This window comes from Xenopus tropicalis, chromosome 4 (genome assembly GCF_000004195.4).
Source record: "Xenopus tropicalis strain Nigerian chromosome 4, UCB_Xtro_10.0, whole genome shotgun sequence".
Taxonomy (NCBI): domain Eukaryota; kingdom Metazoa; phylum Chordata; class Amphibia; order Anura; family Pipidae; genus Xenopus; species Xenopus tropicalis.
The window spans coordinates 29,494,091-29,557,260 of NC_030680.2; the positions used below are offsets into that span (position 1 = coordinate 29,494,091).

General features: G+C 38.3%; 1 protein-coding gene across 1 annotated transcript; it reads left to right on the forward strand.

The window, feature by feature from the left end:
- Positions 1-17,854: 17,854 nt before the first annotated feature.
- Positions 17,855-45,805, forward strand: LOC105947258 (hemocytin). Its single transcript, XM_012962357.2, has 12 exons — positions 17,855-17,872; positions 18,468-18,596; positions 21,532-21,630; positions 26,958-27,056; positions 28,991-29,119; positions 34,618-34,716; positions 35,285-35,413; positions 35,977-36,075; positions 39,595-39,723; positions 42,475-42,520; positions 43,567-43,672; positions 45,357-45,805. Exons 1-12 carry the CDS (start codon positions 17,855-17,857, stop codon positions 45,499-45,501), a joined length of 1,227 nt encoding a protein of 408 aa, XP_012817811.2. The 3' UTR covers positions 45,502-45,805.
- Positions 45,806-63,170: the final 17,365 nt, after the last annotated feature.

Consider the following 63,170-nt stretch of genomic DNA (forward strand, 5'->3'; position numbering starts at 1 on the left):
TGCTGGGTTATTCTTGTTTTCTTCCACACTCCTAAGCGTACAGGCTGGTTAACTGGTTTCTGAGGAACATGTTTAAATGCAAGTATAAATGGCATTGATATGCACACAACAGGGGAGTTCACCTTATGATTAAATTTTAGTTATAGACAATATTATTCATATTTATTATTCACTTAGTGAATAGTGAGTCACTTTATAGTTTTTCTTATTTATTAAGCCATTTCTTATTAGTATTCTTTCTTATTAGTATGATTAGTATGTTCCAGCCACTGCTTAGTTTCAGGCTCCGCAATCAAGTGACATGTTTCTTTGCAAACTGGAGAGTTGCAGATCTAAAAGCGAATTGATTACAACAACAACAGACATAAAGAACAATGAACTATTCTACAAAGTGTATCTAAAGCCTACAATTGGAAGATTCCAGTGTTGCATATAGCATATTATTCAGTGTACATAGAATATCTGTATACATATTGACATCACTTTATGTCCTTTATTTTTCAAGGAAGGTGAAACTTTGTCTCCAATAGATGACCAATGCACTACCTACAGTTGTACACTATCACAGGGCCAGTTGTCCACAATTGTAACAAAGAAGACATGTGCAATTTCAAGCCCACAAGACTGCAAATCTGTAAGTACCAATTTCCTAAATGGCTCTACCAGTGCAAAGATTTTGGTTGTATTATAATAGATTATTTGTTTTGTGATGTTTAGGGGCCGATTCACTAAAGGTCGATAACTCTTATCGCATGCTTTTTTGCATTAAAAAGCACACAATAAATAAGTACCGATTCATCAAAGTCACTTCGCATGTGTTAAGATGCATATCGCATGCGCTAAAAAGCGCAGTTATTTCTTTCGCATTGTGTTAATTAGCAAATAGAAATAGTAATAACGCATGATTCATAAACACATATTAAGCGTTAAATGTCTGTGCAAATATTAACACCTACTTGGGGCAGGCGGTACTTAAAGAAAATTGCGGTTGGTGAGCTTTTGGCAACACAACTTGGACTTTGCAGTGGGATTTATTCAAGTCTGTGTTGGCCCTAGAGTGATGCAGCCTCCAGTTTGCAGGGAAATGGTCATTTTCAGAAAAGTAGTTTTCCGAAAGTAATGGTTACGTGCGCAATATTGTGTGCTAATATAGCACGTGGCGAAATATATTGCGCGCAGTGGGAAAAAGCACATGCGGCGGGAATTAACGCAAGAAAAATAAAAGTAACTAAAGTATAAAAGTAACTAAAATATAATGTGCTGCTGCCCTGCACTGGTTAAAGTTGTGTGTTTACTTCAGAAAGTCTACTATAATTTATATAAATAAGCTGCTATGTAGCCATGGAGGCAGCCATTCAAAGGAGAAAAGGCACAGGCACATAGCAGATAACAGATAAAACACCATTGTATTCTACAGAACTTATCTGTTATCTGCTTTGTAACCTGTGCCTTTTCTCCTTTTTTCCAGCTTGAATGGCTGCCCCCGTGGCTACACAGCAGCTTATTATATAAAGTATAGTAGTGTTACTGTAGCAAACACACCAGTTTTACCAGTGCAGGGCAACAGTGCATTATATTTTTATTACTTGAAAGCTCTTTCATTTTTTGGTGTTACTGTTCCTTTAAGTCAGAAAAAATAAGAAGCGATAACATTTTTAACGCATGCTATAAATAGTGCTCATTTTAACGACCTTTAGTGAATCAGCCCCTTAGTACCTTCTGGAAATGTCCAGAAATGGAATTTGAAGTGACCTATGGCCAAGTGCCCCAGGTAGGCACAAAATGTGTCAGGATGAACTATGAACAATTTTAAAGAGTGTTGGAACCTTTCTATAAGTTATTGAGCAGTGTTTGACTGTGGTCCAGTTTTGTGCCGGCCTATCTTAGTAAGAGTTTAACCGACTGTCTCCTTAAGCTGAAGGTCTAGGGAAATGGGAACCTGGACCTCCCCGTGTGATGTAATGAGTTTACATCAAGTTCCTCCTTTTACATGACTTACCTTCTAAAAATACATGATATTTATATGCACTTGCAATCAATGTTCCATCAAGTATTTTCTCACCTATGTGCACATCAAAAATATTTTGTGGGCACATTTTAAACTTGTGTTTGCATTTTTGAAACATGTGTGCTCCGGTCAGAATAAATACAAAACATCTTTTTTTGACCAGAATTATTTGTGGGCACCACAATTTGTTGTGTGTGCTGGCTTTAACATTTGTGTGGGAACATTGCTTGCAACAAACTTTTCATGAATATTTTACTATAAAGGGAATTATATTGTTTTTAATCTTTAACTGTGAAATCTGACATTTATACAAGTTATAGAACTCAAGGATGCCATCTAATATTCTCAAATCATTCCAGTTAGAGAGTCACTCTTACAGGTCAAAGAAGTTTGATTGGCACAGCTGATGCTTAAAAGTTAATATGTAGCTACAACCACCAACTAGGTTTCATACGATTTTCAGGCCGCGTGGCCTCCATATTATTGTCCTGATAATTTTTGTACCATGGTAATTGGTTGTTTAGTCGATCGGACAGGTTAGAAAATTTTGGTTGGTTAATAAAAAAGTCTGCACATTTATTGTGTATCGGATGATATCCTTGGGGAACCTAAAATGGAAGTCACTTTCGTATGATTGGTGTCTGCCAATTATTTCATGTTCAGAACATCCTCTGATTTGTATTCTAAGGGCTTTATCTTACAAACTGGATTCCAAAAAAGTTGGGACACTAAACAAATTGTGAATAAAAACTGAACGCAATGATGTGGAGGTGCCAACTTCTAATATTTTATTCAGAATAGAACATAAATCACGGAACAAAAGTTTAAACTGAGAAAATGTACCATTTTAAGGGAAAAATATGTTGATTCAGAATTTCATGGTGTCAACAAATCCCAAAAAATTTGCGACAAGGCCATTTTCACCACTGTGTGGCATCTCCCCTTCTTCTTACAACACTCAACAGACGTCTGGGGACCGAGGAGACCAGTTTCACAAGTTTAGGAATAGGAATGCTCTCCCATTCTTGTCTAATACAGGCCTCTAACTGTTCAATCGTCTTGGGCCTTCTTTGTCGCACATTCCTCTTTATGATGCACCAAATGTTCTCTATAGGTGAAAGATCTGGACTGCAGACTGGCCATTTCAGTACCCGGATCCTTCTCCTACGCAGCCATGATGTTGTGATTGATGCAGAATGTGGTCTGGAATTATCTTGTTTAAAAATGCAGGGTCTTCCCTGAAAGAGATGACGTCTGGATGGGAGCATATGTTGTTCTAGAACCTGAATATATTTTTCTGCATTGATGCTGCCTTTCCAGACATGCAAGCTGCCCATGCCACACGCACTCATGCAACCCCATACCATCAGAGATGCAGGCTTCTGAACTGAGTGTTGATAACAACTTGGGTTGTCCTTGTCCTCTTTGGTCTGGATGACATGGCGTCCCAGATTTCCAAAAAGAACTTCGAATCGTGACTCGTCTGACCACAGAACAGTCTTCCATTTTGCCACACTCCATTTTAAATGATCCCTGGCCCAGTGAAAACACCTGAGCTTGTGGATCTTGCTTAGAAATGGCTTCTTCTTTGCACTGTAGAGTTTCAGCTGGCAACGGCGGATGGCACGGTGGATTGTGTTCACTGACAATGGTTTCTGGAAGTATTCCTGAGCCCATTCTGTGATTTCCTTTACAGTAGCATTCCTGTTTGTGGTGCAGTGTCGTTTAAGGGCCCGGAGATCACGGGCATCCAGTATGGTTTTACGGCCTTGACCCTTACACACAGAGATTGTTCCAGATTCTCTGAATCTTCGGATGATGTTATGCACAGCTGATGATGATAGATGCAAAATCTTTGCAATTTTTCGCTGGGTAACACCTTTCTGATATTGCTCCACTATCTGCGCAACATTGTGGGAATTGATGATCCTCTACCCATCTCGGCTTCTGAGAGACACTGCAACTCTGAGAAGCTCTTTTTATACCCAATCATGTTGCCAATTGACCTAATTAGTGTTGTTTGGTCTTCCAGCTCTTCGTTATGCTCAAATTTACTTTTTCCAGCCTCTTATTGCTACTTGTCCCAACTTTTTTGGGATTTGTTGACACCATAAAATTCTGAATCAACATATTTTTCCCTTAAAATGGTACATTTTCTCAGTTTAAACTTTTGTTCCGTGATTTATGTTCTATTCTGAATAAAATATTAGAAGTTGGCACCTCCACATCATTGCGTTCAATTTTTATTCACAATTTCTTTAGTGTCCCAACTTTTTTGGAATCCGGTTTGTACAATTTCAGTCTGAATGATAGTTTCAGATCATTGCATTGAAACGTACAAGCAGTATCCGAACGTTTATCGGAAGAAGACTAAAATCTGAATGTGTATGGGCAGCTTAAAGGAAATTCCTTAGTTCCTTAGTGGTCTTGCACTTATATCAGACCCCTAATGTTATAGGAGGCATACTAACAGATGTAGCATAACAGTTTATTTGCCAGTGTGCTTCTAGTGCATATCAAAGGAATTTAATGAGAAAAAACAGTGTTAATTACATGGCTTTGGTATTGTAGCAAATTCAAAAATGTGTGTCTTAATAAGAGCTTGATGCAAAACACATACCATATATAAGTCATCGGAGGGCAGCAATGAAATCAAGAATAGGCATTTCCAACCACTTTAACTAATCAAATATATACAGTATGTCCTTGACAACTGCAATTGTTTGTATTTTTTAGGCTTGTCTCTGTGCTGTGCAGGAAACAAAAATATATTTCTGTATGAATTCAAATACAGTCAGGTGTGTTACTTTAGGCATAACACTAAATAACATATACAGATAGGGTAGGCTTTAATAATCTCATGGTCTAAAGTACAACATTCTGAGATGACTCCAAAGGTATATGTAGCGACCCATAGGGTTAATATGTCCCTATGGCTTTAAGTCCTACTAGTTCTTTCTTTGTCCTGTTATTGGGCAGAGGCCATGTATCTAGTGTGCCATTAGCATATGTGCCTTCTTGGTTAATAGTTAGGCCACTCCATTGGCACTCTAATATGGTGTTTAGCAAAGGGGTGGGTCTTCCTCTTTGGCTGCATTTGGTGGCTTTGGTGTAAGTTCACTGAGCCTGGAATCAACAGGGCCCCAGTAAAGCCTTCTACCCTAGAGTCTGCATCTAACTCTAGTGAAGCTGGGAAACAGGAACCCTGTGAATGAGGAATAGTGAGTATCAGGATAATTTATAAGAGCACTTTCTAGGAAAGTGAGATAGTAAGATTAGTTAGAAAGAGCAGTTTCTGGCTCCAACCAGGAGAGATTAGCTGTAAGTACTCTTCCCTACAGGCATTGTTGCAAAAGAGCAAGACACGGTTAAGATGCAGGTATCAGGTCAGTTCCCTGATCCATAGTTGGCTGTGAGGGATCTTTGGCTGCTAAGGGACACCCTGAGGATACAGATACTTGGCCAGACTACTCTCCGCAGGGAGGCCGTGCTGGTTGGTGGTCCTTACCTTCTCCTCCCTCGGCTGAGGTGAGCTAAACCGGTGGACACCATCTTTTTCTACTTGTTGTGCAATTACCTGATATCTGCTCTGTGTGGGTATTGCTATAACCCTATGGTTTACCATAAAAGAACCTTCTGGCACCCATTCTTTTGTTTGCTTGCACACAGCCTAAATGAGTTGTAGTTGCACTAAACCCCAAGGATATTTCCACATAGCGAAAGCCCATCTGGCATGTAGAGTACTATGTACCCCATGCTCTAAAGCCTATCTAGCCGGTATTTCCTGTTGGTACAGTCAAATAGGGGTTACATATATTACTGAAAAAGTTCATTCTAATTCTCTTTTGTCTTCAGGGTGAGCAGTATCAGATTTCTAGTGATCATTGCTGTGGAGAATGTTTACGTACGAATTGCATCATAACAACTGCTAGCGGGGAAAGCCATGTCCTAACGGTATGTATAGTTATCATAGGAGAGGAGTTTCCTTATATGAAATAAGAACATAAATGTCCCTGAATTTTAAGCAATTTAGGATAAAGAAGAAGTTTAAAATCAGTTGGCTAACAAAACATGTTTTACAGTACATTGTTATTAGAGATTTTCATGGGGCAGGCCATGTCAGTTCATTATTTAAATGTATGAAATATGATCACAATACACAATATGTAAAAACAAATCCCCAAAAGGCATTAATAAGCTTAAAGGAAACACCATGTATGCCAGAAGCCGAGAGCAAAAAATTTGATGGCCACATGGTAGCATGAATTATTACTTTAAAAGGTTTCCAGTAGCCCAAGGATGGTACAGCAGTCCTGACTCTAGGTTACATCAGTTTTGTTCAAAATAATTTGTGGGGCTTTGCTCTCTCTATCAAACCAACACAAAAAACATGCACCCTGAATAATGTGTATTAATGTATTTTCAAGATAGAATGTACCATAGTAAGAACAATTTTCACTAACTGGTAATATAAAAGGGCATTCTAGTAACTGATTAATCTAGGTTTGCCACCTCTGTCGGCTTTCTTAGCTGGGCAGGGGTCGGGGTGACAAATTCAGCCAACACTATAAACAAGGAAACTATATATATTGAACACCACTGGTTGCGTTCATATTGAAAAACAACCTTCTCTACTAGTGTTAAGCAGTTCAACCAATGGGTCTGTCTAACATTAACCTGGCTGTAGAGTTTTGAATACACTTGGGACACATACTATCTCCAAAAAGTAAATATGCACAGGAGACCAGTACTTTTAGAGATTGTGGGTTATGTAGGCTCATCCATTAAGTATGCACCTTACACTAATGGATTAATATGGGTCCCTACATGGCTACAAGATTGGTTAGCTAGCTTGACCTGTAGGAGTAGATAGGACCTGTCTCAACGACCATGTTAATATTTATTTGTTTGATTTTTATTTTCAAATAATGTATACCCATGCTATAGTAGGGCAAAGGTATGTAATGTAGCCTAGCTCTTTTTTATAAAACACGAGAAGTTAGAGAAAAGTGTGCAAATGACATCTAGCAAATTCATCTTAGGGCAAACTGAAAAAAAAAGTACTGTTTGGTTCCATCAATACATGGAATGTACTGATGTATTTAAAGCTTAAAGGTGCAAATACTCTCCATTGTATTTTATACTATAATACTGTCAATCCTTTGGTAATAGAAAGATATGAAATTGTAGAAATGCAAGCTTTTATTTATATCTGATTTACTTTTTAGGAAGGTGAAGTCTGGTCCCCCATCACTGACAACTGTACTATATATAACTGCACCTTACTGCAAGGCTACTTATCTACTGTTGTTGCAAAAAAGTCCTGTGCAGTTTTCAGTGCAAATGACTGTTCATCTGTAAGTAACACTCAAATACTGAGAATTCTTACCATTTGTTCACGCAGATCAATAAAGCAACAATACATTAGAGATGTAGCGAACCTCACAAAAACCCCGTTCGCAAACTTCCGCCAAAAAGTGCGAACTTTTGCGAACTTTGTGAACCCGATAGACTTCAATGGGAAGGTGAACTTTAAAACCTAGAAAAGCCATTTCTGGCCAGAAAACTGATTTTAAAGTTGTTTAAAGGGTGCCACAACCTGGACAGTGGCATGCAGGAGGGGGATCAAGGGCAAAAATTTATCTGAAAAATACGTTGTTGACACAGCGTTGCGTTTTGTGCTGTAAAGGGCAGACATCACACTACATTTCTAAACTGCTTTAAAATGTCTGGTGTCTACATGCCAATCAAGTCGTGTAAAGGTTACAGCCGGTTCACACACAAAGACAAACCGCCGCAGTAGTGGATACGGAATATATTATTGCTGGTGGAAAAACATTGCTCAGGTGATTTTATTGCAATGCAATGTCACTACTATGTGTAACGTGTTTGGTGCACTACTATGAATAACAGCAAACAGCACTGGACACGTTAAAGAACAGTAACTTAAATAAAAAAAAAAAAAAAATTAATAATAAAAAAAAAAAGTGATCTCTGGTTGGTGCTGGGGGTGAACTACTAGGAGCAGCACACCAGTCCCCCACAGCTAGACTAATAGCACTGGGCTCTATAAATTACAGTAGCAAAGTAAAAAAACACAAATAAAAAAAAATGATGTGAATGTGTGGTTGGTGCTTAGTGCACTACTATGAGCAGCACACCTGTCTCCAACACACACAGACGGAGCTGCAGTATCTGTACCTTCTTTATGTATACTTAAATGCTATCACACATAAACCTAAACTAATATTAAAAAAATGTCTGATGATCTGTAGTGAACTGGAGTGGCCAATGAAAAGAAGAGTAACAGTAATCAGAAAATAAAAGCAGTCCTTACAAGGACTATTGGGTTACAGCAGATGAGATCAGCAGGACAGCTGCCCACAGCAGCTACATACAGAGCAGTAGAAAGTAGATTACTAGTCAGCAAAGCTACCTAAACTGTCCCTCAAACCCCTGCACAGCTCTCTCCCTATGCTAACTCATCAAGCACACACAGGCAGAATGTAAAATGGCTGCTGGGCTTCGGTTTATATATGGAAGGTAGTGGTCCGGGGGTGGTCCAGGAGGGAGAGCTGCCTGATTGGCTGCCATGTATCTGCTGGCTCTGGGGTGAGAGGTCAAAATTTGGCTCCAGCTAAGGCGAACCCAAAATTGCGAACTTCGCTAAAACTTGCGAACTTGCGAACACCCGATTTTCGTGCGAATTAGTTCGCCGGCGAACAGTTCGCTACATCTCTACAATACATAGGCACTCTTATTTGCATTAATCTATTGGCTGCTGCAATTATGTTGTGAAAAATCACATCACATCTTCATAAGAAGCATAAGGATAATTTGTCCATTAATGTTTAACCATTATTAGGAACAGTTCCTTATCTGGGGAGTGCAGTTTACCCTACTATACTGTTGGAGCAGGTTCTACCATTTGGGACTTTCTTTGGGAGGCTTTCTTTCATTGTTAAATTATAGACTTAATATTTAGAGACACTATGCTAAATGACTCCACAATACAAACTGAGCCAAGTTTACCTATACTTAGGCTGATGTCAGATGAAGCATAGGGTGGATATTTTCGGCAAGTGGAAAAGCGCTTGCTAAAAATACCGCCCTATGCCTCCTACATGTGCCTGCACCTGAATAAATGGAATACGCTCGGGTGCAGGCACATGTAGCCGAAATACACATAAAAATGCAAGACTTTCAAACTTGCGTATTTCCGCTACGTGTCTGCACCCGAGCGTATTCCATTCATTTGGGTGCAGGCACAAGTACGAGGAGTAAAGCGGAATTTTCGGCAAGTGGAATAAATATCCGCCCTATGCCTCGTCTTACATCAGCCTTAGGTATTATACTTGAATTATTGTCCCACCCTTTTCCAATGCTGTTTTATGATGTAGTTCCAACCTGTCTAAAGTCAAAATAAAGTTTACTCCGTTCTGTATCATGTCTCAATATACTTATTTTTTTTCCTATTAATGCTATTGTCTTCTTTTAGAGTCAAGAATATCATATTATCAGTGGTCAGTGTTGCGGACAGTGCGTAGAAACGAAATGTGTTTTTCAAACTGCCAGTGGAGATGTGAAAAGTTTAAAGGTAAAACTGTATTCATTTTTATAAACCCCTGAAAAGGTAAGTGAATATAGAACGCAGGGGACCCATCATCTTCAAATTTACTGCAAGATTTAGCAAGGTTTCTGGAGAGTATGGAAATTCTCTTTCTTTTTTGTTTTTTAGCATTTTATTTATATATGCTTTTTTTTTTTTTTACTATATAGGCACTCGAAGGCTGTCCCTGCACTGTCCTAGGGTGCCTATATATAAAAATGGCCCTGGGTTCAAAATCATAATTAAAAAGAATCTGTAGAAACTGTAATATTTAGGGGCACATTTACTAAAAATTTGTCATATAAACTCGATGCGGTATAAATTTGAATTAAACTCGATCATTGTTGTTCAAGTTCCCCTTGAACTGGGTGAAACTGAAAACAATAAGGGGATTAAGTTTCCCTTTGAATCTGGGTGAAACAGAAAACAATGAGGGGATTAACTTGTCCTTGAAAATGTGTCAAGGACAGGCTTTCATTAACTATTCTATTCCTCTTCTATTCTAAGCCTCCATAGGACTCAATGGTACTTGACAGATCAAACCTGTTGAATTTTCATTTTACAAAAAAAAAGCAACTAAACATTAATAAATCACGAATTATGGGAGTTATGTTTCTGTGAATAATAATAAAAAAATTGAGTTCTGGTGGAAAACGGGAAAACCTTTCTGACTTTGAACCTTCAGTGCATGTTTTTGGAAGCCTCCCACAGGACTCAATGGCAGTCTGCAGCTCCAACCTGGCCAAAGGAAAGTCACGATAACAAAACTTTAATGAATCCGAAACTTTCGTACTCATTGTGACAAATGCGATTTTGTCGCATAAATTTTGTCTCAAAATACAAAAAAGTTGTGCAAAGTAACGAAAAAATTGCAGAAAATATGCACAGTTCTATAAATTAGAAAAAATACAAATTATTTGTATTCAGACTCAATCGTACTTTGATAAATGGCCCCCTAGGGGCCCATGTACTAAACTATTTTGAGTTAATTTCCTTTTTTTTCTAACTTATAGAACATTTTGGAATGTATGAGAAAAGTTTTCGTTACATTTTCATGAAAAAATTGTAGTTTGCGCAAAGAATACGAACATTTTGGAATTCATTAACGCTTTGGTTACACTTTCCTCGGGAATATCTTTTCACCAGGTTTGATGTGTCGAGTACCATTGAGTCCTATGAAAGGCTTCCAAAGCCAGACATGGAAGGCATCAAAACCAGAAAGGTTTTTGTGGCATAACGAAATTTTCGGTGCGAAAATATTGTGACTTTTGGAACGTAATTGCGATATTTTTGTAAGAACGATAAAAGCATTTTCAAGACATTTTAGAACTTCAGAGCTTATTGTGGTTACTCCGAATTTATAACATATCGTGTTTCAAGCCCAGAAAAAAAAAGATTTTAGTAAACGTGCCCCTAAGTCATCTATTTCAAGTCACCAAAGTGTCTTCTAAGATAAGCTATAATATTTGGCAATGGGGCTGTGCAATATTTTTAAGCGGCCATAAACATGATGAGATTTTAATTGCTTTATACAGGTATAGGACCCTTTATCTAGAAACCTTTTATCCAGAAATTACTGAATTACGGGAAGACCATCTCCCAAAGACCCGATTTTAATTGAACAAGTCTAATTTTTAAAAAAGATTTCCTTTTTTTCTGTAATAATAAAATAGTACCTTGTACATGATCCCAACTAAAATATAATTAACCCTCGTTAAAACAAAATAATCCCATTGGTTTTTATTTATATTTAAATGATCTTTAAGTAAATTTAAGGTATATAGACTAGCGATGAGTGAATCTGTCCTGATGTGCAAATCTTTGAAAAGATTCACAAAATGGTGAGAAATCTGCTAAACAACGAAAATGTTGTGTGTCAAAAAATTACAGAAAGATCCCTTATCTGGAAAACCCCAGGTCCCAAGCATTCTGGATGACAGGTCCCATACCTGTATATTGATGAAGCACACCTGTAGAAAAGGAAAAGCTATCAGTGCATTTTCCATTTTACACAATCTGCTCCTTTAAACACAAACTAATCTTTCAGATTATTAAGCAGAGATAATGTGATTTTATGAATGATGTTCCCAGTTGTGGTTAACACCAGTCAACCTTTTTTAATTATTATTTTATTTAATAGAACGGTGAATCCTGGATCCCCAGTGATGACCTTTGTACTAACTACTCCTGTATCCTCTCTGGGGGAAAGTTGACCACTGTTGAAACAAAGAGCAGCTGTTTAGCTCAGAGTCAAAATGATTGTGGAGCTGTAAGTCGGGAAACATGCAAACCATAGAAATTGTAACAAAAGCTCTTTTAACAGACATTTTTATCAGTATAATGGGTCAGATGTCACCTTTCTGAAGAGTTACAAAGCGCCATTGTGATTGGATTAGTGGAAGAGTATATATGCTGAGGACTTCCCATACCAGTCAGTTGAACTGAAGAAGCTGCTCAGATGAGTAGTGAAACGTCTTCAATGATTACCAAACAAGTCCAGTTGCTTTAGATTTATTTATACTAGATATACCATGACCTGGATGAATGAAAATCTTCATAGACATATAATGGGTCAGATTCAATATGAGGAGAAAAACCTATCACCTATCACATTTTCACATAGACTTCAATTAAGTTTTCAGTTAAAAATGTGATGTTTTTCTTTTTCTTGAACTAAATTTGTCCGAGTTTGTGTAATTGTCTGTGCATTCATATTTAATGTATATTCTGATTCTGGCAGTTCAGGACAGTTATACTTGCCCCATTTAGTCAGTATAAGAAAGGGCAGATTTTAGAAACAGAATGGGGCTCATTTATCAACAGTGGGCAAATTTGCCCATGGGCAGTAACCAATAGCAACCAATTAGTGATTACCTTTTTTCAGCCAGCCGCAGGCAGAACAATGAGTGTAACAATTTGATTGGTTGCCATGGGTCACTGCCAATGGGCTAATTTGCCAACTGTTGATATTTTTTTCATGGTTAGGAATATCAGCGGTGATTAATCTAAATATAAATTATACCAACAGGGTGAGAAGTATCAAAATTTGCCTGGAAAATGCTGTGGCCAGTGTGTTCAAAATTCTTGTGTGGTTATTACAAGCAGTGGTGAAACACACATTTTACAGGTAAGATGTTAGTGAAATATTAATTTATCTTGAACTTCTCTAAATACTGTATGATTCTGACATTCATAACAAATAAGATTAAAACATGTATTGAAAATACAGTTGTATTAATGATAAATGACATTGATTTTGACATTGTAATGTCATACCTAAATAATCAGTTTTGGCACTATTTGATATTATTTATGTGGAAATTAATAATAATGTTATTAACGAACCCGAACCCAAACCCTGAACCCACCCTGATGGATTTTGCCGAATCCCGAACTAAATCCGAATCTTAATTTGCATATGCTAATTAGGATCAGAAGGGGTTGAAAATTGGCGTGCACGCGTGTGCCAATCTTTTCCCCCTGACCATTTAACCCTTTCCAAATGCTAATTAGCATATGCTAATTTATGCTAATTAGGATTTGGTTTGGCTGGGACATGGATTTGGCCAAAACCGAATCCTTAAAAAAAAACCTGAATTCCTGAACAGAATCCGGGATTCGGTGCATCCCTATTAACAACAAAAACTGCTGTTTCTGAGGGTAAAACTGACTTCTATTGGCATAGAAATACAGTGAGAAAAAGGCTACGGTAGGTAGGTATCAAACTACCACAGTGAAAACCCAAAAACTAATGAGTTGAGAGACTCGCCTCAGACGGCAGCGCTACCAAATTTACCTGGGGTGGCAAAAAGCAGATCCTGGTAACTTTAAGAGCTAAATTTCTGGTTTTTAAAACTAAAATTGGGCTCTGCTAGTGTAGAGAGTACAATTAGACTCTCCACACTATCTTTGCGACCCCCCCTGGACCACCTTCAGCGCTGTAAAGGTAAGTGCCGGGGGACGGCATCGGAGGGGCTGCCTCGGGCGGCTCAGGGGCCAAAAACGCCCCTGTGTACAGGTATGGGAAATGTTATACAGAATTCTCAGAACCTGGGGTTTTCCGGATAAGGACTATTTTTTTGGATCCTTATACCTTAAGTCTACTGAAAAATCATTTAAACATTAAGTATACCCAATAGAATTGTTTTGCCTCTGAAAAGGAACATTTATCTTAGTTAGGATCAAGTTCATGGTAGTGTTGTATTAATACAGAATGAAAGGAAGCCAGTTTTTAATGTCTTAATTATTTAATTATATTTAAGTATTCCTGTATTCTGAGCTTTCTGGATAAGGATTCTTGATAACGGATCCCATACCTGTAGTGTTTATACTGACTGAACTGTGAAATTTCATGCAAATAGTCTTGTCTCTGGGATTGTTTTAGGAAGGAGAACAGTGGACCTCTAGCAAGGATCTATGCACTTCTTATAACTGTACAGTAATACAAGGACGGTTTGTAACAGAGGCAGCGAAGAAGTCCTGTGTGTATCGAAGTGAGCTGGACTGTGCACCTGTAAGTTTTCAAGAAATACATTAAATGTTTAGCATTTTGTTTGCCTTTATCAATTTAGCATACATTCTTAGTAAGGGGTATTGAAACCAAAGCCTCCAGCGCATTAGCTTCTTTCATGAGATCTATAGTAGTATTATCATGTCTAGCCATATGCATAGAACATTGTATCTAAAGGGTTGAAAAGTACAAAACAGTAATACAGATTGTTTAAATATTGACTGTCCCCAAATAAAAATCTAATATAGAAAATGTTAGATGAAATGAGAGACATGGCAAGTCTTCAAAAGTTAGAAAAGTGTCCATTAACTCCACTATAAGAAGTCCATTCATGAAAGCATGATTTTTGTTTTCCAGAAAAAATTGTATTTTTTCAATTTATAGAACTTTTCGAAATGACCACGATTATATTGTTAAAATTGCATGACTTTTTTCGTGGTTTTCGTTAACTTCCACAAAAAAGTTGTATTTTTTGCAAAAACTATGACCATTTCAGAAATCATTCAAGCTTCGGTATCGTGACTATCTTTTGGCCAGGTTCTGCCATTGAGTCCTATGGAAGGCTTCCAAAATCATGCACTGAAGTTTCAAAGCCAGAAAGGTTTTCGCGTCGTTTACAATCATTCAGATCCGAAAATTTTGTGACTTTCGGATCGCAACCACAAAATTTTTGTACGACTGGGAAAAGAATTTTCGTGACATTTTCGAACATCAGAAATTATCGTGGTTATTCAGAATTTTTTCCAATCGTGCTTTTAACCACCCAAAATTTGTGCTTTAATGAATGGGCCCCTAGAAGTGTAAGGTTTAACAGGAAAAAGTAAAGCAGTCAAAAATTAAGAATTATTTGTTTAAATAGGACATACTGTAATTGTTGTTTGAATACACTATTGAAAGGACAGTATCCATATTAATCATAAGGTAAATAAGCTTATATAGAAAATGCATTCTACCCGCCAATGTAAAAAATTTAGTTAGCCCAGTCTTAACATGATTTATTTTCCACTTCTGAATACACAATTTAAATAATATTTATCTTAATATTCATTACATTGTATATCATCATGTTGTTGCCCCCAGGGTCAGAAATATATAAATACTGTTGGCGATTGCTGTGGACATTGCTTGGAGACATCATGTGCTATTACAACTATCAATGGAGAACATAAAGTCATAGACGTAAGTGTCTTTCTTTTTTCTCTTGTATATGCATAATTCTGCACTCATTTACTTAGTTACTGATTTTTTAAGCCTTTCCTAATTCTGATTTTCATTTTTTTTAAGTATTGGCTATGTACTAGTCTATAAACATTCTCTTGCATTCCTCTTGAGGTAGAATGAAAGATGTAGTAAAGAGCCTGAGGCATAAGGCATGGTCAGGTAAACTTGTACATGAGGAATAGTCAGTGTTAAAGTGGACCTGTCAGCCACAGCTAAAAAGCTGTATAATAAAAACCCTTTTGAAAATAAATCATTTTTTTATTACCACATCCATACCTATTATAAAAGCATTTAAAAATCCCAGCTGTCAGTCATATATTGCCTGCCCCGCCTCTATGCCTTAGGCATAGAGGTGTGGCAGACAGTTACTTTCACTTTCAATTCAGAACTTTTTAGATATTGTTGCACTGCTCACGTTCCCCCTCCCTCCTCACCATGTAATTAAGTAACCAGTGCATGGATATGGGTATCAGGTCCACCCCCCCCATACTGACACAGAAACAAGATATTGGCAGGATGCAATGCCTGCTTTGATAACAGTGTCCACAAAATGGCCCCTGCCTGCATGCTGCAATTGTGAATTCCAAGGCTGAAGAAACTAAGATTAAAATAATTATTATAGTGTAAGTAAAGTTTATTTTGCTTGAAAACCACAATAGAAAACAATTTGTAATTATTTCTTAAGGTGACAGGTCCCCTTTAAGGGTAGTTTTTGTATTGAGAGACTGTTAAATGAATTTCCCAAATTTAGAGACCCAAGTGAAGCTTTAGTTGAATCTCACAAGTCTGCTTGAAAGCTGCCCTTTAGAAGTAATAAAAAGTAATAGTGAGTAATTTGTTGGGGGCAATCTTATGTGTAATTCCATATACATAGTTGTTAATGACAATGTTAATTCACATTTTCTTATGACTCTTCCTTTGTATAAATTAGAATGGTACATCCTGGTCTCCAAGTTATGATCCCTGTACTACCTACATTTGTGTGATATCGCAAGGACAGCTCTCCACCATTGTTGAGAAAATTACCTGTTCAGGTATAAGTGCAAGCAGCTGCACCGATGTAAGTTACATGTGAATAATTGACCTTTACAGGAATCTCACAACTGTCAGTTTTAATGTTTCTAATCAGTGGTGTAAGTGAGCCCACAATCACACAGGCATATCTATATATGGTTTCTGACTGCTTTTTCTGCAATCATTTGCCAGAACACAAATGGTTAAAGAATGATACATCTGCCTCTTGGTCTTCTGATTTTCTAATCTATTTCACTCTAGAAATGCCAACATACTTCCTCAATGCACACAGTATTGTATTATGTCATTACTAAGCAACAGATTGTATCTGCAGGGTGAAGAGTATGTGAATTCTAGTGCTCAGTGCTGTGGGAAATGTGTCAAGACTTCATGTGCGGTTACTGTTGGTGGAGAGACAAAACTATTAAAGGTACAGTGACCATCTCTGTGATTGTATTCTTTGTTTTCTAATGAAAAGGGTGCGTCTTTTGGCAAAAATAATTACACCACTCCCAAACTTTTGAAATTTACCACTTTATAATGCACACAATGTATAATTAACCCAGGTCAAGGCTGGCAAGCTAACATTATAAAGATACAGCTGTCAATTTGGCATTTCATTATGTATGTTTTACTCTTCATGCTAATATGCCACATACATCATTGCTTTATAGCAGTTATCCCCAACCAGTGGCTCGGGGGCAACATGTTTCTCACCAACCCCTTGGATGTTGCTCTCAGTGCCCCCAAACCAGGGAGTTATTTTTGAATTCCTGACTTGGTTGAATAAAGTTTTGTTTGAATAAAAACAAGAATTACTACCAAACAAAGCCTCCTGTAAGCTGATAGTGTGCATAGAGGCCCCTAATAGCCAATCACAGCCCTTATTTGGCTCCTCCATGAACTTTTATGGTGCTTGTGTTGCTCCCCAAGCCTTTTTACATTTGACTCTGGCTCACGAGTAAGAAAGGTTGGGGACCCCTGCTTTATAGCATTAATTTGCCAGTGTATTTTCCCATAAATTTCTATTAGCATAATGTGTTGCTTAATATTTAAAGCATTTATGGTAGCAACATTTTTCCATATTATGCCTGAAATGGCATAATAATTTAGTTTTAGTGAATACACAATGCTTCCATAAAAATACATCTTAACTTTTGTGGCGTTAGGTTAACATTTAGTTAATGCTCTCTTTCATTTACAGAACCCACATTTTACCCACCTGCAATAGCTTAACTGTGAGAAAACCTTGCTAGTACAGGTATTTTCAGTACTGGTGTGGGATCCCTTATCCAGTTACCTCTTATGAAGAAAGTTCAAAATTATGGGAAGGCCATCACCCATAGAACACATTGGGGTTGATTCACTAAAGTGCGTTAAAACGAGATTGAAAATTGTATTCCTTCTTAATTTTTGCGACTTAACGCATGATTCACTAAAAGGATACTTGCGTTAATTTAGACGCGATGTTGTTCGCGATATTTAAGTCACGATGAACCTTCTTCTTGCGGTATTTTCCACGTGTGCATTAATACACGTTGTGCGCTATATATTTCGCCGATTGCTATATTAGTGCACGATTTAACCATTACGTTCGTAAAACTACTTTTCTGAAAAATACCATTTCCCTGTAAACTGGAGGCTGCGTCACTCTAGGGCCAACACAGACTTGAAAAAAAAATCCCACTGCAAAGTCCATATTGTGTTGCCAAAAGCTCACAGACCGCAATTTTCTTTAAGTACCACCTGCCCCAAGTAGGTGTTAATATTCGCACAGACCAATGCGATATTTAGCGTGTTTAATGCTTCATATGTGTTTGTGAATCATGCGTTAGTATTATATCTATGCGAGAATTAATGCAACGCGGGGTAAATAACGCTTTGTGTGTTTTTTTGCACATGGGATATGCGTTTTAACGCATGCAAAATAACTTTGATGAATCGGTACTAATTTATAGCATGCTTTTTAACTTAAAAAAAGGCATGCGATACGCGTTATCGCACTTTAGTAAATCAACCCCATTATATATTATAAAAACACACAAACTGTTATACTGCTTGGTGTGAATTGTATTTCAATATTTGCATTTTTTCCTTTCCTATAGGAAGGAGAAACATGGTCTCCAAGTGGCAACAACTGTACTAAATATTTATGTACAAATGTAAATGGCGATTTAACTACCACTGTCCTGGAGGAAGCCTGTGTATATCTAAGTGAAGCCGACTGTGCACATGTAAGTTTTGCAGAATTGCATTAAGATGAATGTGTAACTTTAAGACTATTGTCCCACGGGAAGCTTTTTTTGCTGTGATTTAAAAAAAAGCAAGTTCCAGCAACAAGTTGTTTGTCTTTTCTGAACAAATGATTACTAGAGAGTTCAACAACGGAGCGATTTTATTTCCCACAAATCCAGATGTCATATTCCCCGCCCACAATTAGAAATTACATTCAGGGCAATGGGGAAATCGCAGCGACTTCCCACTCAGTAGGTTTTAATTCCAGTGATTCCAATAGTTTTGAATGACAATACTTTCTTTGAAAAATTGCTCGGAAAAAGCATCTCATAGTGATTTAGAGTGACTTGAACAAAAATGTGAAACGTCACATAAATTATGATTTGTTTTTCTTTAGTGCTTGCATTTTTTTCTCAAGTTATAATAAATCAGCCTCAAAATACTGAATTTGGTTTGAAATAAAAGGTTTATATCCATTTTTATTTAACCCTGGGGAGGAAGGGGCTGCACATAGCTAGTATCCATGTTTCCAGAATTCCTATAGTAATTAAAAAAAATGCATGTTACTCTATATGAGTTAAGAAAAATCAGGGGTCAGATTTTATACTTTAAAGGAACGGCAACACCAAGGGGCTGATTTACTAATCCACAACTTTTTCGCAAATTGTTGCAACTTTTTCGTAGCCATTACGATTTGTGTGAATTGTCACAACATTTTCGTAGCCGTCGCGCCGAGTACGAAAGTTTCGGATTCATTCAAGCTTCAGTATCGTGACTTTCCTTGGGCCAGGTTGGAGCTGCAGAGTGCCATTGAGCCCTATGGAAGGCTTTCCTTGGGCCGTGTTGGAGCTGCAGAGTGCCATTGAGTCCTATGGGAGGCTTTCCTTGGGCTGGGTTGGAGCTGCAGAGTGCCATTGAGCCCTATGGGAGACTTTCCTTGGGCCAGGTTGGAGCTGCAGAGTGCCATTGAGCCCTATGGGAGACTTTCCTTGGGCCAGGTTGGAGCTGCAGAGTGCCATTGAGCCCTATGGGAGACTTTCCTTGGGCCAGGTTGGAGCTGCAGAGTGCCATTGAGCCCTATGGGAGGCTTTCCTTGGGCCAGGTTGGAGCTGCAGAGTGCCATTGAGCCCTATGGGAGACTTTCCTTGGGCCAGGTTGGAGCTGCAGAGTGCCATTGAGCCCTATGGGAGACTTTCCTTGGGCTAGGTTGGAGCTGCAGAGTGCCATTGAGCCCTATGGGAGACTTTCCTTGGGCCAGGTTGGAGCTGCAGAGTGCCATTGAGTCCTATGGGAGACTTTCCTTGGGCCAGGTTGGAGCTGCAGAGTGCCATTGAGCCCTATGGGAGGCTTTCCTTGGGCCAGGTTGGAGCTGCAGAGTGCCATTGAGCCCTATGGGAGACTTTCCTTGGGCCAGGTTGGAGCTGCAGAGTGCCATTGAGCCCTATGGGAGACTTTCCTTGGGCCAGGTTGGAGCTGCAGAGTGCCATTGAGTCCTATGGGAGGCTTGCAAAATCATGCAAAGCCCGCAGTTTACGAGCGCTAAATATGAAAAAGTCGCGACAAGATACGAGCAAATCGTAACGGCTACGAAAAAGTCGCGACAATTCGCGCAAGTCGTAACGGCTACGAAAAAGTCGCGACAATTTACGAAAAAGTCGTAACGGCGACAAAAAAAATCGCAAAAAATACGAAAAAGTTGCAAAATGTTCGTTTTCCAATCGGAATTTTTCCCATTCGGATTTGAATTCGTGGGTTAGTAAATCAGCCCCCAAGAAATTAAGTTTTTTAAAGTAATTAATAAATAATGTACTGTTGCCCTGCACTGGTAAATGTTGTGTGTTTGCTACAATAATACTACTATAGTTAATATAAATATGCTGCTGTGTAGCCACGGGGGCAGCCATTTAAGCTGGAAAAAAGAAGAAAAGGCACAGGTTACATAGCAGATAACAGATAAGCTCTGTAGAATACAATGGTGTTTTATCTGTTATCTGCTATGTGCCTGTGCCTTTTCTCCTTTGAATGGCTGCCCCTGTGGCAGCTGGGTGAAACTGAAAACAATGAAGGGATTAACTTCAAGGATCAGGCTGTCACTGACTATTCTATTCCTCTACTATTCTAAGCCTCCATAGGACTCAATGGTACTCGACAGATCAAACCTGCCCGATCTTTTGACAAAAAAAGTTAACTAAACGTTAATAAATCACAAATTACGGGAGTTATCTTCATAAAACATGAATTTCCAAGGGAACAATAATGAAAAAAACAAGTTCTGGCAAAAACCCATTCGCAAATCTCTAAATTTTTTAAAAGTAAGAAAAAATCCGACTTTAGTAATTGTGCCCCTAAATCTATTTCATTTCCCTGGAATTGCCCAAAACTTCTAGGTGCCTTTTTAGTTCTTAATACAGGTATGGGATTTGTTATCCAGCAACCTACATAGCTGAAGGCCATCTCCCATAGACTCCATTTTAATCAAATATTTCAAATTTTAAAAATTAATTTCCTTTTTCACTGTAATCAAGCCTTTTTTTATGACTTTTCTTTGAGCTTTTTTTCCTTGCAACTTTTTTTTTGTAAATATCAGACATTTACGAAAACAAATTTTTTTTAACAAAAAAAGAGAGAAATGATGGAGTTTTGGTAAATCTGCCCCTTAAAGTATGTGATCCAAATTACAGTAAGACCTCTTATCTGGAAAACCCCAGGTCCTGAGAATTCTGGATAACAGGTCCCATAACTATTTGATATTGTGTATTTTTATTCATATTTTTAAAAAACTTTTATAAAACAATAGCACCAAAATATCCCTGCTCTGAGTTCATCCTCTGGGTTTCTCTAGCCTCTGACATTGAGAAAATTAAACTGATTATATTTTAGCAGCTATTTACTTATAGGCTAATATATACTAATAATATTTATGTGTCTTTCCAGAATGAACAGTATCAGATTTCTCCTGATTCTTGTTGTGGACAATGTATCCAAACATCATGTGAGGTGGCCACTGCCAGTGGAGGGATTATTTTTATACAGGTATGTTAAATCTCTCTTCTTTTTGTCATCTTTAAATGGAAAAAAACTGTATTATGCTGTCAGGATTATCACAACAAATTAATAATATAATTGAGAACTCTGAGATTTGCAGCACTTTATCAGATCTATACTATGTTATCTACAGGGAAAATTTATAAAGTTGTGTAAAATACTTTACAATTTTACCAGTCCCCCCTAAATAAATGTAGTACAGAGATACCAACCTGGATCCCGTCCGATGCAGGTGTATGTGGGCCATGCCCATACTGCCCTCAGCCACACCTTCTTCTGCCCAAACCACACCCCTAAACAGCATTACGTGCTCCGACTACTTCTGATTATTTCAATGCAATTGCATAAGCCTGCCATGCTCTGCAGAGGAGGTAATTTGGGGTTTCTACATGGGCAGGTTTTTGTGCTAATTAAACTTTATGAGCTTGAAGCTCATTAATGAAACATCCCTGATCTCACAGCTGCTGGGGTAAAACTTTGTACTATCTTAATATAAACCAACATCTGACTTGATAAGGGACTAAAGAACTAATGATATTGTATTCTGAATAGCAATGAGCAAATTTTTTCGCCAGGTATGGATTTGCAGTGAAATTCTGCATTTCACCATTGGTGAATTGTTTAGAAAAATGTCAGCAAAATTTTCCCGCAAAAAAATCAAGAAAGGCTGGGCTGCAGACATAAAAAAAAAATCAGTGTGCACGTCAAAAAAAGTGACGTAAAAAAGGCGTGCACGTAAAAAACGTTGTGCGGTACCCGCATTTTGTTAATTTTTTTGCCCTTTCACGAATTTTCACAGTTTTGCTCATCGCTAATTCTGAACATTGTGAATTGCTGGAGGGGGTTTTCAAAATTTTTTTAAAAAAAAGCATTAACAGACAGTATGGGGAAGATTTATCAAAATATGAGATTGTCTCTCATCAAAAAAAAATCACCCAGTTTCTATCGATTCCTGTGGGATTTTTAAAGTGTATTTATCAAATGGTGAACTTTAGCTTTTGGCCTTTGATAAATACTCTTCTAAAAATCCCTTAGAAATAAATGGGTGATTTTTTAGTGGTAAGCTCATATCTCACATTTTGATAAATCTACCACTAATTGTTTAAATAACTTAGGGGCAGATTTAGCAATATGTGAGCTTAATACATAAAAACTTACCTATGTTCTTTAAACTCACCACTTGATAAATCGTCTTCTAAAAATCCCATAGGAATTAAAAGAACATGGGTGAGTGTTTATCTATTAAGCGCTAAATCACATTTTGATAAATCTGCCCCTTAGTATTTACACCTCAAATATACCCTAGCCAGCACAGTAATTTCTTGTGAAAACAGGGGTTACCGTATATACTCGAGTATAAGCCGAGTTTTTCAGCACTAAAAATGTGCTGAAAAAGTAACCCTCTGCTTATACTCGGATATATACGGTAACTGCGCTCAAACTAGATGCAATACGCTCGTTGCGCGCGCACCACCCCCCAGACGAGCTTAAGCTGTATGTAGCGCACGACATTATGCGCGGCGCGACACTGCACCGTCGCCAACCCCACCTCCGTACGCCCTTGCCTTGCATGTGGATGCGCCCTGCACAGGACATCGTGCACGGCGTGCACAGGACATCGTGCGCGACGTTCCCATGCACCAGGGATGGGACCCCCCCCCGAAAAAGACCTTATCTGCCGTGCTGACATCGTGGTGCAGCGCCATGCCAGGACATCGCGCGCGGCGTGCACAGGGCATAGTGCGCGACGCGTCCATGCACCAGGGATGGCACTGCACCGTTATGGGATCCACACAGTTAATTGGTGAACAGCTAAATCCTTTGACGTTAACAAACATCTTATTGGATACTAATTGGATACATGTTCGCGAACTTACGCCAAAACCCGCGAATATTTGCGAACTTTGCGAACCCCATAGACTTCAATGGGAAGGCGAACTTTAAAAACTAGAAAAGCCATTTCTGGCCTGAAAATTGATTTTAAATTTGTTTTAAGGGTGCCACGACCTCGACAGTGGCATGCAGGAGGGGGATCAAGGGCAAAAACTTCTCTGAAAAATACTTTGTTGGCACAGAGTTGCGCAAAAAACGCAAGCTATTCTATCGAAAATACACGGCTTTTTTGCTATGTCGCGCTAAACACCATGAAAACGGGATTTGCGGAAAAACGCCATGTGTGACTTGTGTGGCTTATTGTATAATACTTTTGCAACGATAAAAAACGCGGCGGAAAACGCGGCGCGAACCCAAACTGCGAATTTGTTCGCCGGCGAACAGTTCGCTACATCTCTAACTAGGATAACTAGAAGTAGGCAAACTTTTAAATGTTTTATTAAATCCATATTTGTGACTCCTACAGGTTCAAAATACTGTTTATTTTATTTTTTACATGTCCAGCGTTTAAACCTTAAATCATTTCCTTCATGTGCCATGCACACAAGCAATGCATCACCCTTCTTTGTATCGGAGCATATTAGGATAGTAATAGTAATATTGTTATAAGGATGATTATATTAAGGCTGTAGGTAGGCTGCAACAAACAAGTGCTTAGCAGGCAAGTAAGAAAGATCTGGGTCTTCGAAAAACAAACAAAACACTCTCGTGCTGACGCGCCGTGTGCAGGACATCGTGGTCTCTGTATTATGAGCGGTTATAACTTGCTAAGCTTTATGGCTAGTGGCACGGTAGTTGTTTTATCAAATTTATATAGAATAATTTTGTATTCATTGAAGTGACATCCAGAACAGCAATTTACTGTATTTAAAGAATACAGAACTGCCCTATTTAGTTATGGGATTAAAGATTTTGTATACCGGTATATGGATGTTTTTCATGCTGCACCATTGAGGGGCTTATACTCGAGTCAATAAGTTTTTCCAGTTTTCTTAGGTAAAATTAGGTACCTCGGCTTATATTCGGATCGGCTTATACTCGAGTATATACGGTAATAAGGATGGATAGGTTAAATTTGGTGTAGACTATTATCTGCTTGTTAATTAACATGCCTATACTGTATACTGTACATGTGTTTGCAAAGCAACTGATTCTACTAATGAATATACCATGGCAAGTTTTCTTAAAGTTTATTATTTTTCAAATAGAGTCATTATATGTTACTTTTTCTATCAATTTTAAAAGGAATTAGACTAATGTACCTTAATATTTGTCATTGTTTTAGGTAGGGGAAACATGGACCCCAAGTGGTAACAATTGTACTACTTATAATTGTACCAGATTTCTAGGACATTTATCTACTGTGGTAACAGAGAAGACTTGTTTGGTACAGAATTCTAAAGACTGTGCGACTGTAAGTAACTATGAATTATGATTTTATTGCTGCTTATTTTTTGTTTCCAATTTGTCCTATTTTAGCTTTGTATGCCCCAAAACAACATATAGCATCTATAGGGTCAACCTGGGGGGTGCAGGGCCCACTGGGGCTTCTGCCTCAGGGGCCCCTGCCCCCCTGTAGGAGCCCCCAACACCCTCTGACCCACTCCCCCGTATGCGTAAATGAAACTCACCTACAGCACGTCGGGGCAGGGAGACCAGCAGATTACGGGAGCGCCCTGGGGGCTTCAGGTCTGGGCCGCTGGGGCCGGCTGGTGCCCCGGCAGTCCAGTCTGATGCTTAGCATCAATAATAAGAATATTCACTACAGTAAGGGGCAGATTTACTAATCCACGAATCCAAATCCCGAAAGGGAAAAATTCGTATTGGAAACGAAAATTTTGCGACTTTTTCGTCGCTGTTGGGATTTTTCGCGTCTTTTCCGTCGCCATCACGACTTTATCATATTTTGTGCAACTTTTTCGTCGCCGTCGCGATTTTTTCGTATTGAGCGATAGTAAACGGCGGAAAAACCAATCCGACTTTTTCACGAAGGCGACGAAAATGTCGCGGAAAATATACAAAAAAGTTGCGACGGTGATGAAAAAATCACGCAAAATACGATAAAGTCGTGACGGCAACGAAAAAGTCGCAACAAATACCTATCATTATGAAAAAACACATTCGGACGCCTTCGGACCATTCATGGATTAGTAAATCTCCCCTTAAGAGTTATCAGCATCATCATCATCATCAAATGTAGTTTTTTTTCCTGTGATTTGAGTTCTTTGTATCAAAAATGACTAATTTGAATTTGAGTTTACAAACCTAAAATATTCAAAATTTATTAAGTGCAAAAAATTTGGAATGTTAAGACCAATAAAGGGGAGCATTCACCAGGATAGCAACCTGTGTACCGTTCAACCGTGCTCTCACTCCTCCTTACACCCCCGATCCAGGCAAAATCAATAGAAATAGGTAGAAATGGAAGCTGAACACGTGGTTGTCTCTCAGTAAAAACACTTCTTTATTTATATGACGCGTTTCGTGGCTACATGCCACTTCCTCAGAAGCTTCTGAGGAAGTGGCATGTAGCCACAAAACGAGTTAAGCCGTGCTCTCTGTCATGATTTTAAAGGTATAAATGAAGTGTTTTTACACCCGGTGATCAGCTTCCATTTTTACCTATTTCAAAAAAACTGGAAAGCTGAAATGTAAAAAAAGTTGGAAGCCAATGTGACTTGTATTATTACATTTCAAGCAATTTTTCAAATCCAGTTTTTGAAAATAATTCAAAATTTTGTCAGACTAATTAAATATAAGGGTTAGAATCTGCTTTCACTGTGTTTCAGTTGTGTTTCCACATTTTATTTGATTGAGTTTTTGAGGGTTTTTTTAGATTTTTTTTTAGTTTAAATCAATTTAAAAATGTAAATGACTTTCCAAATCATTAATCAAAATATGATGTGCCTCACAGATTAAGGGGGCTGCCCTGAGCACTAGTGATGGGTGAAATAATTCAGCAGGCATGTATTTGCGGCAAATTTATGAAACGGGCTACAAAATTTGTTGTGGAAAAATGATCTGTCCCATCTTGCTTTGCCGTAAAATTTAGGAAACGACAGGAACATTTGTGAAACAGCGAAAAGTATGCAAAATGCATTTGTCGTGTGACTTTTTGGTCCGCATCTTTTTTATGTTGCCCATGTCTTTTTTTTGTTGTTGTTGCCTGCATCTTTGTTTGCCGCAACCCACCTATTTTGCTGCAACCGTGACCGCAAGTTTTTTTGACATGCAACAAAGTTTCATTAATCAATTCCCCAATGGTGAAATGTGGCTGCTGACAAAATTCACTCATCACTACTAATACTCCATAGGAAATTAAAGTACTAAACCAATCATAATAGGAAAAATGGACACTCTTTTCCTTTAAGCACAGATATGTCTTCATGAGCCAATATGCCTTTTTTCCATTCTAATATTAGGGCACAGAGTACCAAATTGCTAGTGGTCAGTGCTGTGGACATTGTGTTCAGACTTCATGCCTTGTCACTTATGGCTTTGGTGAAACTAAACTATTAAAAGTAAGTTGTGATTTTTATACAAAACCATTTCACTGTATTTTTTAATCATTGCTTGCTTTTTATCATTTTTACCTCACAGTTATTAAATATCTGAATCCCTGGAGTTTTGTGATTTACATTACTGAGGTTAAGACTCAGATCTCTAACTGCTTCCTAGTTATCTTCTTGTTAGGTGTAGTTCCAGCAATGGTAGGGGTTAATCTTACCTGCACCTCTCCCCCAATCAGCAACAGGAGATGCCTTTTTATAGACCCTCCCTTGCTATGCTCCTTGCCTGAGCAACCAGGTTCTGTTGTGAGAGAGTTTAGCATTTATGCTTTAGTTAGAAAATACTGTTGTGAAAAAACAGAGTTCAAACTATATTAATGCCACTGCCAAAACCTGCCAATTGTTATTACACCATATTGCCAAGATACTCCCATTTCTTTCATAATAACTGCTAAAACACTAACTCACACCCTTGCCCTGTTCAGATTACTGCAATCCCCTACTAATCAGTCTCCCAGACTCCCACCTCTCTCCCCTGCAATCAATCTTAAACTCTGCTGCCAGGATCCTCCTGCTCTCTCCTAAGAGGGACCCATTTCTGTCCCAAGTAAAATCTTTATCATGGCTGCCTGTTAAACAAAGGATAGGATAGGCTACAAAATATTTGTGTTAACTTTCAAATTCCTCTGCACCCTACTACAGTTCTTCACTTGCCTCCCTTCCCTTTTCTCCCTGTATGTTCTTGGTCATCTTATCCACTTGTCTTAGGACCATCCCCTTCCTACTCCATCCACACCCTATGCCATATCTCATCTTGATCATTTCTAACTTGCTGCTCCTTACATCTGGAATTCCACCCCCAAATTCCTCTGCAAGAAAAAAATCTCAATCTCTTTAAGACAAAACTTAGATTCTATCTTCTGAAGCATTAGAGACCTATTTAATTATCTTGTCTAGTCCTGCACTAAAGGACCAACCCCCAAACCTTGCGCACTTTTACCCTCCAATTGGTGCATTTATGTTAGCCACCCACTTAGACTGTAAGCTCTGTGAGGCAGGGACCTACCTATTTATATTCATTGTATTTATTATAATATGTGTCCTCCCTGTGTGTAATTTTGTCCTTTGCAAGACTGCACAGCGCTGTGTACCCTTGTGGTGCTTTATAAATAAAGTTATACAAACATACATTTACATTAACTAGTTTCTTGCCATTGGGTTTAAATTAAATTGGTATCATTGTGGTAACATTGCAGCCCTCTTATCAAGGCTGCCAACTACAATTCATCCTACTGGTAAAAGTTACATGCCCATAGCATGTTTGGTACAATTCTGGTACATAAATATTTCTGCTGCCTCTGTAACACCAGGAGGTCATTTATATAATGATAAAATGTGAATGTTATAGAGAAAAGAGAACAACGATAAAAAGTTTGGCTCTGCTCTAAAAAAGAAAATTGTTCTGCAGTCCAGCATCTGTCAAGATAGTTGACATGTGTGATAATATTAGGGTTGCTGTTTGGTGGCAACCCAAGGTAAATGTATTCCAGCTCCGAAGTAAACATTTGATATATACAATCAGGCAGACTGGTTATTACATCATCAATCAATTCTGTTGAAAATAAGAGTGAGATGTAAAAAAGTGCAATTAAACACATTACATTTTGCCATATAATTAGTAGACATCGGCATTCAAAAAAAACAGCTTATTTATCCAGTTGTGTAATGATTTCCATTGTACAATTTATCCAGTGGCCAATCTGTTTTTTACACCATTTTTTTTACCACTTTTCCCATTGACTTGAATGGGTTAAACTATTAAGATAAATTAACTGAATGAAGTTTTAGATGGTGTAAAAGAAAATACTAAAGTATAAATGCCAGTAGTTCATCCTGCTAATATTGATGCTCTTATTAATATCTCTATTTTTCTTTGATGTCTTAAGGTGGGTGAAAGCTGGTCTCCGAGCGATGACTTCTGCCATATTTATAACTGTACACTTTCACAAGGGCAGCTCATTACAACTATAACTACACAGACTTGTACGGTTCAAAGTTTTGCAGATTGTGCCTTGGTAATGACATTATTTACAATGCAATAATGAAATGTTTATATTTTGTCAGCTGTGAAATCTCATACACAATTTCTGTATGTTTCTTTAAGTAATACAATTTTCAAGAAACAATATCAATTTGGGAGACTGACAAATAGGGATGAAAGTCACCCTTTAGAAAATCTACCCCAATATGGTACGGACAAAAGCAGTTGCAGATAATTGGCATTGGTCATACCTGAACATACTATATGAGTTTAGATGTAAAAACTCACCAACGTTCTATTCATTCCTATGGGATTTTTAAGAGTGGATTTATCAAGTGGTGAGTTCTAAACTCACATTTTGATAAATCTGCCCCATGGAGCCAACATACTTGCTTTTCATTATTAGAGATGTAGCGAACCTCACAAAAAAAGTTCGCGAACCCGTTCGCAAACTTTCGCCAAAAAGTGCGAACGTTCGCGAACTTTGCGAACCCCATAGACTTCAATGGTAAGGCGAACTTTAAAACCTTGAAAAGCCATTTCTGGCCAGAAAACTGATTTTAAAGTTGATTAAAGGGTGCCACGACCTGGACAGTGGCATGCCGGAGGGGGATCAAGGGCAAAAATGTCTCTCAAAAATACGTTGTTGACACAGCGTTGCGTTTTGGGCTGTAAAGGGCACAAATCACACTACATTCCTAAACTTGTGTAATAAACTGCTTTAAAACGTCTGGTGTCTACATGCCAATCAAGTCGTGTAAAGGTTACTGCCGGTTCACACGCAAAGACAAAACGCTGCGTTTACTGCAACGAAAAAAAATGCAAAAAGCTTTAATGATACCGTCAAGTGAGCGAATAATAGTTTTTACTAGTTGCTTGTCACCTCCAGGACATTCGTCCTGTCGGTGGGAATATTTCTGTAGTGGTGTGTTTAGCAGTCACCGTGCTTGTGCACACGTGCACGGTCAGGCAGAGGTAATTCAATGTACAGTGACGTGAACCAAAAAACACTGATTCTGCAGTGTGGGCCCAGTTTTGTCCTACTTTATTGATCACCTGTGGTGACCATAAAAGATACGATTTTGCTGCTGTTGCAGAACCCTGAAAAATCAGAAATGTGTACATTCCTGAAAAATTATGTTTTTTTTTGTCGCAGCCACTGAAGCACAGAGGAGAGGACAGAAAAAATATGTTAGATAAATGTTGAAAAAGTTTGTTTTTTTGTTGTTGCAGCCACTGAAGCCCAGAGGACAGAAAAAATATGTTAGATAAATGGTATCACAACAATTCCCATGGCAGAACCTTTAAAAAACTAAGATAGCGTACCAAGCACAGAAGACAGAAAAAATATGTTAGATAAATGGTATCACAACCATGCCCCAGACAGAACCTTTAAAAAAACTAAGATAGCGTACCAAGCACAGAAGACAGAAAAAATATGTTAGATAAATGGTATCACAACCATGCCCCAGACAGAACCTTTAAAAAAACTAAGATAGCGTACCAAGCACAGAAGACAGAAAAACTCAGGATTTACCTGTCCAAAAAGTTTGGCTTAAAATGAAACCAGTAGGATTTGCACCCTAGTTTGTACGGTGGCGGAGGAGGACGCTAAAGGACAGCTGTGTGTGGTGTCAAGCGGCGTGCAGAGCAGGACAGCTGCATGGGCAGTCAGAACAAGTCTTCAGGCGTGCAGTAACCCTTCCAGATCCATGCCTCATTCATTTTAATAAAGGTCAGGTAATCCACACTTTTGTGACCTAGGCGAGTTCCGATTTTCAGTTGGTGTGGGGTCAGCCACCGATCGGCCTGTGAGTGCAGAGATGACAGGAGTGCAGATCCGGTATGGTTTCTGCTTTCCAGGCACATCATGCACAAGACAGCATGACAACGGCGTACCTGGCACGTCAAATAGCATATGGGGAGCTGGGGGTGCACAGGTGTGGAGGAGTACACAGCAGCAGAGGAGGAAGAAGCCGAGGAAGAAGCCAAGTTAGAAGACGAGTTAGAAGACGACTTAGAAGACGAGTTAGAGAGCAAAGGAGGAGTAGAGGTGGTGGCAGACCCGCATGAAACCCGTGGCGGTGACACCAACTCCACTGTTGTTGAACCACGCATTCCCTGCTTCCCAGCCATCACCAGGTTCACCCAGTGGGCAGTGTAGGTGACATACCTGCCCTGACCATGCTTGGAGGACCATGTGTCAGTAGTCATATGGACCTTTGCCCCAACACTAAATGACAGAGATGCGGTGACTTGGCTCTGCACATGCTGGTACAGGTGTGGTATTCCCTTCTGTGAAAAAAAATTGCGGCTGGGTACCTTCCACTGCGGTGTCCCAATTGCTACAAATTGGTGGAAAGCCTCAGAGTCCACCAGCTGGTATGGTAAAAGCTGGCGGGCTAAGAGTGCAGACAATCCAGCTGTCAGACGCCGGGCAAGGGGATGACTCGGAGGCATTGGTTTCTTACGCTCAAACATGGCCCTCACAGAAACTTGGCTGGGGGCAGATGAGCAGGAACTGGTGGTCAAGGTGGAAGGCGGAGTGGAGGGTGGTTGAGACGGGTCAAGGACAGCAGAGGTAGAGCAGTAAGATGCTGGCGCAGAAGGAGGGTGGCTTAGAGTTTGGCTGCTGCCTTTGAGGTGTTGCTCCAATAGTGCTTTGTGTTTGGCGTTCATGTGCCTTCGCATAGCAGTTGTACCTAAATGGGTGTTGGGCTTCCCAAGACTCAGTTTCTGACTGCACTCATTTCAAATTACAGCGCTTTTGTCAGAGGCACACACATTAAAAAAATGCCACACTGCTGAGCCTTTTGATGTGGGCTTTCTAGCAGCAACAGTAGAAGTTGGCGGGTGCGTTGGCTGACTGACCACAGGTGCCAATTCATGTTGTTGCCCTACTGTTCCCTGCAAGCTGTCCCTGCTTCTATTAAGTCTTATTCTCCTCCTCCCTGACTCTCCGTCTCTCCATCTGAACTTCCCTCCTCTTGCTCTCTTCTTGTGGGCACCCACAAAACATCAATCTCCTCATCATCATTCTCCTCAGATGCATCAATTTCTTCTGACAGCTCACAGAAGACAGCAGCAGCGGGGACCTCATCACACCTTATGTCCATCTCTGTTGTGTTGTCTGCCTGAATTATGATATCTGGTGTAACGTCCTCATCTCCTTCATCTTCTTCTGGCAATAATGGTTGTGCATCACTCAGTTCAACAAACTCATGTGAAAACAACTCCTCTGACAGTGAAGAAGGGGCGGCGGTGGTGGAGGAAGTGGTACGTGGGGTGCCCATAGCAGAGGAGGATGAGGATGTTGTGGCAAAGTTAGAAACGGTAGAGGATGGGGTGTGCTGTGTAAGCCAGTCAACTACCTCTTCAGCATTTTTGGAGTTCAGGGTAAGTGCCTTCGGAACGCTGGTCGATTTCCTAGGGCCAAAGGATATCATAGCAGCACGGCCCCTAGTGCCTCTGCTTGGCGGCCTGCCTTTGCCTGGCATTTTTTTTATTTTTACAAAACAACAACAACTTGGGTTATGTTTCTGGACACGGAACTATTATTGTTATTTAGACAGAATGTGAAAAAGCTCACACAGCAAGGTGGCACTTGGTTGAAAAAGACAGTGGCAACAACAAGGCCTGCAATGGCAAAGTATACAGTAGTGGATGTAGTATTGCCGGTGGAAAAACGTCACTCAGGTGATGTTTCTGGACACAGAATTACTATTGTTATTTTTAGACAGAATGTGAAAAAGCTCACACAGCTAGGTGGCACTTGGTTGAAAAAGACAGTGGCAACAACAAGGCCTGCAATGGCAAAGTATACAGTAGTGGATATAGTATTGCTGGTGGAAAAATATCACTCAGGTGATGTTTCTGGACACGGAATTACTATTGTTATTTTTAGACAGAATGTGAAAAAGCTCACACAGCTTAGGTGGCACTTGGTTGAAAAAGACAGTGGCAACAACAAGGCCTGCAATGGCAAAGTATACAGTAGTGGATGTAGTATTGCCGGTGGAAAAACGTCACTCAGGTGATGTTTCTGGACACGGAATTATTATTGTTATTTTTAGACAGAATGTGAAAAAGCTCACACAGCTTAGGTGGCACTTGGTTGAAAAAGACAGTGGCAACAACAAGGCCTGCAATGGCAAAGTATACAGTAGTGGATGTAGTATTGCCGGTGGAAAAACGTCACTCAGGTGATGTTTCTGGACACGGAATTACTATTGTTATTTTTAGACAGAATGTGAAAAAGCTCACACAGCTAGGTGGCACTTGGTTGAAAAAGACAGTGGCAACAACAAGGCCTGCAATGGCAAAGTATACAGTAGTGGATATAGTATTGCTGGTGGAAAAATATCACTCAGGTGATGTTTCTGGACACAGAATTACTATTGTTATTTTTAGACAGAATGTCTAAATAAATATCTAAATATCTATATCTAATATATATATATCTAATATATATATATATCTAATATCTAATAAGATAAATGAAAAAAAAAATAATAATAAAACAAAAGTGATCTCTGGTTGGTGCTGGTGGTGAACTACTAGAAGCAGCACACCAGTCCCCAACACAGCTAGACTAATAGCACTGGGCTCTATAAATTACAGTAGCAAAGTAAAAAAACACAAATAAAAAAAAATTATGTGTTAAACGGTGGTTAGTGCTTAGTGCACTACTCGGAGCAGCACACCTGTCTCCAACACACACAGACGGAGCTGCAGTACACAATGAAAAGAACAGAAAATAAAAGCAGTCCTTACAAGGACTATTAGGTTACAGCAGATGATCAGCACAGGACAGCTGCCCACAGCAGCTACATACAAAGCAGTAGAAAGTAGATCACTAGTCAGACTTAGCAAAGCTACCTAAACTCTCCCTCAAATCCCTGCACAACTCTCCCCTATGCTATCTCTTCAAACACACACAGGCAGAATGTAAAATGGCTGCTGGGCTTCGGTTTATATATAGAAGGGAGTGGTCCAGGGTTGGGGGGGTGGTCCAGGAGGGAGAGCTGCCTGATTGGCTGCCATGTATCTGCTGACTCTGGGGTGAGAGGTCATAATTTGGCAGCAGCTAAGGCGAACCCAAATTGTGAACATACGCCGAAAGTTCGCGAACTTCTGGACTTGCGAACACCCGATGTTCGCGCGAATTAGTTTGCCGGCGAACAGTTCGCTACATCCCTATTCATTATATTATATTATATTAAAGGAACTACACTGAATGTGTAACCGAATTCAGTTATCTAGCATTGTTTCCATTTGTTTATTTCAAAATGTTCTCCGTAGACTTCTGTTCACAAAACAATAACAACAATGGGTGACAGAAGGGGGGTTTTATACTGGTAATCTAATTATCTACTTTGCAAGAACCAACCATGGGGTAGCTCCAATTTTCCTATTTAGCTAAAGACAGAAAATACAACCCCCCCTTTTTTTACATGAAAACAATGTAAAAAATGAAAACAAGGTAAAAAGTATGTTCTGTTTCATTGATCTTTCTTTCTTTCACACTTATAGGGCCAACAATATCAGGCTCCTAATCTTGAATGCTGTGGAATGTGTGTCCAAACATCATGCGAGTTTACAACTTCCAAAGGAGTAACACAAGTCTTGACGGTAGGTCAAAACCCAGTATGTCTTTTTCACCATTGAATTGAAGCTGGCTTTCAATATTTAAAATGCTTCTTTTTTACTATATTATCTTACATTACATTTTTCAGCTTTAAAAATACACACACACATACCATGGGTATTTATATAACGGTTATTTACCAAGGAACTATGTAAAATATAAGATAGCCTTGAGCAATCATAAATCTGCCCCTTAAAGGGGTGGTTTGCCTTTTTCAATTGGTTTTCATTATTTATTTGTTATATGTTTTGAATTAGCTGCCTTCTTCTTCCAACTTTTGCTTTTTTTACATGGGGTCACTGACCCCAGCAGCCAAAGAACAATTATTCCATGAGGCTGCAGTTTTATTGTTATTGTAACTTTCTTTTCTATTCAGGCCCACTCCTCTTCGCACACTCATCCAACCTGCTCCTTGGTTGCTAGGGTAACTTAGACACTAGAGGTGTTAAATACTGCAATTAAAATAACTTTACTATAACCATCAACCTTCTACAGTTCTTGAGAACACTGTTATTGTTAATATATTAATTAATATTATTATCTTCTTGTTAGGAAGGAGAAACCTGGTCATCAAGTGATGATGCCTGTACTGTCTACAACTGCACAAGATCACAGGGGCAACTTTCCACTGCCATATCGATGAAATCTTGTGATGTTCTGAGCGCAAGTGATTGCAAAGCTGTATGTTACATTTAAATAAGCCTTATCTATGCTGCTGATACATAGTATTTCATATATAGATATGGAATCCATTATCCGAAAACCAGAAAGCTTCGAATTACTGGATGGCCTTCTCCAATAGACTTCATATTGAAGGAAAACTATGCCCCCAGAATGAATACTAAACCAACTGATAGTTTACATTTTGTTAAGTGACCTATTAAAGAATCTCACTAAACTGGAATAAATATATATATCAGTAAATATTGCCCTTTACTTCCTCTCCCTTGATTTACCATTTAGTGATGGGCTGTGTAGCTCCCTCAGAGATCAGCTGACCAGAAGTAATATGTGTCTTGGCTTGTTTGTGTGCACCATGAATCCTATGATCCCAGGGGGCGGCCCTTAATTATTAAAATGGCAATTTCTATTTAGGATTACCCAATAGCACATACTACTAAAAAATATTGCATTGTTACCATATGCCAACTTGCATGGCTTGATGACATTTTATGATACTTTGTTTAATGAATAAATGCATATAAAAACCTTTTAACCAATTAATAACCTTTCTTGGCTTTCAGAATGAGAAATATCAGATTTCTAGTGGTCAGTGCTGTGGGCACTGTATCCAGACGTCATGTATGGTTACAACTGCCAGCGGACAAGTTCAACTTTTACAGGTTTGTCAGTTCAGAATGTCTTACATTGCCATTATATTTTCTTATGTTGTGAAGAGGAATCATATCATTACATGTTGCCCAGAGGTAGAGTGTAGTCCTTTACACCCTCTGATAAATTATACTGAAACTAGATGTACTGTATATAGAATTTACCATTGTATTAGGTTGGGGTGAACTGACAAGTGACTATGCTGAACAAGTAATACTAAGCATGTCTTTGTATAATCTACAGCCAGAGCTGGTGGCAGCTGTAGTAGTGAGTTGGTATAGTCCATATGCTTGCCAATGATGCTGCCGTATGGATCGAAGATATTCTGTTCCTTTCACAAAATAGTCAACAAAATGGAGTCCAAGCTCCCAGAAGGCAATGTGCTGGGTCATGGGTCAGAAATAAGGTGACTGCAAAGAATGAAATGGTGGTAACATGTAGATTGGCCAGTAGTGGGAGTTAACCACAAATAAATTAAATTGGAAAGTATTCCAATTTTTAGTTTTACCTCATTTTAACACATACAATACCCATGATATATTATTATTATTATTTATATAGCACCATCAATTCACACAGCACTTTACAGAATACAGGGGTACAAAAGAAAAAATAGTTAACATGTACATATAGGGGCTGATTTACTAACCACGAATTCGAATCCGAATGGGAAAAATTCGGATTGGAAATGAACATTTTGTGACTTTTTCGTATTTTTTGCGATTTTCCGTCGCCGTTACGACTTTTTCGTAGCCGTTACGACTTGCGCGAATTGTCGTGACTTTTTCGTAGCCGTTACAATTTGCTCGTATATTGTCACGACTTTTTCGTATTGAGCGCTCCTAACCGGCGGGCAAACCTTTCAGACTTTGCATGATTTTGGAAACCTCCCATAGGACTCAATGGCACTCTGCAGCTCTAACCTGGCCCAAGGAAAGTCTCCCATAGGGCTCAATGGCACTCTGCAGCTCCAACCTGGCCCAAGGAAAGTCTCCCATAGGGCTCAATGGCACTCTGCAGCTCCAACCTGGCCCAAGGAAAGTCTCCCATAGGGCTCAATGGCACTCTGCAGCTCCAACCCGGCCCAAGGAAAGTCTCCCATAGGGCTCAATGGCACTCTGCAGCTCCAACCTGGCCCAAGGAAAGTCTCCCATAGGGCTCAATGGCACTCTGCAGCTCCAACCCGGCCCAAGGAAAGTCTCCCATAGGGCTCAATGGCACTCTGCAGCTCATACCAGGCCCAAGAAAAGCCTCCCATAGGGCTCAATGGCACTCTGCAGCTCCAACCTGGCCCAAGGAAAGTCTCCCATAGGGCTCAATGGCACTCTGCAGCTCCAACCTGGCCCAAGGAAAGTCTCCCATAGGGCTCAATGGCACTCTGCAGCTCCAACCTGACCCAAGGAAAGTCTCCCATAGGGCTCAATGGCACTCTGCCGCTCTAACCTGGCCCAAGGAAAGTCTCCCATAGGGCTCAATGGCACTCTGCAGCTCTAACCTGGCCCAAGGAAAGTCTCCCATAGGGCTCAATGGCACTCTGCAGCTCTAACCCGGCCCAAGGAAAGTCTCCCATAGGGCTCAATGGCACTCTGCAGCTCTTACCTGGCCCAAGGAAAGTCTCCCATAGGGCTCAATGGCACTCTGCAGCTCCAACCTGGCCCAAGGAAAGTCTCTCATAGGACTCAATGGCACTCTGCAGCTCCAACCTGGCCCAAGGAAAGTCTCCCATAGGGCTCAATGGCACTCTGCAGCTCCAACCTGGCCCAAGGAAAGTCACGATACTGAAGCTTGAATGAATCCAAAACTTTTATACTCGGCGCGACGGCTACGAAAAAGTTGTGACGATTCGCACAAGTCGTAATGCTACAAAAAAGCCGCGACAATTTGCGAAAAAGTCATAACGGCTACGAAAAAGTCACAACAATTTACGGAAATATCGCAAAATACCGATCATTACGAAAAAAACGCATTCGGACGCTTTTCGGACGTTCCTGGATTAGGAAATATGCCCCATAGACAATTCACAAAAAATGGTTTACAGTTACATTTGGATAAAGATTGGAATCACTAGGGGGAGGGCCCTGCTCGCAAGAGCTTAGATTCTAAAATGATGTCCTCAACTGAATTTCCAAATCAGTGTTTGCACAGAACCATGACTCCAGTGAAAGCAAACCTTAACAGTACTATTTGCAGTGATATTCTTGACTGTTCCATGCTACATACTGTACTTTGTAGTCACAATTTGGTGCAGGCCCTGTTTCAGCACAGTAATGCCCTCATACAAAAATTAAAGTCTGTAAAGAATTGGTTTGCTGAGATGGGGACTTTAAAGGCCTGCATTTAGGGTTGCCACCTGTCTGGTTTTGACCTGGACAGCTGGGTTTTAGGTATGGCTGTCCTGGTCAAAACTGCCTGCCCGGTTTTGGCAATTTGGAAATAGCCCCACCCCATACCGACATGGGCCACCCCTGTGACATCACCTCCCCTCCCATTACATCACGCTCTGCCTCCCTGCTCAAAGTTGCCGGGCAGGAGAGGTGGCATCCCTACTTGCATAGTCCTCTGACCTCTACTTAGCTGAACACATATGGGTAAATTGGTCATCAGCTAACACCAGTGACTATACATTTTCTATAATATGCAAATATATGTATAATATGTAGTCTCCCATGAAATACAAGCAGCTAATTGCTTTTCTCTTCTATTAGTAAACACAGTTCAATTAACAGTATGTTCACTTCGCTTATAGCACAATTTGATCCATAACTGATCCATAACTGTTTAATAATTCAAAAAAAATAATCCCAATGTCCAATCATAAAAAAGGGAATACAACACCCAATTTAGTCTTCAAAAATAACAAATAAAATATAAAGCCTCATTTAAATTGCCCTATGCAGCATGCAGATTGCATAAAAAACATTGCAATAAGGCTTTTTTTTTGCACTTTGCCCACTGAGTGGGGCATTGTGTGAAAAGCCACTGGCCTTTGTGATTCATTTGTGGGACAGAGACTTGTGGACTGTTCTTTGAATTTAGCCTTGCACTTGTCCCCAACAGGGTTGTAAACCAGTACTGTTATTTATGAAATTAACCTTTGTACAATATATATTATTTAAAAAACAATGACCAAATTAGGGTTGCACCGAACCCACTTTTTTGGGTTCTACCGATCCCCGAACCCACCCTGATGGATTCTGCCAAATCCCGAACCGAATCCTTGGGAAGGGTTAAAGGGTTGGGAAAGGTTAAAAGTTGCTGCTCGCGGCTAAAAATCCCCCCCCCCCTAAATTTTAACTGATTCGGCTGAAACTGAACACATCAAAAAAAGGCTGGATTTGAATCCAGGATTCGGTGCATCTCTAGACCAAATAAAAAACAACTGTTTAAATGATTTCGCTCTACCAAATTTTTAATGATTATATATATATATATATATTCCTCTTTATTAAGGCCTTCCTTTCTTCCATTCGTTCTTTTGTATTATTTTCCATTGCACATTACATTTTTTTTTCTGTGCTTTATTACTTTAGGAAGGACAAATCATGCCTGACAGTAATGACAAATGCACTTCCTATGTTTGTACTGTTTCTCAAGGACAATTTTCCACTGTTGTTCAAAAGAAGGATTGTCTAAATATTACAGCAGGAGATTGTGAATCTGTAAGTTATTATGGATTTGTATTTGACATTTTGGTTTGATTTTTGTATTTTGATAAATTTACAATATGCTTAAAAAATATTGATGGGCGAAATAATTCGGCAGGCATGGATTTGTGGCGAATTTCCGCATTTTGCCATTGATGGAATTTTCACAAAACGTGCGACAATTCGGTGCTTAAAAATTCGTCGTACAACAAATAAATTGTAGCCCACATCAAAAAATCGCTGCTGATGTAAAAAAAAAAATTGAAGCACATGTAAAGAAAAATGACACATCGGTTTTTTACGCACATATCAAAAAAATGATGCACACAACTTTTCGCTGTTTCACAAATTTTTTGGTGTTTCGCAAATCTTTTACAATATTTTTTCAGCAAAAAGGGACAGATTTGCTCATCACTATTCAAAAGTACAAAACTACATTTTTTTGTATTATTAGGAAAACGCAGAAAGCTTTATCATACCTGAATAAAGAGCCCTAGAAGTTTTCTCTATTTGTTTAAGATAGCAGCTGCCATTTTAGCTTGGTCTTCGTAGCTTCCTGCTGCAGCTCTAGCCTTATAGCTCAGATTACACATTCCTAAGAGTGGGGGGAGTGAGTTTTATGAATTCTTTTGGGAGGGGGGAGCAGGAGAAGGGAAAGAGGAGAGAGCTGTATAGACTCTGGCCCCAGGAAAGGAGGAGGAAGTCAGATACCCTAAGAGTCTAGGGGTATCTAGACAGAGTCTACACAGCTCTCTCCTCTTTTCCTTCTCCTGCTCCCCCCTCCCATAAGAATTCATAAAACTCACTCCCCCCACCCTTAGATACCCTTAGAACATGTTTACAAAAAAGGAAATCCTGTGTTTCTTTTGATAGAGGACTTAGTGCAGTGTTTCTGTGAGTGCTTACCTTTCTGATAAAGCTTACTTAGTTTTTAACTTTCCTTATCCTTTAAAGGTATTTGTAATTGCATTTGTAAGCAAATCTGACTGGTTGTTTACATTCTCTGCATCCCTAGTTATGTTGCAAGCCACCTGGCAAAAAAACACGGAGGAGACCTGTAATTAAATTTACAAATAACCACTAAATCCACTCAAAATATCTAATGCATTATGGAAAGTTACCAAGAATTATATATTTTTTTTTTCATTATGCCAAAAAAAAAAAATGGGGGGGGGGGGGGGGGTTGAGATTACATTTAAGCACATTCTAATATTTTTCACCCTTAAAATATTTTTTCCTGTTTTGTCAGTAACAAACTGAAATGGTTTAACATTTATTTTTATACGTAATAGCGGCCATGTATGTAAAGGTCACAAAAAGGTGGAACAATGCAGCCCTTTTTTAACTCAAAATGAAACTGGATTTTCCCCTTTATCCCCTGAGTTTGCATTATCTTGCATGGGATAAGTCTTGGGCCCCAGCAAATACACTATTGCAAATACACATTTGCACCAAGTACCTTCATCCTCCTGGGCTGTCCTCCACAGACATGTGTCTACTACTAAAAATACTAAAATATTTGGAGGCTTATGCTGTTCTGATACATACAGTAATATAAGTTTGGGAGGGGATCATGGCAGATCTGAATGCAGACTTCATACCTCATAGACATGCATCTTATATCTTAAGGAATACTGTCATGGGAAAACATGTTTTTTGTTTTGTTTTTTTCAAAATGCATCAGTTAATAGAGCTTTTCCAGCAGAATCCTGCATTGAAAAAAAAAAAACATTTTTTTTTATATATTTAATTTTGAAATTTCACATGGGGCTAGCCATGGTTATTTCCCAGGGTGCCACAGCCATGTGATCTCTTCTTTAACAAACTTCAGTCACACTTTTCAGCAATGAAAATGTAGCAAGATAGCAGCTCCCAGTAGGTATCAGAATAGCACTTAATAGTAAGAAATCCAAGTCCGGCTTGGGACTCCTTCAGTTACATGGAAGTAGTACATTGTGCCTGAGTCTGAGCTTTCAGAAGGAGCCAGCACTACACATTAGAACTGCTTTCAGATAACGTATTGATTATCTGAAAGCAGTTCTAATATGTAGCGCTGGCTCCTTCTGAAAGCTCAGACTCAGGCACAATGCACAATAGCGCCAACACACCAATATTACAACTAAAAAAAAAATTCAAAATAAAAATTTAAAATAGTAGAGTGAATTATTTGCTATGTAAAAAGTGTAATTTCAAATAAAAAGTACCCCATAAAAATCATGACTAGTGATGAATGAATCTGTCCCGTTTTGTTTCGCCAAAAATTAGTAAAACTTTGGAAAGATTCGTGAAAAATTTGTGAAAATGATGCAAGTGAAAAAAACATGTGACAAAAAATAGATGCCCGCGACAATTCTTTTTTACAAGCGTCATTTTTTTTGATGCGCACAACTTTTTTGCCACAGCGAATTTTTGCGCCCATTTTGCAAACCAATCCACCAAAGGCAAAACTTGGAAATTTGCTGCAAATCCATGCCTGCCAAAAAATTCGCTCACCACTAATCAAGACAAGAATCCCTTTTGTATTACAAATACTAAAAGCAAAAACCTTTCCATTAAGTCCTACACATTTTTATTTTACATGAGAACTTTCACTCTACTAGAAAAGTGTGTTACTATTTTTAAGAAATTGAATTTACCTGTTATTTATATAGGTCAATCTTTATCTAAAATCCAATAAAAGGTTATTGGATTTGTATAGCATAAATATAAAATTGGTTTAAATATGAAATTACCTGTACTAAGTTTGGCACCTAATTATGTTTTTAGGGTTCAGTTCAAATGAGCGAGGACGGCTGCTGCCACATATGCATAGGTAAGCCCATTACTACCTATATGTTATTTTGTTTTCTTTAGCATTTGGACCAAGACAGGTTAAACATGTGATTGTCACAGTAACATTTACAGATGCAGCCAACAAGTTTCACATGTTGTTTCACCATGTCCAGACACCATTTTTTGGGTGTTGGGTCCTGCCTCTAGATGGTACTAGAGTGCAAAGAATTGCCAGTAAAACACAATGGAAAATGTCATAGATCATGTGCCACCTGGTGGCAAAATTTGGTATTTTTTTCTGTGGAACAACCAGTTAGAAGCATAACGTGACAATATGATAAAGGCTGATTTACTAAAACTGAAATTTATCTTGTTTTTATTTAGTTTTTTTGAAACCACAAATAAACTGGTTTCTGTCAATGTCAGACACTGAATTGAAAAAGCATTTGCGGGAAAAAGTTGTAGAAGAATCACAAAAATGCTGATTTTTTTTTTAATTGTCACACACTTACTACAACTTTTTTGGCTTGTTATACAAAAATAAGTAAAAAAATTCAAACTTTTTGAAAGCTCCAAAGCAAAGAATTATCCTCAAGGGAAGAGAAGGGACATCTGCCATTGACTTCTATATAATCTTGGCAAGTTTTAGCTGTCAAATTGTCGGATTCAGATTTGTAGCCATTTTGACACATAGTAAATTTAGAAAAAGTCTCAATTTTTTTAACGTGACTTTTTTTGGTTTTCGACAACAGAAAGCCTGACCCTTTAAAAAGTTGCAGTTTAATAAATGCCTCACATAATCTGCTGGATAAAATAGATTTAATATACATACTAGGCCTTGTTATCTACACTAGGCAGAAACCTATAGCAACCAATTATTAATTAGCTTTGTTCAGACAGCTCCAGGATATTCAGTAAAACCAAACTTTTGATTGGCTGCTAAACACTGCACTAGTAATAATGTGCCCATTGTTAGTAAATAAGCCCCATTTTAATTCAGTTTAATGTTAGCTTATTTGACTAACTGAGCTGACTTTTTTAACATAACTATTTTTTAAACTTTTTTTTAATTCATGTATTTGCTAGCTCCTAAACTCTGCAGACGTGTGGTTAATAATACACTCATTACAAGTGGAGGTTGCAGCATAATGGCAGAAGTTCCATACTGTGAAGGATATTGTGAGAGTCTATTGTGAGTATCGTTTTGAAATTCATAACTAATAAAAAACACTAGAAGTGACAACACATTTATTAGTTTTATACACCTGTAATGCACATTTTATTGCTCTTTGCACACCACTGGTCTAGCTGGTAAAATACCAGCTAGGGCTGGGGCTGGTATTTCAAATTTAACAGCAATGTATTTGTAATCCCTACTTATTCTGCCTTCAACCCACCTCTGATCTTTCCAAATCCTGCCTCCCCACTTCCCCTCCATCTCGCCCATTGCCCCCTCAGGCTTGATTTTTTCATAAATATTTGGTCTGCACTGGCCATTCATCAGTTACATCATTGTCTAACACCAATTAGGTCATAACCTCTCCCTGTGATGTCATTTGCCCAACCCCTCAGCTCTATCCCCTCACCTACAACATCAGCCTCCAGCAAAAAGATGGCAACCCTTAACATGCATAATATTCAATTCTCTTTTCATACCCTGACCATATAATATTTAGCCCACTAACACTGAGCAGAGATTTAAACTAAAAGAGGGCATAGGCAAGGTAGTGATTTGACACCCCATCCCTCTTTAAGAGACTTTGTTATGTAACCTGATGCTAATAGCGTAACTTGTGGACCTAGAGGGGATTGGTAAGTATAATAGATACAGTGACCCTATCCTACTAATATAGAATATTGTGTGATAAAGGTCAAAATGAAAGTGCTCTTTCAATGTAACTTTTTTTTCAGTTTGCAATTTTTAAAAATACTAAACTTTGTTTCTTACGGCTCAAAATGGGTTATTCAATGGAGCTCAAACTGCCTGAAGTCCTCAAGCAATAATAATGATTGAACTCCTTAAGTAAAAAAAATAGAAAATTTACCAAATTTTTTTATTATGGTATTCTCCTAAATAAACATGCTAAGCCATATTTTCTACCAAGTGATTCAGTTTAATTCCTTACAGACTAGTGGTTTGAATAATTATTAGCTAATCCAGAGGAAGGGAAAAAACAACCCTTTTGAGGTCATAACTTATTTGTGGGTACCAAAAGGACAATTAGGGGCACCTTTGTTAAAATTAGTTTTTTTCTGTTCTTGAAAGTCGTATAAATTTGACATGATATAAATTCGAATGAATGAATCATTGCTGTATGTATAAAATGTCACGATAATGCTTGAATCATTCAAATGAAAAATTCTAGTATACATTCGAAAATCCCGAATCTCAAAATTATCCAGCAGTAAGAAAAAATCAGACTTTATCTTATAATTGCTTAGTATATGTGCCCCCTAATCTGTAATAAATCTGCCCCCCCCCCACTCTCGACAATGATCTCAATTCAAATGACTTCCCTACTACAGATGGCAGATTTATATTTTATAGTTGCCAGATTAAGATTGTAAATCTGTTTTAAATATTGAAATTACATCTTATAACCTTTCTAAAAAGCACAAAAAGGCACATCAATAGGATCTAACTCTACTCACGGCTTATTAGTCATTTAATTGGACAATTCCCTGCCACCAACTCTGCACAACATTTCAGGCTAATTTCAATTTTATTATTATATTATACTTATATGATGTAAATATCATTGCTACAGTAACTGAGCATGTCATTTAAATGTAATGTTTTCCTTGTCACAATCTAACCATATTTGTTGTTGCTTTTCTTCCCCTTTCTCCTTACAACACAAAATGACTCCGGACAGAGAATGTGAATGTTGCCAGGAACAGCAAGTGACCCAAAGAACTGTTCAACTGGATTGTGGTGGCACCAGTACCATGAACTATGCTTATGCTTATGTGGAGAGCTGTGGCTGTGGTCCTCTACCATGTATTGGAAATACTACATAGGGATTCCACAACGTAATCAAATTTTAAAGCATAAAAAAATAAGTTTCTCAAGGGCCAAGTCTAAATAATCTCTTGTCTTCATCTATCTTAAAATTGTAGATGTTACTCAATAGTTTGCTGTTTCTCTATCTGAATAACTGTAACATAAAGTGTTTGTTTCTAACTTTACAAATGTTACATATTTAGAATATGATGATATATCCAATAAGTTTCTTGACTCTTTACCTTTAGCCACCAGCCAGGTTGTAAAATAAAATGTGTATGTACATGCCACAGCAACATTAAACTTTTCATTGATTCTAAACAAAGATCTGTATATGATTAAAGAACCATATTTTGTCAGAAATGTATTTCCATTGTTTACCCCTAATTCTTGAGCCATGTGACAAAAAGTAGTTTTATGAGACAAAAATATGTATTTTTTACAAGAAGTGTAAATTTTTTTTTTGGTTGCAACATTTTTCTATGCTGTGTGTCCAAATTGCAGTAACAAACAGCACAATATGGGAAATACAATAAAAAAAGGTACAAATGCATTCTATGTTAGATTCAAAGCAAGACAAAGAGCATTTAGAACCCCAGCTAAAAGTATTGTGTTTTGTAATAAGCTGATATGAGATATCATTTACTTTACCCTGGGACAGAAGTGCCAGAGCATTAAAGGGTGGGAAGGGGGATACCTGCATTTACCTACATGCCACCTCATGCCCATCTTCCATAGAGGGCTGCCAAATGCAGACAGCACTCTAAAGATTACCATCAATTCTACAAAAGGGTAAGTCAGTGTGCAAAATGCAGGAAACAGGTGCACTGCCTTTATTTTGCACTTTAACACTGTCTTCAGAGTCAGACTGAGTTACCCAGGGCCCACCGGGTACCCGACTCAAGGGCCCACCGCCATTTCCTGCTCCGCCTCTAGGCCCCACACTTCCGGTATAAAGATTGCTGTGTGTTCCACTTTGAAAGGCACGGCCAGCTTTATTTTTTCATAGCAACTAAGCAGTGGAGAGGGATTCAGGAAGGTGGCAGGGCCCACAGGGTTTTTTCACGGTAACCCCATGGGCTGGTCCAACATTGACTGTCATGGAGGTCACAAATAACTCCTACTGGGCTTATAAGAAAAGCTTGCCTTATGTCAAGCACTAATACTTTAGCACAAACCACAATATTGAACGCTTCCATTGACCATCCAGTCTTGTTTAATATATAATGGTATAGGGAGAAGAAAATTCTAATTATGGAACAAATTAAACAAGCTTAATTGATGCACTTAGCAATTACATATTTGCATGGACAGTGGGTCGTGTAAACTAGATGTGACATTGAAGCCTTCCATATCTTCATATGTTTGATGAGCTCTGTTTTATGACAGGTATTTCAGCCACAGTGGAAATTTATACTCTAGTATCTGTAAATATGGGCTCACTGAATGTAAATATGTATTATACTTACTGTGATTTTCTTTTCTGGACTAAATCAATATCAGTATTAACTGGATAGCCCCTTCTTCCTTGCCCTGATCAGAGGTACCCTCCCAAATCTGTAAATAACCAACCCCACCCCACTAGTGGCATCTTTGTAATAAGCTTCAAGTAATCTACCAGAAGGAAGGGATGGGAGCCTACAAAAATAGAGTTTTATACAGAAAAGCAAAAGTTTGGTAAATATGAAGATATTTTTCCTTTTTCCTGGGCTATTCCACGACAGTACTTACTTAGTAGCAAGCTACTTTTGCCATCATGGGAGGGTAATGGGCTCTAAACTGAAACCTGTAATAAAAAATGCCATAACATTGCAGATAGCAAAAAAATCCAGTAGCACACTGAAGATGCAAGCCGTGAAAAAATTGTGTTTTATTTGCCCAAGTACATATAAACAAACAAAGAGCAACGTTTCGGGACCCTCCGGACCCTTTCTCAAGCTTGTTTATATGTACTTGGGCAAATAAAACACGATTTTTTCACGGCTTGCATCTTCAGTGTGCTACTGGATTTTTTTGCTGTTGGATATTGACCCCCATGCAAGGTGAGGTTCTTCCAGTATTTGCACCTGATACCCGCTTGGGTAAGTTAACAGAGGGTTGAGCTCCCCAATACTGCTATTGCTATAACATTGCAGATAAACCCACTTTTATGCAACTTTGTAGGGTAAATAAAATGAAAAACTCCAGGTGGAGAATACAAAAATAGGTAAGGATAAGCCTGACGTACAGTAAACAGCTAGAGTGGGAGAGAACCTAGGACTATATATTTGCAAAAGGCTTCACTTACAGTATATATAAGTGATAATCCATTTTTGCAAAAGGCACCGCTCAGGAAAGTGATCACAATAACCATGAAACTAGTTTGACACTAATGGAAAAAGCAAAATATAACAGACATCCCTACAGATGGTAAATGGACAATGAACACAAAGTATGAAAGACTGCACAACTCACCAATAATCACACAACATGCACGTCTAGTTTTAGCCCAGATCAAAAGCCATTTTTAAGAGATATTTAGTTGGAACGAAAAACCCTCATGTAGCTCAGATCTATCTAAAGGATTGCAGAAAGCAAAGGACATATAGAAGTTAAGCCCATGGAAGTCCAGAGTAACTACCTAATGAAACAGAACCTGCACTGGATGGCAGAACGCACCAACCTAGAAAGGCATACATTTTTACCCCTGAAGTTCTCTAGGTCTGCTATGTATAACCATGGGATACTCAAAAGGCAAATACATTTGAATAGATTATGTATATAAGAAAGCATATTTCTAAACAGCAACATGACAACAACATGAGCCCAATTAGGAAAGACCTTAGGTCTAGAATGGCCATATAAATATTAAGGCAAATGCCATGTGGACGGCTTAAACTGTCACAGACTAAAGTTATTGGAACATTTGGGTAAAAACAGGTAAGTGTGTATTCTGAATCCCAGTCTAGATATTGCAAACCTTCATGAGGGAAAATGTTTTGTCTTTACAGAAAGCACAAACAAAACAATTTGAAAAACAGAGAACAAAAGCAGAAAACCTGAAAATCCAGGTTCTCCCAGGACAATGCCATTTAATATTTACCAATTTAGGAGAATATTATCAGGGTTAGACTGGGCCGGACCTTATCTCCACTGGAGTCACTCATTTTAATTAATGTGCGTTCGGGGGGAAGGGGTTGGGTGGCTGGTGGTAACCCCTGCAGGGTATGTGGGGCCTGCGGCAGGGGCCCCCCATTTCGACACTGAATATTATACTTACCAGAGGATTGAATAATAAGCAATAGTTATTAAAACCTATAAATCAGCAGTGAGTGAAAAAACAAAGAAAATGTAATACAATAAACATCAGCATAATGCCAAAAAATATACCATGCTGGTCAATGGCATCTTCTCTAATCTAAAAAGTAAAAACAAAACACTACAATGCTTTGCAACATGACCTAACAGCAAAACCTCGTTAAGGGCAAACACTAAAAAACAGAGGCACCTAATCCTCAGTATGGCCATCTATTGGGTACCTTGACATGTATTGTATGTCCAAGACTCACCGCAAATGGTAGGAGGCCCAGCAGCACTAGCCTGACCCTTCAGCTAGGGAAAGGATACCACTGGACAATGAAGAGCAGGCACTCAATGAGCATACAGTACCTCCATGCAGATTTCTAAGTCAGTTAGTTTATTCAAGTCTCATAGTCAAATAATTGTCATAAGCGTTTCATATTCACATGATACAAAGGGGCATATTTATTATAGTGTGCAAGCCAACATCACTGGTAATGTTGCCCATAGTAACAAGTCAGATCTGTGATTTTGTTTTCTAACTTGTACGTCACCATTAAAATCTAATTATCTAATTGCTGATTGTTTTCTATAGGCAAAATCACCAAGGAAATGTGTACTCACATTAACAAATTTTTAAGGGGAGTGTCCATCAAGGACAAGGTACAGTCAAATATACAAACAAATTGGATCTAAGGCAGCACATGGAGTATGTCGGGCCCTAGAGAACACCCTAGTCAGAATAGACATGGAGTAAGCCACATCTAAGTAGTTTCTCTCTTAAATCACAAGGTTTCTTGACTTCTTTTTACAAAGTCACTATAGTCAGAACAGAAACATCTAAGATGAAGAAATTGGCCTGGTGGAATATTGCAAATAAGGTGTGGAGGGTATGAAGGGGAAGCATTCAAAACTGTTTTAACTGTGCAGACCTATCTATACAAAGAGGTGACTATTTTATAACCAGCAAAAGACAGACAAAATATTGAATCTACTGCTTCTCCACCTAAAAAGAAGCACATCTGCAATATCCTTTAGTTAGAAAATCTGTACTGTTTCTTTAAAATAAGCAGTTTTGTGCTTATGGTGGAGTAGCATCAAATGCTTTCTATTTCACATTTACATCCCCATTAAGGGCTCCTTTAGCTGTAGTGCCCATAGATGTAGTATGTATGAGTACATGAAAGAGAATTCTTTTTCTTCCCACTTCACTGGCAAACTCTACAAAAACAAACAATACATGAATTGTAACACACACAATGTCATCTGTTTGATCCATAGAGCTTTGAAGGAACGAGCACATGAACATATAAATAGTTTTAAATCTGAAACCAATGTAGAAAAATATTTTTATGAGTGTGTCTTTTCACATTTGAACTACTTTATAATACAATGTATGGAAAAAATTTTTTTTCGATGGGGGCAATTTAACCAAGATATAGTTTTTCCAAGAAAACAAATGGAATTTCAGACGGGATACCCCCTGGGCATAAATAGTGAATACATAGGAGCATGAGTTAGTTTAGGATTATTCAGAAAGAGCAGCTGTGTGCTCCAACAAAGGAGAAATTGGTGGGATTAGTACACCCAAGGCTCTGCTGCCCTAGTGAAGGGACCACAGTAGCGACAGAGAACTCTGGCTTAGTATGAACTCCCTGGGTCAGCTGTAGAAATCCAGGCCATTTAAGGTGGACACCCTTAGAACTTCAGTCTACTTTGCCACATCAGTCTCCACAGTGGTGCTACAACACTCAGCCTTTATATTGACTGCACCTGATATTCTGCTATTATACCTCATTGCTGTCAGTATTCAATCTGCATATATTTTGTTTTGGACAAATAAATCAAGTGTAACGTTCAAGTTATAAGGGAACCAGTGTGCGACCGCTGTATGCAAAATCTGACTCCTACAGTATAACAGGAACTCCCAGCTCTTTCCGGTCTTCACCGACGCCCTTTTGGGGCCCCGGACTTTCTGCTGCGGTCCAAGCTGGGGTCCTGCAAACTTTCGGAGTTCAGACGAGATACGAGGTGCAGGCAAGGCAAAGGCAGAACGTAGTCGGGGTACAGGCACAAGTCGGGGCTGGCAGCAATATTCGTAATCAGGGTACAGGCAAAAAGTCGAGGCAGGTAGCAAGTATCGAGGTCAGGGTACAGGCAAAAGGTCAAATCCGGAAATAACAACAAAATGCAAGAGCAGGTACTGAAGATAACAGAAGCCAGCTTGGGCAATGAAAACACTGAAGGAAGGGGTTTAAATAGCCAAATTTGGCGCCAAAACCAAAGGAACCGGAAACCTGGGAAACCTGCACAAAGATGGCGCCTAATGCTTCAAGGCGCGACACTGCGCATGTCCGCGCGTCATCGCGCATGCGCAGTAACGCCGCACCGTCCCTGCTGAACCCGGAAGTGTGGGGCCCTACTAGAGCGCGTCTGCCGGCCGGCACGACCTAAGGTAGGAGAACGCGCCGGTCCGGCAGAGTGCCTCACATCAAGTTCTAGTTATTTTCAAAGAACCTCTGGGCAGGGCTGGCAGGGCTGGAAGGCAGAAGAGGCAGTGGCCTAGGGTGCAAAGATTGGGAGGCGCCAGTCAGGAGCCTCTTCAGCCTACCCCTAGTCCGCGATCCTTTGTCATTGCCCCCGCCGCTTGTCATTACACGGTGGGGGCAATGACCCATTGTATCGTATTGCATCGCCCTCAGTTGCACTCGACCATTTCATTTCTTGCTCTGATTGGATTGTATATTTGATTGTACCTTGTGATTGCTAGACACTCCCTTTAAATATCTCTTATGTGAATACCAAACACATAAGGTGTGACTATGGTACCTCAATCTGAATCTGCCCGGAGGTATGCTCAGTAAGTGCCTGCTCTTCATTGTATCGTGGTAAATAATATATCTACATTGTACTTACCTGGCAGTGTAATAAAACCAGTTGTGTGTTTGTTGCTGGATAAGCAACAAACAGGCCCCAGACATTCCTTCATGTACATTAAGACGCTATTAGTTTATTATTAATGTCTTACTAAAACTTACCTACACAAGGGAAATATGTGAAACAAGGTCAAAGGCAAGCCACAAAATCGCAGCATTATGTATTGAATATCTTAGTTTGACTGCTGCTTAAAGCAAGCATATGACAAAGCCTAGTGACTTGTATGCTGAGTGACATACATCCAGTTGGGTTACTGATTCCAGCTCAACCAGAAAAAAAGGGGTCCAATACCTGTACTAGTTTGTAAAAATGTTTTTTTAAGAATGACACCAGGTGGCAGTATTTCTAACTTTGACCATCATTTCTTAAACATTTTCTGAAGCTATGTGGAGTGATTATGTCAGGCATTAGATTCTAACACAGGGATTGTTTTAAACTTAATCATGTGGTTTATTTTGATGTAATTAGTATCTTTTATTAGAAAGGGAATAATGGAGACTTGCCTTAAACACCATTGGACCTCTTGTATTTTTGATTACGATAGTTTTTTAAAACAGCAGAAAGTTGAAAACAAGAATAATAACTAGAAAGGGAAGTTTGAGAACAAATTCATGTCAAGTCATTGAATAAAATCTGATTGACTGTTGTTGGCTCCACCCAGTTTCTCTAACCTTGGATCACAATTATATTGTAAAAACCACTGTGCAAAAATTTGGGGACCCTGGTTTTAATACTATTCCCTACTAAAGCAATGAGTGACATCTGATTGGTGGTTGGTCTTACCTGAAACTGCAGTTACCCAGTGACTAACTGCAAAGTTTAGGGACCCTAGGATTAATAGTTAAAGGGGTGGTTCAGATAAACAACTCAAAAACCATGAATAATAAAAAATGACGCCCAATTGCAAGATGTCTCAGAAAACCTCTATCTATATTATACTAAAAGGTGAACATCCCCTTTAATCATTTCTTAGAAAGAGCCAGAAATACACAATTGCTTCAAAAGCTCCAACTTGTAATAATTATTCCCAGGCACCTTTTTACCTCTGCAAAATAGTATTTGAATTTATTGTTATACGTTCATAAAGTGCGTCAGTACAATCATTCCCATTAACTCCCCAGTTCCAATAGATAAAAGGCCCCTACGTCAGGGAACAGGCCTAGGGGCACGGCTGCCAGAAACATGTGATTAAAGCTGCAGCTATCCATTGATTATAGAGCATTACATGGCCTTGCTACTCAGTATGCATCAATTCTCAATGGCACACAGCTCAGCCTTCCAACATATTTCTAAACACAGAGGAGACCACCATCATGCAGATCCTCTGCTAAAAATACTTTTATTTTCAGCTTAAAATAAAAGAATTTTAGCAGAGAATCTACATGAAGGTGCTCTCCTCTGTGTTTAGAAATGTGATTGGTTGTTGTTGGTGACTCTGCCTACTATTTATAACCTTTAACCTTTGTCCCCCAGTGACAATCTGTGAAAAGTTTGGGGACACTGACATTAAACATGTGATAATGGCAGCATTTAAAATTTCCTCACTAAAATCAATTAAAGAAATGTGATTGGCTGTTGGTGGCTCCCCCCACTTTTTCTAACCATGAATATGTAGTCAGCCAGTGACTGACTGTGCAAAGTTTGGGAACTCTGACATAAATAGTGGGAGAAAGGCAGCATTTTAAATTTAATTTTAATTTAATTTTAGTTTTACTGCTGGTGGCTCCACCTACTTCTTAAAATGTAAAAATGCAGTCCCCTAGTGACCCTGGTGTTAATACTGTGAGAATGGCAGCAGGTTGAAGTCAATAGGTAAAATCTGCTTGACTGTTCACAGATCTGCCCACTTTTGGGCATTCAACAATCATCATATTTTCATTCAGGCTGACCCCATGACTGTGTGATTCAAGTTTGGGGAGTGTAGCCTCAAAGCTGTAAGATTGGCAGCAGTTTTAAATTCCCCATTAAAGTCAATGGGTGCAATTTAATTGGCTGTTGTTGGTCCCTACCACTTTGGGTCATCAAGCAAATGTTGCTGTTTCATTCAGGGTGACCCCATAATTATGTTATTCAAGTTTGGGGGGTGCAGCTTCAAAGCTGTAAGTGGAAGGAGATTGTTGAAGTTGAAAGCATTGTTAAAACTCAAAAAAAATTGAGTTTAAATGGACATTTGTATCAATGAATCCTCTTTTTCTCAAACTGAATTGCCACTTTAGAAGCATTGGCATTCTTGGAAAACAATAATGTGATTAAGTTTCACTTTAAAATGGGTAAAACTGAGAACAATGACAGGAATAACTCCCCTTGAAAAGTGTGAAATAGAAAACAATGAAGGGATTAAGTTCCCCTTGAAAATTGTGAAACTGAAAACAATGAGGGGGGTCAAAGATAGGCTGTCACTGACTTTTTTTATTCCTCTGCTATTCTAAACTTCCATAGGATTCAATGGTACTTGACAGATCAAACCTGTCAAATTTTTAGTTCACACAAAAAGTTAACTAAACATGAATAAATCACAAATTATGGGAGTTATTTTCGAAAAACTCAATTTTTTCTGGGAATAATAACGAAAAAATCGGGTTCTGGTGAAAACCCACATGTAAATCTTGAAATTATCTAGAAGTAAGAAAAAATATGACTTTATCTCATAATTGCTTGGTAAATGTGCCCCTAGGTGTCTAACAAAAATAAGCAGTCATGTGTTGCCAAATGGGAACATCCCATAAATGATATAAATAAATAGAATGAATTACATAAGGGACTTTATAGCCTCAAAGGCATCATTCTTTTTTTTATCAAATTCTGCCAGCACAATTAAAAAAAACACTTACCCTTAAAATCACTGACACTCTTGGAGGGGCCCCTCACTAACACATGAATGTAGATATAATTAGATAAAAATATCATAATCCAACATACAATTATATTATGTTTTTACATCAATCAAGTTGTAACTTTCAAAAAAGTATAAGATTCAAAGTCCGTCAGACTTCACTGGAATGAAATGGGGTGGGGGTAGTGATGAGCGAATCTGTCCCGTTTCTCTTTGCCGAAAAATTTGTGAATCTTTCAAAAGATTCGCGAAACGGCGAAAATGATGCGCAGCAAAAAAAATTGTCGCCCGCAACTATTCTTTTGTCACCCGCGGCTATTCTTTCGTCGCCCGCGGATATTCTTGCAACTATTCTTTTTTTGACACGCGACTATTCTTTTGATGCAGGCGACAATTTTTGGACGTGCAACAAATTTTTCATCCGTTTCGCGAAACAATCCGCCAATGGAGAAATGCAGAAATTTGCCGTGAATCCATGCCTGGCAAAACATTTCGCCCATCACTAGTGGGGGGGGGGCACTTTCTCATAGTGTTAATCAAGACAACGACAACTATCGGTTCACCATTAACATGACTTGTTTTAAGGGAAAGGGTTTTTTTTTAAAATTGTGCTGGCGGAATTGGATAATATAGAATCAAACAAAAGGAATTCTGGGAATGAATTCCAAACTCTTAAAAAAATCCCATCCTCAACCTAATTTATTTGTTTGATAATATAGAATGAAACCTTTTATGTTATCTTATGTTTATGGCTGTGTATTATTGCCTTTGAGGCTATAAAGTCCCCTATGTAATTCATTCTATTTGTTTCCTAACAACTGTAATATCATTTATTAATCTTTTTGTAATAATTGCATTGTGTAGTGTTTATAATCGCAATATATATATACTGGTAATACACATATGACACAAGCAGGGCACAAGCAGAGCTGTTAACCAACTCCATGTCATGAGGGAGATTATGATCCAGTCTCAATTATCAAGGCCTGAATTCCTCTTTATACCAAGGGGCATACTTTTTATTTTACTAAAATTCATTTTTTTCTGGCCCTGAAAGTTGTAAAAACTCGACATGGTATAAATTCAAATTAAACTCAATCATTACGGAATTTTATGAAATGTCACTATAATGCTTGGATCTTTTTTACAAAAATTTAGAGTTTACATTCAAAAACCCCACATTTTTTTAGTTGAAAATATTGTTAAAACACCAAAAATTTGAACAGGAATTGCTCCAGCAGCCATTTTAGGAACATTGGCACTCATTCTTGGAAAGATAGATTGTAAGCTCTACGGGGCAGGGACCTCCTTCATCTTGTGTTTCTGACTCTTATTGCAACTGTACCTTGTATTTATTGTATTTATTGTTGTACTTTGTATTTATCCATTATCTTTTGTATTTATCCATTATCTTTTGTATTTATCCATTATCCTTAACCCCCTGTCTGTATTAATGAATTCTACTGTACAGCACTGCGTACATAAGTAGCGCTTTATAAATAAAGATATACATACATATACATACATACAAAACAGTAATGTGTTTATGTTTCACTTGAAACTGGGTGAAATAGAAAAAAAATGATGGGATTAACTTCCTCTTGAAAATGTGTGAAATAGAAACCAGTGAGGGGGATTAATTTCCCCTTGATGCTGGGTGAAAGTGAAAACAATGAGGGGATGAACTTTTCATTAAAAGTTCAAGGACAGGCTGTCACTGATTATTCTGTATTAAGCCTCCACAGGAATCAATGGTACTTGACAGATCAATACTGCCACTGTTTTTTTTTTTTTTTTTACTAAACATTATTAAATCACAAATTATGGGAGTTATTTTTGAAAAAACTCAAATTTTTCAGGGAACAATGACAAAAAATCATGTTCTAGTGAAAACCCATTCTCGAAATTATCTAGAAGTAAGAAAAAAATCTGATTTTATCTCAGAATTGTTTCGTAAATAAGGTCTCAAAAAGACCTGGAGTGGAATATTATTTCTTATTGATATTTTGGAAAAGTGTACAGTTTGTGTATTATGTAACAACATATAATATTTTTTAGCTCAATTTATGCAACCTAGTCTGACGGTAGCTTTTTCCTTTGGATTGATATATGTAGACAAGAAATAGCACTCTCTGCCTGGAATTCCCTTCCTTTCCATATAAAAGTATATTCTACTCCTTTATATGCTGAAGTACTAGACTATAGTGATGAGCAAAATGTTTCTCCAGTCATGGATTCGCAACAAAAAAAGTTGGAACCATAAAAAAAAAATTCTTTGACGAATGCAACAATTTTTTTTGATGCATGCAACAATTTTTTATTTGACGTATGTGACAATTTGTTTTGTGTATCACAGACAGGGACAGATTAGCTCATCACTCCTAGATTACGTACAGAAGACAACGCATAGATACTTATATTTCTTCTTTTTAAGTTTGATATTAAATGGTGCTTTATGCCGAGACATTTGCTTAATACATTTATGTATGTGTATTCAATGTCAATCTGAGAGTTGGACTTCATGTTAAAAACCAATAAAAAAAAAACAACAGTATCTGCTTTAAAAATTATGGTTTGCTTTGTATCTCATTTTGCATTGCACAGGGCTGACTATGCTTGGATACAATTTTATGTTTGTTTCACATTTGTTTTGTTCATTTCTATGTTTTCTTTCGGGTCTATGGTGTCTCACAAGAGTGATGTACTTCAGGTCTCTTTTCTCACCCATGAATGTTTTATAGCATTATGTTTGCATTTTCACTCTCAAATAAATGCATGTGCCTGTGAGTGTAGATCTTCTTTGCATAATGATGGACTGCAACCTGACCGTGTTTGTTTAATACACGTGAGTGCCAGCATTCAGTGATATCAATAGAAATATAAAAGGGCGTGTTGTACATAAGAAAGACATCTTTAATGGAAAAACATGAATACAGCTAATAGTTCATTCTCAACCCAAAGGGTCATAGACATTTCCCAATCTGCTTAGCATACCTTTCTAAAATTCCCGTATAAAACAGAAATGCTGCTCAATTAATTTCACTGATATGTGTGATTTCATACTTATCATCCTTTCATTGCTACCCCTCTGTACTGCGCATTTAGGCAAACCAATGCCTTGGGTATAGGTTACATGGAAACTGATGCACAGGTCACATAAGAAGCATATGCATCACCACTTGTCTATTGTTTGCCAATGGAAAGCCAAGGGTTCCTGCAGTCCCCCAGTCTTCCTGCAGGTAGAAGATGGTGTTTGCAACCATTGTGTAGTGATGGGCAAAATAATTCGGCAGCCATGGATTCACGGCAAATTTTAGCAAAATGGAAGTCAAAATTTGCAATGTAAAAATTTGCTGCGCAACAAAAAAATTGTTGCCCATGTCAAAAAAAATCATCACACACAGAAAAAATTGACACATGTCAAAAAAAAAATATTGTTAAGCACGTAAAAAAAAATCATGCGAGCAACAATTTTTTTGCTGCACAACATTTTTGCTGAAACAATACAGATTCACTCAACGCTACCATTATGGCCAGGCCAAGCTATGAAAAATTGCCTGCTTAAACGTAAATTTTAAAAACCAAGAAGTAAAATGTAAAGTGAAAGTCTTCAGTTTTATACTTTTTGGTACATAATATAATATGTATTTTACTTTGTAATTAAAACAATAGATTGGTTTTCCATTACATTCATTTATAATTTATAATTAAAAGAACTTTAAATCTAAAAGTAAACATTTTTTTTATTTCTTAATCAGTTTTCTTTCATTTTAACAAATACAAACTGTTGTTAAGTTATGTATGAATGCACAAAGGGCAAGTTAATTCTTATTTGTTACTTAATTGCTGTATTTTTATGACTATTTAATAATGAAGGGCGAAATAATTTGCAAGGCGTGAATTTGCTGCGAATTTCCACGTTTTTCCATTGGCAGCTTGTTTCGCTTAATTTAGTGGGAGAATTCTCAGGGGGTCAAAATTGAAGTTTTTTGACAGACGCATTGTTTTTTTTTAGATGCATGCGTCCACTTCCTGCAAGCATAATTTTTTTTTTTACACACGCCATTTTCGCCGTTTTGCAAATTTTCCGCCATTTCGCTAATCTTTTGCTAAATTTTCAACTTTTTCAGTGAAGTAGAGATTTGCTCATCTGTTTAAATATTTTTGTACCCGAATGTGAAGTTCCCTTGCTCAAGTGGAACCGCAGTATAATTCTTATTCTTTCTTCACTCATAAGGCAAGGACTTTGCGTTAGATGGGCACAATTATATTTATTTTACAACCCCTTATTAAAAAAGGGTTAAAATATCCATACTCATTAAATTAGGACGCTCATACAGGTATGGGACCTGTTATCCAGAATGTTTGGGACCTGGGGTTTCCAGATAAGGTATCTTTGCGTAATTTAGATCTCCATGCCTTAAGTCTGCTAAAAAATAATTTAAACATTAGATAAACCCAGTTGAATTGTTTTGCCTTCAATAAGGATTAATTATATCTTAGTTAGCATCAAGTACAAGGTACTGTTTTATTATTACTGAGAAAAGGGAAATATTTTTTAAAAATGTGAATTATTCTCTTAAAATGGAGTCAATGTCATTCTGTAATTTGGAACTTTCTGAATAATGGGTTTCCGGATAACGGTTCCGATACCTGTATTTTGGTTTTTATTTTTAATGCACTGCTTTTTCTTCTCAGGTTTCTATCCTGACACTCCCCAGACTTTCTAGAGTTAATAAAGGGGTTTTGTGAGGATAGCCTCTAAGACAACATAGGTAGTAATATGGTCCATCAGTCAAAAGCATTAGAATACTGAATTCTGGTAGAGATCATAAGTAAATTCAGGATTGTTTTGATTTCAAATATTTATAGGAAAGATTTATGTTTGGAAAGGCAAATATTTATTTTAAGCAAGTGGGTATACACAATGAACAATGAACATTATAAATGATCCCAGCAATACATCATAACAATAAACAATATCTTTAGTCATTTTTAGACAGCTGAAATGTTGATGGATCTGCAGAGCAGGTCCAGTTATTCTTTTGAACAGTAGTGTTCTTTTCAACACTAAATACTAAAGACAAACTCTAAGAGAAAGTGATAAGGGCATTTGTTAGTTTACATAGATGATGTCTTGCTATGTGGGCCATCAGTGAAAGTTCTTAAACAAATCTGAATATAAAATGGGATGCAGTGGGACATAATTACAGGTATGGGACCCGTTATCCAGAGTGCACGGGACCTGGAGTTTTCTGGATAAGGTGTATTTCTGTAATTCAGATCTCCTACCTTAAGTTTGCTTAAAAAATTATTTAAACAGTAATTAAACCAACTAGGATTGTTTTGGCTGCAACAAGGATTAATTATATCTTAATTGGGATCAAGTACAAGTACTGTTTTATTATTACAGAGAAAAGGGAATCATTTAACCATTAAATAAACCCAATAGGGCTGTTCTGCCCCCAATAAGGGGTAATTATATCTTAGTTGGGATCAAGTACAAGGTTCTGTTTTATTATTACAGAGAAAGAGGAAACCATTTTTAAAAATGTGAATTATTTGATTAAAATGGAGTCTATGGGAGATGGACTTTCTGTAATTCGAACTTTCTGTATAACTGGTTTCCGGATAAGGGGTCCGATACCTGTATAATGAAAGCAAGGCTGAAACAACAATTTTTTTTAACTGTAGCCAAATTAATTTTCCCATGATTCTGAAGAAAAAAAATACAAGGAAGAGACACTATATAATATAATACAATAAAATATACAATACAATATTGAGGGCTAGTTGTCTTTGACTCCCCATCACCAACCACTGATTTCTGCTGCTGTCCAGGGGAAGACTAAATACTTTCTCCCATAAACTTCAGCTAAACTTGAAGTGTCCAACACTCGCTTGTTATTTAGGAAATAAAGCCTTTAATATTAATAATGGGCAAAATAATTTGGCAGGCATGGATTGGCAGCGAGTTTCGGCATTGGTGGATACTTTCGCAAAACAGGCAGAAAATTTTTCAGCGTAAAAATTCGGCGTGCGTCAAAAAATTGTCGACCACGTCAACAAAATTTGTCACACCTGTAAAAAAATGACGCTCACATTTTTTTTTACTTGTGACATTTTCTCTGTTTCAACGTTTTTTCACTAATGTTTTCAAACATTTTTTTTTTATCTTTGTTATTTGTTTATTCACATTCAAGGAAGAGAGGAGGGGGTACAGAAGGAAGAAGGGGTACATTGGGGAAAGCAGAACAGAAAGCAGAAAATCTCAACTCACAGAATATATACATAGTCTGTATAAACATTCATATATTCCATCATCTTACATATAGATACGTTTATTAAACATCAAAATAAGGGAAGAGAGTAGGTAATCCCATCTTGCTCGTGTATTTATTCACTTTTATCCCTTCAGTTTTAGAACAGAACCTAAGCAATTGTACAATAGCATAAGTGGTTTCTTCACCTCTTGTATTGGTTATTGATTGCTTTATATGTCACTCTGTATGTCCAATGTATGAAACCCACTTATTGTACAGCGCTGCGGAATATGTTGGCGCTTTATAAATAAATGTTAATAATAATAATAAAAATACCTCTATCAGTTAGTTAGCTGAAAATGTTTTAACCATGGGTTCCAAATTTTCTGGCTATTATTATGGAGAATTGCTGTAATTTCCTCCATTTTTCTCGTCTCCTCCATAAGTTTCACCCAGTCATGGTATGTGGAGGGTTCAACTCTTTTCCACCACCTAGGGATAAGGGCCTTTGCTGCCTGTAGCGTATGACTTAATAATCTGTTCTTGATTACTTTTTTTGTCTTGATGTCATAGTGAAGGATTTGTTTGGGAAGAAACTCTGATTAAATTTTTTCTTGTATGATGATCCCTATATTTTCTAGGATATTTCCTCAGTACTTTTCTTAGATTTTACAGGTATACCACATATGGGTGTAGGCGCCCTCTTCCGATTGGCAACGCCAACATTTACTGGATCTACCTGGGAATAGTTTTTGTAGTCGTGGGTGTGTAGTATCACCTAGACATCAAAGTATAATTCATTTCTTGTGTTTTGGATGCAATGGATGACTTTGGAGTTGTATATTGCAAACCATCTTTCATCTGTTAAGGATAACTTTAGTTCTATTTCCCATGCATCTCTATGGCTGGGAATTGTATTTAAAATGTCTGAAATTTGGTGTCTATATATTAAAGACATAAGTTTGTTAATATTTGGTGTTGTGGTTAGGAATTTTTCCCACCATGTTTGTTGTGATCTATCCTGGTTAATCCTCCAACAATCTCTTGGATGAATACCCCATCTCTTTTGGACTTTAGCTAAAATTCACAAATTTGTCAGTGAAGGGAAACGGGACAGATTTAATATGTTTTTAATAATGTTTCCAAGGAGGGTAATACACTCTAAAGGTCCCCATACACGGTCCGATCCACTCGCTTGGCGATGTCGGTAAGCGAGCGGATCTTCTCCTGATATCCCCACTTACGGGTGGGCGATATCGGGAGAATCCAGGCTAATTGGATTGTTTGGCCCTGGGGGGGAATGAATGGGAAAGTGAATCTTGGTCCAGGTTCAGCAGGATCTAAGTGGACGTTTTCCAGTGTTGCTGTACACCGGAAACATGTGGCCATTTGCACTTTGAAGTCCTGGACATATAATCAAATGCTATTAGTGTGACTACTACCATCATGCTTATCAACACAGTTTCTCAGTCCAGACAAGATATTATGGAGATTACCACTTTACTGTGATTCGCATAATCAGGCAATGATGTACAGAACCCCAAGGTAAAGGATAGTTGATAACTATTTGAAAGGAAAACAAACTGTAGTACTTGTGTGAAGATATAGTTTTGTTTTAGAAATGACTTGGAGGAATATAAATGTGAATTAGGGATTAAGAGAAAGTTCTTTATTCTGTGATATATATCAAATTCTGAAAAGTAAAATCAGACCAGACTGTCATTTTACTTACCTTTTTACTAGTGTCCCAGGTATCCCTTGTGTAAATTTCCATTCACACGTGCACAGTAGTGATGAGCAAATCTGTCCCAATCTGTTGCCATAAAATTTGCGAAACGGCAAGAAGATTCACAGAACGGAAAAAAATTTGTGAAACGCAGTTATTGCACAATTTTTTTTGTCGTCTGCGTCTATTTGGTCACCCGCACTTTTTTTTGTCAACCGTGCAAACCAATTTGACACTCACCTACATTTTTTTACACACAGCAATTTTTTCTGCCATTGGCAAATTAAGTTTCGCTAAACAATTCGCCAATGGCGAAATATGGAAATTCGCTGCGAATCCACGCCTGGCAAAAAAACAAGGGCACAGTAGAGTAAACCTGCCAAGGGTTGTTATTTTTTTTTTAATATAATTTATATCTGCTGTGGCATATTCAGAAATTTAGATTACCCTAAGCAATCTAACCAAATCAAATGAACACACTAGAATCAATGAACATCATTAAAAAGAAGGTTTTTGAAACAGGAGTTATTACTGAAAGCATTAAAGATTTTCTAATCAGGTCACTTTCCACAACTCCACTACTTTATTTACCACTAAAGCCTACATAATCCCCAAGGTCACCCAATAGTGCTAGGGATGGTATCTGTT

Coding starts and splice junctions, on each gene's coding strand:
- LOC105947258 (XM_012962357.2), top strand. Junction 18,597..21,531: donor GTGAAGCCGACTGTGCACAT/GTAAGTTTTGCA, acceptor GTGTCTTTCCAG/AATGAACAGTATCAGATTTC. Junction 21,631..26,957: donor GAGGGATTATTTTTATACAG/GTATGTTAAATC, acceptor TTCTAATATTAG/GGCACAGAGTACCAAATTGC.